General features: G+C 44.6%; 1 long non-coding RNA gene across 2 annotated transcripts; it reads left to right on the forward strand.

Annotated features, from left to right (window-relative positions):
• The first annotated feature begins 17,138 nt into the window (after positions 1–17,138).
• On the forward strand, positions 17,139–22,436 carry LOC128901991 (uncharacterized). 2 transcript variants are annotated; one of them, XR_008463561.1, is made up of 3 exons: positions 17,139–17,360; positions 21,776–21,951; positions 22,406–22,436. It is a non-coding gene; the product is annotated as an uncharacterized LOC128901991 (long non-coding RNA). The 2 variants fall into 2 exon arrangements; XR_008463562.1 differs by having other exon boundaries at positions 21,803–21,951.
• The last annotated feature ends 49,653 nt before the right edge of the window (positions 22,437–72,089 follow it).

A 72,089-nucleotide genomic window follows, 5' to 3' on the forward strand; every position in this document is an offset into this window, starting at 1 on the left:
GTGGTGGAATGAACCACATGACTGGAGTGCTGTTTGTTTGGTTTGGGTTTTTTTCCCCTTTTTGTCCCTCTTCTCCCTATCCTACTGGGGGGGGAGGGGAGTGAGTGAACGGCTGTGTGGTCTTAGTTGTCGGCTGGAGTTAAACCACGACAATATGTTACCACACAGGCACTACCAACATCACTGATTGGCTCAGCTTTGTGCAGTGGCAGGTCCTTCTTAGAGTCATCTGGAACTGGCCCTGTCAGACATGGGGGCAGCTTCTGCTGTCTTCTCACAGAAGCCACCCCTGAAGCTCCCCACCGCTACCAAAACCTTGCCACGTAAAACCACTTTACCTGCCTTATATAATCCAGAGTTCTGGAGGCTGCCTCATCTCAGGAAAATACGTGTATATATCTCTGGGTGTCTATAGGTGCTATATACAGCCATACGCAGTTCTTCAGAACTCTGTCTAAAGAGCAGCTGTGTACATAAAAGAGACTGGAAGTGCTATCTGTGGTTGACAGATAACCTCCAGAGAAACAGGCAAAACTTGTAAACCATGAATGATGGATAAAAGGAACTGTCAGTCAATTTTTACTTTGAATAATTACCTCTAGTATTTATCATAAGTATCGATTCAAAAGATTAATCGAAGTTGGGCTTCTAGGAGAAAAATTGAGTGAATGACACTGTGGTGGATTGATCTTGGCTGGCTGCCAGATGCCTGCCCAGCTGCTGTCTCACTCCCCTTCCTGTTGTGGTTTAGCCCTGGTAGGCAGCTAAGCACCACATAGCCCTTTGATCACTCCCCCACAGAGGGATGGGGAAGAGAATCAGAAGGGTAAAAGTGCAAAAACTCACAGGTTGAAATAAAGACAGTTTAAGAGGGAAAGCAAAAGTTGCGTGTGCAAGCAAAGCAAAATAAGGAATTAATTCACTACTTTCCATTGGCAGGCAGATGTTTAGCCATTTCCAGGAAAGCAGGGCTTCATGACGCGTAACAGTTACTTGGGAAGTGTTGTGGTTTTGGCCAATGGCTGGCGACAAATGCTCTCCCCCCAGCCTCTCGCACACAGAGAGGAGGAGGAGAGAGAGAGAGATTTACGAGTTTAGAAGAAACTAAACTACTTCAATGAAATATTAATAATAACATAAAAAGGAAATAATGAAATAGATACAATGTATACAAAACCATATTAAGCTCCCAGGATGACATCACCCACAGGCACTGGGGAAGTCCCAGACTGGACTCAGCGATGGGTGGGAACTGGATTCCAGAGCTAGAGTCAGGAACACATGGATTGGGATCAAAGGCAGATGAACAGACAGGGTCCTCCTCGGACGTCGGCCATTGAAGAAAAGAGACTGACCCTTTGATCCCTCAGCTTTTATACTGAGCATGGGGCAGATGGGATGGAATACCCCATGTTGGGCAGTTTTGGGTCACCTGTCCTGTCCACTCCTCCCTGCAGGTGGGACCCCTCTACGCTTTTCCGCTTCCAACCCTCCAACAGGGCAAGTAATGAAATTAGCTGACCTTGGTTGTTATAGCAATAAGTATTATCAAGAGCCTCTCTGCGTACCATTCCTTGGCATTAACTATAAACATTGGTCTTATTGCTCTGAGAACAAACTGTTTTCTGCACAACATGCTGTTAATTTCAGAGAGTTAGAAGAGGCCTAGCTAAGAAGTAAAATTACTGAACAGAAGTTTGGTTCTGTTTTATCTCAAACCAGGACAGGAAGACAGATGCCATAACTCCAAATGTCCCCCTTCCACCTTCTTTCCCCACATCTTTTATTGCTGAGCATGATGTCATATGGTATGGGATATCCCTTTGGTCAATTGGGAAAAATCCACCTGCTCAAGTGTGGGGTCCTCCACAGGCTGCACTGTGGATATCTGCTCTGGTGTGGTCCTCTCCACGGGCTGCAGGGAAATACCTCTTCCACTTTGGTCTCTTCCACAGGCTGCAAGAGAATATCTGCTCTGGCTCCTGGAGCACCTCCTCCCCCTCCTTCTCTAACCTTGGTGGTCACAGGGTTATTTCTCACACTTTTTTTCCTCATACTGCTGTGCAGAATTTTCCCCTTTCTTAAATATTCTTTCACAGATTCTTTCACTTTGCTGATAGGCTCAGTTTTTGCCTGCAGCTGTAATCAACTGTGTCTGGCACAGGGCAGCCCCTTATCTCTTCTTATGGAGGTCACCCCTGCAGTCCCCCACCACTACCAAAACCTTGCCACATACACACAATATAGGCACTTAAATGCATTAAGGGATTCATGGTGCAGTCTTTTAAGGCAGGAGGTTGCTTAATTAATTCACATGTTCAGATTCTATATATAAGTTCCACTCTGATCTCAGATATTTTCATTTATTACTTTATTTCCATCACTGACTCTGAAGTTTTTGCTTTGCTTTAAGTTACTACAGAATTAGTTCACTGGAGGAACAAAGAGAGTGTTGCTGCTGTTAGACATGGAAAGTTTTAAGGACATGAAAATCACTGGTACATTGCTATGACTCCTTCATATTGCAAGGTTATTTATTATCTTTGCATTAAAAGCCATACCCATTAAGAAATACTTCTGTCCAAAGAAAGCAAATGCTTGGGACAGCAGTCCAGACAAACAGCTATGGTAAATCAGATATTGTACTAATGTCAGACAATGGAAGGATGCCAATTTACATCCTCTGAGAATCCAAAACCCAGGCATTATTCTTGTAAATCACATCAGGTTCTCTGAGAAATAGTACAGAAGTGTTTTATCTGCACTTCCTTGTAACTCCCAGGGTTTTTTTATGATTTTATTAGTATGAGTTTACAACTCTGTTCCCTGAACTGTGTGAAGAATGGAAGCCTGGGGATTTGCTGCTATTTTACTTTTAGCTGGTGCATCATAGAAGATATCTAACACTGCATTTGTTTGAGTCCTTAACTCCTCATATTTCTCAGGTTCTTTCCCCCTTTGCACAATGTATGTGGGGATGAGAATTTGTGGCTCCACAGCTACCCTGTTTAGACTTTCACTGAGTTAGTGTAATTGTATTTTGCACCTCAATTTGCAAAATGCAGTTTCCCTGAAAACTAATCCTTTTTGGTGGGCATAAAAATAAATGAGAAACACTAATAAACACAGGGCAGGCATTCATAAGGTACCAGGTCTCCACTCTCTTCAACTGAGAAACACCAGAATTCAATGTACCCTGAAAGGGTGATTAATTTAATCATAGAATCATAGAATGGTTTGGGTTGGAAGGGACCTTAAAGATCATCTAATTCCAACCCCCCTGCCATGGGCAGGGACACCTCCCACTAGACCAGGCTGCTCAAAGCCCCATCCAACCTGGTCTTGAACACTTCCAGGGATGGGGCATCCACAACCTCCCTGGGCAACCTCTTTGTTATGGTTTGAGAAAACCCATAAAAATTTATTGTCGTTTAGACAATCATTCTATGACCCGATGACCCCTCCCCACCCAGGAAGGGGAATCGGGGAAAGCAAGGAAACAGGAGGGTTGAAATATAAATAGATTTAATAGGATAAAATGAAATAATTAACAATAATACTAAAGAACCAGTATTGATCCCAATACTAATATAAGATATACAAGAATTATACTCAGCCAATTCTATCAGTAGGAAGCTGTGCACTCCCAGCAGTGGACAGCAAATGTCAGACACTGCAAGCGCAATGGCTTCAGGAGGAAGGGAAGGCCTCAGGGGTCTGGCACTGGGCAAGGAGTTTCTCTGGACTGCTGCCATCAAGGGAGAGAGAAACTACGCAGCAAACTTTCTAATTTATATTGAATGTGACATTCATGGTATGAAATAATCCTGTTGGCCAGCCTGGGTCAAATGCCCAGGCCTCGCTCCTCCTCATCCCTGTACCTGGCAAGGCTCGAAAACACTGAGACCTTGAATCCCACATAGCCTAGCTGGCTATAAAGTAAATATTTTCACAAATTCAGGCACTAGAGTCTTCCAAAAGTGGAATTTTCCCCAGCATTAGAAGAGAAGTTAGTCCTGTGTCGCTCAACCCAGGACACTGTTCCAGTGCCTCACCGCCCTCACAGCAAAGAATTTCTTCCTAATATCCAATCTAAATCTCCCCTCTTTCAGTTTGAAGCCATTGCCCCTCGTCCTATCACTACACTCCCTGATAAAGAGTCCCTCACCATCCTTCCTGTAGGCCCCCTTTAGGTACTGGAAGGCCGCTATAAGGTCTCCCCAGAGCCTTCTCCTCTCCAGGCTGGACAACCCCAACTCTCTCAGCCTGTCCTCATAGCAGAGGTGCTCCAGCCTTCTGATCATCTTTGTGGCCCTCCTCTGGACCCGTTCCAACAGGTCCATATCCTTCTTGTGCTGAGGGCTCCAGAGCTGGACACAGTACTCCAGGTGGGGTCTCACCAGAGCAGAGTAGAGGGGCAGAATAACCTCCCTCGACCTGCTGGCCATGATTCTTTTGATGCAGCCCAGGATGCTGTTGGCTTTCTGGGCTGCAAGTGCGCATCACCATCTCATGTTGAGTTTCTTGTCCACCAAGCCATTCTCCATGCAGCCTGTATTTGTGCTTGGGATCACCATGACCCAGGTGCAGGACCTTGCGCTTGGCCTGGTTGAACTTCATGAGGATTGCACGGCCCCACCTCTCGAGCCTGTCCAGGTCCCTCTGGATGGCATCCCTTCCCTCCAGCGTGTCGACCGCACCACACAGCTCGCTGTCATCAGCACACTTGCTGAGGGTGCACTCAATCCCACTGTCCGTGTTGCCAACAAAGATGTTAAACAGCACCGGTCCCAGTACTGACCCCTGAGGAATGCCATTCGTCACTGGTTGCCACTTGGACATTGAGCTGTTGACCACAACCCTCTGAGTGCAGCAATCTAGCCAGTTCCTTGTCCATCCATCAAATTCATGCCTTTCCAATTTAGAGACCAGGACATCATGCGGGACAGTGTCAAATGCTTTGCATAAGTCCAGGTAGATGATGTCCGTTGCTCTCCCCTTATCCACCAATGCTGCAACCCTGTCACAGAAGGTCACCAAATTTGTCAAACATGACTTGCCCTTGGTGAAGCCACATTGGCTGTCACCAATCACCTCCTTATATTCGATGTGCCTTAGCACAGTTTCCAGGAGGAGTGAACTTATAATTATTATATCTGTTTAACAGCTGGTCATGATGATGACTTATCTGTTCTTGATATTGATTTATCTGATCCATGCCATGCTCCGTTTTTTGCTGTATATCAAATTTGAGAGCTTGTTAAAGGCTGAGTTTGGTTTTTGCAGTTTGCTGTGCTATGTAGCATTTGGTAGTGCTTTGCTTGGGAGAATCATGATAAACGGACTGGCCTTGAGCCTGATCTTGTATTTGTCCCCTGTATTGATGTACTTTGGGAGCCATCTTATGGGGATGATTAACAATTACACTAATGTGTTATTCTGTAAGGAATTAAGGGAAATCTCTAGATCAGTTGCCCTTGTCCTTATGGGTGACTTCAGCTTCCCATATGCTAACTGGAACTATCATACAGCAGACATGAACAGGTCCAGGAAATTCATGAAGCACATTGAAGATAAGATAACTTTTTGATACAGGTACTAAGGGAGCTGACTAGGAAAGATGACCTCCTAGATCTATTGTTTGTAAATAGAGATGGTCTGGTGAGTGAAGTGATGATTGGTGGCTGTCTTGACCACAGTGATCATGAAATGGTTGAGTTTAAAATCTTTGGTGATATGAGAAAAACTGTCAGCAGAGCTACTACCCTGAATTTTGGGAGAACAGACTTTAGGCTGCTCAAGGAACGAGTTAGTAAGGTCCCTTGGGAATCTGCTTTAGAGGCAATTGGGGTCCATAAATGCTGGTCACTTTCTGAGAGACATCTATTAAGAGTGCAGGAGCAGGCAATTCCAATGCGTCAGAAGTCAAGCAAGTGGGGCAGAAGGCTGTCCTGGATGAATGAGGATCTCCTTCTGGAACTTAGGCAGAAAAAGAAAGTGTATGGACATTGGAAGCAAGGTCAGGCTACCCAGGAGGACGATAGAGATGCTGTTTGCCACTGTAGGGAGAAAAATTGTATGGCCAAAGCTCAGTTGGAGTTGAAACTGTCCAGTACTGTGGTGGATAACAAAAAAGGCTTTTTAAAGTATGTTAACAACAAAGGGAGGACTACAAAAAACATTGGTCCATCCCTTGATGAGGTTGGTCACCTCACAAATAAGGATGAAGATAAAGCAGAGACATTTAATGCCTTCTTCACCTCTGTCTTTAACACCAATGATGGGCCCTGGGACCCCTGGATCCCTGGGCTGGAGGACCGTGACTGAGGGAGTGATAAGTTCCCAGCTGACTTTGAATTTGTATGGGATTTGCTGCTGCAGCTTAATGCACATAAGTCTATGGGGCCCGATGGGATTCATCCCAGGGTACTGAAAGAATTGGCCGATGTTATTGCGAGACCTCTTTCAGTTATTTATCAATGGCCTTGGGAATCTGGAGAGGTTCCAGTCGACTAGAAGCTAGCAAACATTATTCCCATTTTAAAGAAGGGCAAGAAAGAAGACCCTGATAATTATAGGCCTGTCAGTCTCACTTTGGTGCCTGGTAAAATGATGGAGAAGTTATTCTGGGGGTTACTGAAATACAATTGAAAGACAGTGCAGTCATTGGTCAAAGTCAACATGGGTTCATGAAGGAAAAGTCATGCCTTATTAACTTAATATCCTTTTATGACAAACTTACCCATGTAGTGGACGAAGGGAAGGCAGTTTTTTGTGGTTATTTCTTAGCAAAGCTTTTGATACTGTCTCTCCCAGTATCCTTCTGGACAAAATATCCAGTATACAGCTAGACATGTACACAATACGATGGGTGAAAAATAGGCTGAAGGGTTGGGCTCAAAGAGTTGTAGTAAATGGGGTAACATTTGGCTGGAGGCCAGTCACTAGTGGTATTCCCCAGGGCTCAATTTTAGGTCCAGTTCTCTTTAATGTTTTGATCAATGACCTGGACACAGGAGTTAAGCACACACTAAGTTTGCCGATGATACTAAATTAGGAGGAGTCATGATTCCCTTGAGGGTAGAGAGGCATTACAGAGCAATCTTGATAGATTAGAGTGCTGGACAATCACCAACCACGTGTAATTTAACAAGGACAAATGCCAGGTTTTGCACCTGGGATGGTGTAATCCTGGATGTACATATACACTGAAGGTTAAGAGGCTGGAATGCAGCTCTGCAGAAAGGGATATGGGGGTTTTGGTTGATGATAAGCTCAATATGTGCCTTGGCAGATAAAAGGCCCAACCATATCCTGGGGCGCATTAGGCACAGTATAGCTATCCAGTTGAAAGAAGTGATTGTCCTGCTATACTCAGCATTTGTGTGGACTTACCTCAAGTACTATGTGCAGTTTTGGGCTCTACAATATAAGAAGGATGTAGAAATATTAGAATGTGTCCAAAGGAGGGCAACAAAGATGGTGAAAGGACTAGAGGGCATGACTTATGAGGAGTGGCTGAGGATACTAAGTTTGTTCAGTTTAGAGAAGAGGAGACTGAGGGGTGAGTTCATTGCCGTCTACAACTTCCTCATGAGGGGGAGCAGAGAAGGAGGTGCTGATCTCTTCTCTATGGTGTCCAGTGATAGGACACGAGGGAATGTCTTAAAGATGCATCAGAGGAAGTTCAGATTGGATATTAGGTAAAAGTTCTTCACTGAGAGGGTGGTCAAGCACTGGAACAAGCTCCCCAGGGAAGTGGTCATGGCCCCAACCCTGTTGGTGTTCAAGAGGCATTTGGACAATGCTCTTAGATATATGGTTTAACTTTTTGGTTGCTCTGTGTGGAGTCAGGAGGTGGACTCAATGATCCTCATGGGTTCCTTCTAACTCAGGATATTCTATGATTCTACGCTTTTTCCCTTTTCTCCTACAAGAGCTAATCAGTGGAGGCATCTTTCCCTTCTTCTCCTGGGGGGTAGATGTTTTCTCCCTTGTTATAATAACTCTTCAGTATCTTGAACACTTGCGTAACCAAAATACTCTTATTGGTACTTCTCGCTGTCCTGATTCGAGCGATACAGGTCTATCTAATTTCTCTTCTAATGCTGGGGAAAACTCCACTTTTGGAATACTCTAGTGTCTGAATTCGTGAAAATATTTACTTTATAGCCAGCTAGGCTATGTGGGATTCAAGGTCTCAGTGTTTTCAAGCCTTGCCAGGTGCAGGGATGAGGAGGAGCGAGGCCTGGGCATTTGACCCAGGCTGGCCAACAGGATTATTTCATACCATGAATGTCACATTCAATATAAATTAGAAAGTTTCCTGCATAGTTTCTCTTCCTTGATGGCAGCAGTCCAGAGAAACTCCTTGCCCAGTGCCAGACCCCTGAGGCCTTCCCTTCCTCCTGAAGCCATTGCGCTTGCAGTGTCTGACATTTGCTGTCCACTGCTGGGAGTGCACAGCTTCCTACTGATAGAATTGTCTGAATATAATTCTTGTATATCTTATATTAGTATTGGGATCAATACTGGTTCTTTAGTATTATTGTTAATTATTTCATTTTATCCTATTAAATCTATTTATATTTCAACCCTCCTGTTTCCTTGCTTTCCCCGATTCCCCTTCCTGGGTGGGGAGGGGTCATCGGGTCATAGAATGATTGTCTAAACGACAATAAATTGTTATGGGTTTCTCAAACCATAACACTTGCAAATATGTTTTTGGCTTTTTCTAAGGTTAACTAAATATTTAGGAATATCACATAGGGATAATGCCCCGAGGCAGTGTGGTTATAGGTGTCAAGGCATGTGTGAGAATGAGGGCAGATACCTGGAATGGTTGTCACCTCTGATGATCTGGGACTTTACCCCTGAACAAGAGTGGGATCCTGATGAAGTGATACAATGTTTGAAAAAGGTTGTCCTGACCCTGGCAATTCCAAAGAGAGGCACTGTGTTGGGGCCTGGCCTATGCCTACCGAGCACTATTCAGCACCTTTAGTCAGCCCTATTGTCCCTCAGTCAGCACAATATCTTTTTTATATATAGCTCTATATTTATCTAATTAATTAGAGGAGCTACAGCTGCATTAAACTTTAACTCGCAACTTTACGTAGAATAAACGAACAAATGAAAAGCTTAACATTTTTATCCACACTTTCAAACCAGCAACATTGCGAATCTTTTGGAGAAGAAGGTATATCCTGCTTAACAATTCCCATGGAAAATTTAATTTCCTCAGTGGCTCCAGGGGTGGCTTCTCAGTACTCATTTCTTCTGAAAAACAGGTCATTTATTTAGGGTCCTAAATATGAATTAGAAACCTAGATTTCTTGATATGCAGTGGTATCCAGCCCACTATAGCTCCTGTCTCCTTCTCAGAGACAGTCAATTAGGCATGAAGAATAAGAAAACAAATCTTTTCCTCCACCTTACAGAGGGATCGGTTAAAATAACCCTGAAGTGTGGAAAGAATGTTATATATTTCTTCTTCCTTCTGATTTTTTCCACTCTTCACAAAAAAATGTGACTTTTTAAAAGATTTATTTGGAGATAATCAACACAGGAAAAATTCGGTACAATAACAAATGCAAGCCTGCAACTCTTACCAGTAATTTTCAGTAGAAGAGGGTTCATTACATCCAAAGAGTAACAGTGTCCATGCTGGCATGAGGCTTAAAGTCAACTAAAAGACAAAATGATAAAATAAATGAGCTATCCTTACTTTCACCATGTACTACTTAAGGAAGAACGTTTTGTGCCATCATTTCTCTACAATACTACAAACAAGGTATGTGTGCCGCCAGTTGTTTACCTTCTGCATTCCACTCACAATTTTACAAGCTTTTCCTACATTCCCACTCAGTGGACTCTCTCCCAAGCAAAAATGTTGTATCTCATTTAATCATTAGGAAAAAAAAAAAAGAAATGCCAAGTTTCCACTCAAAAGTGCTGCATTTTTCCCCAGTAATTAAACATGGCACTTAGCAATCATCTCAATGTAATCTGAACTATAAATTTTACTCTAACCAGTCTAATTTAACTATTAGCTTCAAAAATTGCACTTTTGATCTAATAGTACTTTCCCACTTCTTTTCTTAATTCTTCCCTCCATCAAAAATCCAAATAGTAAGTTACCATTAAGAGCAACTTATATCTTGTGCATTATTTGGAGTGATGCATTCTTCCCCTATTCCACTTGGTTTACAATTTTGCTGCATTTTCTTAGGACAGAATTTCCAGCAAAAGAATTATAAACTATTCTCACTAATATGTCAACGCCTCTGGAATGGAAAATAGATTCCTTTGAAGTCAACACAATCACATTGTCCAAATATTCCTCAGTATTAGAAATTTAGATGAAGGTGAATGTTCAGTACTCAAATGTCTCTGTTCTTTATCCAATGCTACAAAACCACTGGTTTTGCTTCTCAAATGTTAGTCATCCTCTTTATCATAGGAGAAAAGTTAGCAACATCATACTGTAATAGTACTGACTATAAATGTATAATGATGGCATTTCTAGAAATAAAACAAGCTACACTGTGTAACTTCCTTTCCATTCCCTGCATCTGAGACATCATTTGAGTACAAATAAAGGAAATTTCCTTCATGTGAGACGAAGATCTTGGAGTGTTTTTTAACCTTATTATTCAGCAGAAATTACAAAACTGTAGTAACTGAGTCACTCCGGTCCTTGCATGTATGTCTTTTAGCTCTTGTAAAAACCTTTAAATATATGTAGACCATGAAGCTGTAAACCATAGAAACACTATTCTGAAGTTTGCAGACTTATTTGCACTCCCAATTCAGTATGTTAATGTACAGCTGAGGCAGAGTTCTTGAACTGAATGATGTGAATTATTGTTCCAGTTTTATGAGAAAAAAATATTAGATGGACAGTTTCCATCCCTGGTTTTGGAGCTGGGGTGTGTAGTGAAGAGTGGAGAAAAATAGTGGAGAAAAAGTTAAGACATGGAACTCAAATTCTAGCTTGAAGAAATAAGGCATGCAGTTACATTGTAAGGAAGTGAGAATGACAGAGCTGAGGGCCTGGTTTGGGAAATAAAAGGTGCATCCACATGCCCTGGGAGGGGATGAAGCAAAGGTTACTTTGAGTACTGCATATTCTTAAAAATTAATTCAGAACTTAGCAGCATGACTAAAGTCCAACAAGTGCATGAACATCTTTTTTTCCCCATCAGCAAATTCTACTCATTCCACAACCATAAACCAAATCTGTGTTACAGAAAGACCTTTAGTTTCAACATTTTTACCACTAACATTTAATAGTAAAATTATTAAATCTTGCATAGGACGTAAAATGTGTCATTTTATGTGGACTTCCTATCTTAGTTTATAGGTGTTTTCAGCTGCTGCTGTCAAATTAAGCGAGGAATAAAATTTCTGAAGCAATTTGTAAGTAATTCATAAATGTGAAATAGGATGATCTTTATTGCAGAATTTGACAGACTTCAAGAAAGGTAAAATTAAAATTCAGGCCTCTCATCTTGCTGAAGCCACTGCCTATAGTGCTGGTCAATACTGTCTCATTGTTTCTTTTTACTCCCCTGCCACTCTGTCATTTTTTGTACTTACTGAGATGAGTGATTCAGGAAGTCTTTTGTTCTCTCTGCACAGTGCCCATTACAATGACATTCTAGTGCAAGGATGAGACCTTTAAGCGCTATTATAAAAGTTATAGCAAATAGCTTATTAACTACTACTACTAATAATAATGGAAAATAGTGTGCCACAATTAACAAAGCAAAATTTGAATTCTGTATGAAACATTTGTATACACCATTTTAGCTAATATATCTGATTGTTCCCTCTGAAAGACGAGTCAAAAAAACCTCTCAGTCTGTCTGTGAGCTTAAGAGAGCTCTGTGGGGTCAGTTACTCTTTTCTTGTGTAATGATTTTCTTAGCAACACTCTCAGGCTTATATCAGTCTTCCAAGACAAGAGGCCAAAATATTCCATTTTAAAAATCAGAAGTTGTAAAATGTGTAAAAATTACCATGAGATTAAAGCCAAATGCAGATCCTCTAACTACCAAAGAATTGAAAAATATAAACCAAAAGCCTCTAATTATATTTCTAGTTGACAGCCTATACGTTTTAAAATAATGAACATAACGTTACTCAATATTTAAATAAGTGCAACATCCCATAGAAAAAAAATCCCACTTTTGGTCTAACACAATACAAACATCTAAGAATTTATCGATTAATACTTTGAATTAATATGGGTAGGAAAAGGGAAGAGGGGGGAAGGAGGGGAAGGGAAAGGGGAGAAGGGGAAGGGAAAGGGGGGGGAAATGGGGAAATGCAGGGGAAGGGAAGGGGGAAGGGAGGTGGGGAAGGGAAGGGGGAAAAGGGGGGGAAGATGAGGGGAAGGGAAGGGGGAAAAGGGGGGGAAGATGAGGAGAAAGGTGGGGGGAAGGGAAGGGGAAGAGGGAGGTAGGGTAAAGGGGAAGGGGCAAAGGGAAAGGGAAGCATGAAAGGGGAGGGGAAGGGGGAAGGGAAGGGAAGGGGGAAGGGGTGGTGAAAGGAAAAGGAAAGGGGGGAAGGGGAAAGAGAAAGGGGAAGGCTGGAGAAGGGGAAGGGGAAGGAAGGGGAAAGGGGAAGAAGGGGGGAAGGGGAAGGAAGGGGAAAGGGGAAGAAAGGGAGAAGGGGAAGGAAGGGGGAAGGGGGGATTAGGGGAAGGGAACAGAAAAGGGAAGGAGAAGGGGAAGGGGGAAGAAGGGAAAGGAAGGGGAAGGATAAAAGGGAAAAGAAAGGTAGGTTGGTTTTAGAATTTTTCCCTGGATGTGCAAGACCTTACTGCATCCAACGTTGACTGTAAGTGCAAAGGATTTACAGCCTGTACCAGCAGGTTAATAAAGAGTCTGTCTAGTGGAGCAGAGTTAAGTATCTGGCCAGAGACAGAAAGCCAATACTTTACAAGATTATCTGGTATTGACTACCAGAGGCATCCACATAGAGCTCCTTGATACCTGTTACTCATTAATATCTACAGATACAGTTTGTTATCTTGTCCTGGGTCTGGTTGGTGAGCAGTGGTACCATAATTGTGTTTCTACATTCCTCTATCCGTGTTATTGTTGTTTTTTCCTGTTCCCTTTCCTGTTCTGTTAAACTGCCTTTGTCTCAACCCAAGAGTTTTGCCTTTTTCTTCCGATTCTCCCCACGGCGGTGGAGGGGTTGAGAGAGTGGTGGCATGGTTCTTTGTTGCCATCTGAGGCTAAATCATGACAGTCTTTTTTGGCGCCCAACGTGGGGAGTTAAAACAAATTTGTTGTGTGCATTTATTATATTAGTTAAATAGCTGCTGGTCACAATGTTGCTTCGTTTGTTCTCATGGCTGTGTTATGTAAATTCTTATATGCTCTATGTACTCCCTGTGATGATGTTTATCACTTCTGGGAGAGGGATCAGGATTATAATTTTGCTGTCCTGTGTGATATCAACTTATATGATAACACCACCCTTCGGACAGCTATGTTGGAGTGTTTATGCAGCACTGCTGTCCTGCCCATACCTCGGTCACCGTCTCTCAGAATTTATTAATAATCACACCCAGTCTGTGGGGGAAACAGGGGGGGACACTTTCCCCAGCTCTTTCACCTCCCTTTTCTCCTTTGGGCCAGGTATGACAGCTTCGGAGACTTTTGAATACTCCTGGGACATTCAAACCATCCTGGTCCTATTGCTAGATCTCCTGAATGTGTTTCAGTTCTTGTTCAGGGTTAAGCAACTATTTAAGACTACCACCCGGAGATCTGCTCCAAGGCTGGATAGTCAGGGGTGGCATGGCATGTGGGAGAACATGGGCAGGTACCTAGAGAACTTCTCACCTCCAATGGTCTGGGACTTCACCCCTGAACAATTACAGGACCCTGATAAAGTGGTAGAATATTTGAAGGGAAAATGCTGTGGCTATTCTAGAGAGGCACAACTCACCGCATTGTGCTGGGCCCTGACCAGTATCTACCAGGCACTGCTCAGTGTTATGCAGCACCCTCAGGGAAAAGAGATGGAAACCAGACCAGCAGACACTGCAGCTACTCCAAGCCCAGTGGCAGGCACTGCAGATGAACCAGAAAACCAACCCGTGCCAGTATCAGTTGCCCCCATACAGAAGAAGAAGTACACAAAGAAATCAGTTCGCTTAGTAAGAGATGATGATGAACCAGGGCCATCACAAGAGCAGGAGGAAGAGGCAGAACCAGAGATAATTACTTGATCCCTATCCTTGAGCGAGCTGCGGGATATGCGAAAAGATTTTAGCTGACTTTCAGGCGAGCACATTGTCACCTGGCTTCTCCGGTGCTGGGATAACGGGGCCAGTAGCCTGGAATTAGAGGGCAGGGAAGCCAGGCAGCTGGGATCCCTGTCTAGGGAAGGGGGCATTGACAAGGCAATTGGGAAAAAGACCCAATCCCTCAACCTCTGGAAACGACTCCTGTCAGGTGTGAGGGAGAGGTACCCCTTCAGTGAAGATGTTGTATGTCAACCAAGCAAGTGGACCACCATGGAAAGAGGTATCCAGGACCTGAGAGAATTAGCCGTGCGGGAGATGATTTATTATGACTTGGACAATGCAGACTTACCCACAGACCCTGATGAGGTGCAGTGCACAAGGCCCATGTGGCGGAAGTTTGTACGGAGCGCACCACCGTCATATGCCACCTCACTGGCAGTAATGGAATGGAAAGGTACTGGATACCTCTTTCCATGGTAGTCCACTTGCTTGGCTGACATACAACATCTTCACTGAAGGGGTACCTCTCCCTCACGCCTGACAGGAGTCGCCTCCAGAGGCTGAGGGCTTGGGTCTTTTTCCCAATTGCCTTGTCAATGCTGCCTTCCCTAGACAGGGATCCCAACTGCCTGGCCTCCCTACCCTCTAATTCCAGGCTACTGGCCCCATTATCCCAGCACCGGAGCAGCCAGGTGACAATGTGCTCGCCTGGAAGTCGGCTAAAATCTTTTCGCATATCCTGCAGCTCACTCAAGGATAGGGATCGAGTAATTATCTCTGGTTCTGCCTCTTCCTCCTGCTCTCGTGATGACCCTGGTTCATCATCATCCCTTACTAAGCGAACTGATTTCTTTGTGTATTTCTTCTTCTGTATGGGGGCAACTGATACTGGCACGGGTTGGTTCCCTGGTTCAGCGGCAGTGGCTGCCACAGGGGTTGCAGTAGCCGCAGTGTCCGCCTCAAGGGTTGCAGTAGCTGCAGTGTCCGTCGCAAGGGTTGCAGTAGCCGCAGTGTCCATCGCAGGGGTTGCAGTAGCCACAGTGGCTGCTGGTCTGGTTTCCATCTCTTCCCCCTGAGGGTGCTGCATAACACTGAGCAGTGCCTGGTAGATACTGGCCAGGGCCCAGCACAGCGCGGTGAGTTGTGCCTCTCTAGAATAGCCACAGCATTTTCCCTTCAAATATTCTACCACTTTATCAGGGTCCTGTAATTGTTCAGGGGTGAAGTCCCAGACCATTGGAGGTGAGAAGTTCTCTAGGTACCTGCCCATGTTCTCCCACATGCCGTGCCGCCCCTGACTATCCAGCCTCGGAGCAGACCTCTGGGTGGTAGTCTTAAATAGCTGTTTAACCCTAAACAAGACCTGGAACGTATTCAAGAGACATAATACTAGGAACATGCTGGTTTGAGTATCCCAAGGATATTCAAAATTCTCAAAAGTTGTCATACCTGACCCGAAGGAGAAAAGGGAGGCAAAATAGCTGGGGAAAGTGCCCCCCCCGTTTCCCCCACAGACTGGGTGTAATTATTAATAAATTCTGAGAGACGGTGCCCAAGGTACGGACAGGACAGCAAAACCACATAAACACCCCAAAATAGCTGTCCGAATAGTGATGTTATCATATCATAAACAGATATCGCACAGGACAGCAGAATGATAATCCTCATCCCTGTTCCAGACATGGTAAACAGCATCGCAGGGAGTACATAAGCCATATAGGAATTCACATAACACAGCCATGAGAACAAACCAAGCAACATGATGACCAGTGACTATTTACCTAATAAAATAAATGCATACAAAAAATCCATTTTTCCACGTTCTAGTTGGATTCTGTCGTTATCTCAACCCTCCGAGCCCCACGTTGGGCGCCAAAAAGGACTGTCGTGGTTTAGCCTCAGACGGCAACAAAGAACCACGTGCCGCTCGCTCGGGCCTTCCTAATACAGGAAGAATCTGAAGAAAAGGCAAAACTCTTGGGTTGAGACAAAGGCAGTTTAACAGAACAGCAAAGGGAACAGGCAAACAACAACAATAACACGGACAGAGGAATATACAAACACGATCACGGAACCGCCGCTCCCCGCCGCTCACCGACCGGACCCGGGGCGCCCCAGCCCGCTCCAAGCGTCGACTTCCTGCCCCCTCCCCCGGCAGCTCAGGGTGGGCATGGCTCACATGGCATGGAATACCAGGGAAAATTAACCCTATCCCCGCCAGAACCAGGACACCTTGTCAATGCTGATCTGGGGAGGAGTTGATGATGATTCACTAACTGTAAATGAAGTGGCTAACAGAATGCGACAGTATGAAGACAGTCTCTCTCGTCCCTGTAATAAATAGAATCATGTTTGTTAATCAAATCAGGCTTTCTTAAAGGCTGGTGAAAAATTACAATGTTTCGACTCTTCACATACTTAAATCGCAGGCATCCAGTGTGCTATCTGGTGCACTTTGACACCTCAAGGCCTAAATCACAGGCATCCAGTGTGCTGTCTGGGGCGCTTTGACACCTCAAGGCCTAAATCACAGGCATCTGGTGTGTTTTAACACTTCAAAGGGAAGAGCTAAGTTGTGAGACAAGCTGAAAAGAGTCTCCCCAAGGACACTGATAAAGATGAGGAGCCTTCAGCCCCACGACCACCAGGAGGCGGGACAAGACCGACCCCCTAGCAACACGTCGCTCAGACACAGAATATACCAGGATTGACACATATACGGGAACCAGAAGAGTATATAATCAACTACTTTCGGGAAGTGGGTGTGCGCCGTTGGCGGAGCAAAGACTCCCCGGCCGCCCAGCGCTGTTTTGCTTGCTGCCGCTTGCTTAATAAACTAATTCGATTAATTGGACTGGTTCCTGTCAATTATTGGGCCACAATCTATAACAAATTTGGTGCCGTGACTCGGATAGAGGCAATTTGGCTGTAAACCTCACAGGGGGGGCGCCCCGCTGAGTAAGCGGCCCCTGTTGGGGGTTTTTACACCCAAAACCTCTACCGACGAACTCGAAATTCGGCAGTAAGCAAATAAAAGCCGGCAACCCCGTAAACTTTGTGCACGAAGACCCGAACGAAGACTCAGGAGTGAGTAAGTATAGGCCAGTGATCCGTTCGGTTGGGGTTGGGTATCCTGGAGTGTGCCTGTGTGAGACGTCCACTTGAGGACGAAGCAAGTGCGGACCCCTTAGTAGTGCGGTTCCCATCTCCCGCGAGGGACTGGGCCACGAACAGGGGGAAAAGACTGTGTGTGTGTGTGAAGGCACTCCGGAAGATGGGACAGAAGAAAAGCAAGCCTTCTGATCCCATGGGTGGGTCGGTGCCTAAGGTTAGGTTACCCCAGATACCGCCAGACAGTCCGTTAGGATTAATGATTAAATATTGGGATGATTACCCTTCTAGGCAGGGTAAGGATAAAGCAAAAATGATACGTTATTGTATGGAAGTTTGGGGTGGGAAACAAATTAGAAGTGACCACCTGTATTGGCCCGTTTTTGGGTCCTTTGAAGATTGGATATGCCAGGCTTTACATATTTATGTTAATTCTAAGGAACCCTTTAGCCTGGAGGAGAGTGAATATGCACACTTGTGGATAAGGTCAGAGACTAGAGTAAATCTATATCACTTGAGAGAGAAGAAACAGGGGGGTAGGAAAAAACCCAATTTGTAGCTAAATCATGGACGGACATTAGAAAGAAGCTGGAGAAAGTGGAGGATTGGCAGGATAGGGGTTTGGATGAATTGTTAAGGGAAGCCCAGAAAGTGTATGTCCGCAGGGAGGAGGAAATACATAAGAGACAAGCCAGAATGTTGGTAGCTGCAGTCAGAGAAGGGCAAAGGACGTCAACCCCTGGAAAAGGGTTTGAAGCTCGCCAGATAAGACAGGAGACCCGAAAACCTTTAAGAGGGAGAGAATGGGGAACTGTGGTTTGTTTTTATTGTGGAGGAAAAGGGCATGTTAAAAAAGGACTGCAGAAAGAGAATGATGGATGAGAAAATGTTCAAAGACTAGGGGTGTCAGGGGCTCTATTTGCTGGGAACCTGAGAAAAAAAAACAAAAAACAAAAAACCACCAGAGCCCTTGATAAAACTAAAAGTGGGTCCCCAGCAACAAGAAATTGAGTTCCTAGTGGACTCGGGAGCAGAAAGATCTACCGTTCAAAAATTGCCCCAAGGATGTAAAATATCCTCGGCGACTATACAGGTTATTGGAGCAAAAGGAGAACCTTTTGGAATACCCGTAATAAAGGATGTGTTTTTTGAAACCCATTCTAAGGTAGGGGTGGGGTCCCTGCTACTCATGCCTGAAGCAGACTATAATTTATTGGGCCGAGATTTGATGATTGAATTAGGAATTGGCTTAGAAGTAAAAAATGAAACACTAAAAAAATTAAACTGTGTCCCTTACGAGTAAGAGATGAAGAGAAAATAAATCCTGAAGTCTGGTACACCCCGGAAACAGTAGGTAAGTTAGATATTGAACCCTTTTCAGTAACAATAAGGAACCCAGAAATACCAGTCAGGATAAAACAATACCCCCTTCCTAGAGAAGGGAGGCTAGGTTTGAAACCTGAGATCCAAAGATTACTTGAAAAGGGGTTGCTAGAACCCTGTATGTCTCCTTTTAATACTCCCATCCTGCCTGTAAAAAAAGCCGGATGGAAAATATAGGTTAGTACATGACTTATGAGAAATTAACCAGAGAACAATAGCTAGATTCCCGGTGGTGGCGAATCCACACGCCCTCCTGAGTCAAATAGGGCCCGATAATCAATGGTATAGTGTAATAGATCTGAAGGATGCATTCTGGGCATGCCCTCTCAAAGAAGATTGCCGAGATTACTTTGCTTTTGAATGGGAAGACCCAGATAACCATCGGAAACAACAATTACGGTGGACGGTATTGCCCCAAGGGTTTACCGAATCTCTGAACTTGTTCCGACAAGCCTTAGAACAAATCCTGAAGGGGTGTGAGTTAAGTGAAGGAGTCACACTGGTCCAATATGTGGATGATTTGCTCCTAGCTGGTGATAGCGAAGAAAAAGTGAGGCAGGAAAGTATTAAGTTACTAAATTTTTTGAGTTTACAAGGATTGAAGGTATCAAAATCAAAACTACAATTTGTTGAGAAAGAAGTAAAATATCTGGGACACAGACTAAGCAAGGGAACTAAGAAATTAGACCCCGAAAGGGTGAATGGCATATTGTCATTACCGGCTCCTAGAACTAAAAGACAGGTTAGGCAATTATTAGGTCTCTTTGGCTATTGCAGGCAATGGATTGAGAACTATAGCAAAAAGGTGAAGTTCCTCTATACCAAATTAACTAAGGATGGATTATGGAAATGGTCGGAGGATGATGATAAACAATTAGAGACACTAAAAACTGATTTAGTAAATGCCCCAGTTTTGAGCCTGCCAGATGTAAAGAAACCATTTTATCTATTTATCAGTGTTGATGAAGGGACCGCATTTGGGGTATTAGCACAAGAATGGGCAGGAAGAAAGAAACCTGTGGGATACTTATCTAAACTCCTGGACCCTGTAAGTAGGGGTTGGCCTACCTGCCTTCAAGCGGTAGTAGCCGCAGCCCTTTTGGTAGAGGAAGCCCATAAAATTACCTTTGGAGGAGAATTGAGGGTATTATCACCTCACAACATCAGGGGAATTTTGCAACAAAAAGCTGACAAATGGATAACAGACGCCCGGCTCCTAAAATATGAAGGCATCCTAATCTCCTCTCCCAAACTGGAACTCGAGGTAACAAGCGTGCAGAATCCAGCACAGTTTTTGTATGGGGAGCCGAGTGACAAAATAAATCATGATTGTCTTTACAACATTGAGGAGCAAACGAAAATCAGACCAGATTTAGATGAGGAAGAACTTGGAGAAGGAGAAAAGCTATTTGTAGATGGATCATCCCGGGTAGTTGAAGGAAAGAGAAAATCAGCATTTGCAATCATTGATGGGAAAACATTTAGTGTAATAGAATCAGGACCTCTGAGTCCTAGTTGGTCTGCACAGGCTTGTGAACTATATGCTGTATTAAGAGCCTTGCAACTTTTAAAAGGTAAAATTGGAACCATATATACGGATTCAAAATATGCCTTTGGCGTAGTGCATACTTTTGGAAAAATTTGGGAAGAAAGGGGTTTAATAAATTCTCAAGGAAAAGGATTAATACACCAGGAATTAATAATCCAGGTCTTACAAGCATTACGAGGACCAGCGGGAATAGCCGTAGTACATTTAAAAGGACACCAAAAAGGATTAAGCCCATTAGTCAGAGGAAACAATCTTGCTGATCAAGAAGCAAAAAGAGCGGCATTAACGGTGATCCAGACTAAAAGAACTCGGGAGGACTGTATAACTTGTGGAAAGGAATCAGACGAATTCCCATGTTATGAGTGTTGGAAGGATTTTGGAATCGATGCAGTCCCTTGCAGATGTCTAATTTATGATGAATGTGACAACCCCAAGTATAGCCATTGCCATCTACACGGAAAAATTCACTCAATCCTGAGTTTTACAGTGCAGGAAAAAGATAAGCTGACTCAGATGGGAATCAGGGAGACAGAAAAAGGAAAGTGGAAACTCCCGGATGGCCGGGAAGTTCTCCCAAAACCTCTGGCTTTGAAAATCATGCAAAAATTCCATGAGAACACCCATTGGGGAACTCAGGCGTTAGTGGATCAGTTTGCCACAAAGTATATGTGCATTGGTATATACAATATAGCAAAGAGAATAGTTAGCGAATGTATGACATGCAAAAGGGTCAATAAACATCAGTTACGGGGAAAAAGCCCTGGGGGGAAGGGAACTGGCTCACAGACCATTTGCTAAAATCCAGCTAGACTTCACTGAACTTCCAAAGGTGGGACGATATAAATACTTATTAGTAATCATAGACCACCTAACCCATTTTGTGGAAGCTTTCCCGACAGCTAGAGCCACCGCTCAAACCGTAGTGAAGACTTTGCTGGAAAATATAATCCCTAGGTATGGATCCATTGAGGTAATAGACTCTGATAGGGGCTCCCATTTTGTTTCAAAAATAGCAAGGGAAGCTCTCTCCTCTTTGGGGACAAAATGGGAATATCATACTCCCTGGCATCCACAAAGCTCGGGAAAGGTAGAAAGAGTAAATGGGGAAATAAAGAAACAGCTCACAAAATTGATGTTAGAAACTAAGATGTCATGGGTAAAGTGCCTCCCCTTAGCACTATTGAATACAAGAACACAGCCCCGAACTGATGTAGGAATTTCCCCCTTTGAAATGTTATATGGGATGCCATAGGATTTAGAAATTCCGCAGGACCACCCCCAACTTGAAAATTCACAAATTAGACCTTATATAATTCAACTCATGGCTAGGAGAGTAAAGCTGCGGAATAAGGGCTTAGTAGTACAGAGACCCCCCTTGGATGTAGCCATGCATAACATAAAGCCAGGAGACAAAGTGCTAATCAAATCATGGAAAGAGTCCCCATTAACCCCCTGTTGGGAAGGGTCCTATCTCGTTTTACTCACCACAGAAACAGCCATCCGGACAGCAGAGAGAGGCTGGACTCATGCGAGCCGCGTAAAAGGACCATTAAAAGACTATTCTTGGGAAGTGACAAGCCCGCCTGGAGATCTGAAGATTGCCTTCAGGAGGTTGTAAATGGACACACATATAACTGTGGTACAAGTGAGCAACTACAGCATATCAGTGGAGTACGGTTACGGTGATACAGGGGACATAAGAATCAAGTGTGACATTCTGAGCTGTAACTGTTATCCTTTTTATTTGTTTTATTTGTAAAGGGTGTCGAGAACGGAGGGGGACCCATTGCCGTTACGGGATACCCCCTCGAGGGGTTTGCCAACCTTGTGGGGACAAAGAGCGTGAGCTCACCAAATTGGCTCTAAACATAAAAATATTTAATGGTGAAATCCAGGAGCAATCTAGTGAATGGCGGGAGATATTTGCACGGGGTATTAAACCCGAGTACTATTGCTATCACCCTCGCGAGCCTGCTCCATTTGTAATTGACATTATTAAAGTGTGTTGTCGCAAGACACTTAAAGGGGTTCAGTGCGATTCACCTGAAATGCACAGAAGCAAGCGACTAAAAATTGCATTTATTCTCCTGAAGACTACCCCTGCTGCCGAGAAGATGATACCCCTCGTGGCTTGAAGCAACCGAGTTGACGAGCGAGGCAGAGGAGTACAAAGCTGTGGAGAACAGAACCCAAAGAGTGGGACTGTACAAAGCCACTGGGAGGACTGCCTCAGTGTTAACCAAGGGAATCGCACGAAATGCCCCGGGAGGAGTGATAGCACTGAAAAGGACTGGGTAACTGGAGTGAGTCTTCAAACTAAACTTATTACCCGGCCGGGTTTCCACCCTTCTCGCCACACTCTAATTTTAATTTTACTAAATCTTGTAGGTTTCTTATTGTTTGCACAGCAAGGGGGGTTGTGTGTTGCTCTGGATGAGGAATGCTGCGTATATGCAGATCACACTGGAGTAGTTAGAGACACCATGACAAAACTACGAGAAGGATTAGAAAAAAGAAAGAAAGAAAGAGAAGCACAGCAAAGTTGGTATGAATCCTGGTTCAATTATTCCCCATGGATGACTACGCTATTGTCTACCATCGCGGGACCTATGCTACTATTAATTTTGGGATTAACATTTGGCCCTTGTATATTGAACAGAGTAATTGAAGTTGTAAAGGGCAGACTGGAAGCTGCCCATTTAATGCTTCTCAGGGCTAAATACGAGTCATTAGATCAGGAACCAGCAATAGAAGAAACATTAGCTTTAAGTCACGCTGAACTCCAAAGATTTGATGAACAAAATGGTAAATAAAAAAAAAAAAAAAAAGGGGGGATTGTAATAAATAGAATCATGTTTGTTAATCAAATCAGGCTTTCTTAAAGGCTGGTGAAAACTTACACTGTTTCGACTCTTCACATACTTAAATCGCAGGCATCCAGTGTGCTATCTGGTGCACTTTGATACCTCAAGGCCTAAATCACAGGCATCTGGTGTGCTTTAACACTTCAAAGGGAAGAGCTAAGTTGTGTGATAAGCTGAAAAGAGTCTCCCCAAGGACACTGATAAAGATGAGGAGCCTTCAGCCTCACGACCACCAGGAGGCGGGACAAGACCGACCCCCTAGCAACACGTCGCTCAGACACAGAATATACCAGGATTGACACATATACGGGAACCAGAAGAGTATATAATCAGCTACTTTCGGGAAGCGGGTGTGCGCCGTTGGCGGAGCAAAGACTCCCCGGCCGCCCAGCGCTGTTTTGCTTGCTGCCGCTTGCTTAATAAACTAATTTGATTAATTGGACTGGTTCCTGTCAATTATTGGGCCACAATCTATAACATCCCCTCACTGTAGCAGCTGTGGAAAAGTTGGCTGATAAAACTGAGAAAATGATTGAGAAAAATGAGAAACTGTTTGATAAACTGTTTGATAAACTATCTAGGATGGAGGAGAGATCTTATTCTTCTCCTGCACGGACCCATGTTGCAGCCATTAGGAGAAGACCCCCTCCTATGAGACCGACTCAGAGGAAACAGAACATACTACGAAATATCCTGTGGTTTTGCCTCTGTGACTATGGAAAGGACACGAGTAAGTGGGATAAAAAACCTACCTCAGCCCTACAGGCATGAGTAAGTGAGTTGCAAGGTAACGCAGATAGAAGAACAAATTATTCCAGGAGGACTGCTGCTCCAGTCCGCAGGGGGCGGTTCTCCAGTCCAGGTAGAAACTCATCTGCTAATTACAGACATTAGAGGTGCCCTGCCTCCAGCCAGGAGGAGGAGAGGGAGAACAGAGTTTATTGGACTGTGTGGATTTGATGGCCTGGCACATTAGAGCCACAAAAATATACAGCCCTGGTGGACACTGGTGCACAGTGTACCCTATTGCCATCGAATCATAAAGGGACAGAATCTGTCAGTGTTTCTGGAGTGACAGGTGGGTCTCAAGAACTGACTGTACTGGAGGCTGAAGTGAGCCTAACTGGGAATAAATGGGAGAAGCATCCCATTATCACTGGTCCAGATGCTCTGTGCATCCTTGGCATAGACTTCCTCAAAAGAGGGTATTTCAAAGACCCAAAAGGGTATTGATGGGCTTTTGGTATAGCAGCTGTAGAGACTGATGGCATTACACAGCTGTCTACCTTACCTGGCCTTTCAGATGACCCTTTCATTGTGGGACTGCTGAGGGTTAAAGAACAGCAGGTGCCAATTGCTACTGCCATGGTGCATCAATGACAGTATCACTCTAACCGAGACTCCCTGATTCCCATCCAGAACCTGATTCGTTGGCTGGAGACCCAAGGAGTGATCAGCAAGACTCACTCACCCTTTCACAGCCCAATATGGCCAGTGCGAAAGTCTGATGGAGACTGGAGGCTAACAGTAGGCTATCATGGCCTGAATGAAGTCACACCACCACTGAGTGCTGCTGTGCCAGACATGCTACAACTGCAGTATGAACTGGAGTCAAAGGAAGCCGAGTGGTATGCTACAATTGACATTGCTAATGCATTCTTCTCTATTCCTTTAGCAGCAGAGTGCAGGCCACAGTTTGCTTTCACTTGGAGGGGCGTCCAGTACACCTGGCATCGACTGCCCCAGGGGTGGAAACACAGCCCTACTATTTGCCATGGGGTGATCCAGACTGCACTGGAGAAGGGTGGAGCTCCAGAACACCTGCAATACATTGATGACATCATTGGGTGGGGTAATACAGCAGAAGAAGTTTTCAAGAAAGGTAAGAAAATAATCAAGATCCTTCTGAAAGCAGGTTTTGCTGTAAAAAGAGTAAAGGTCAAGGGACCTGCACGAGACATCCAGTTCTTGGGAATTAAGTGGCAAGATGGGCGTCGCCAGATCCCAATGGATGTGATGAACAAAATAACAGCTATGTCCCCACCTACTAACAAAAAGGAAACACAAGCCTTTTTTAGGTGTTGTGGGTTTCTGGAGACTGCATATTCCAGGTTATAGTCAGATTGTGAGACCTCTCTATGAAGTGACTCGAAAGAAAAATGAGTTTACGTGTGGTCCTGAGCAACGACAGGCCTTTGAGCAAATTAAAGAAGAGATTGTGCATGCAGTAGCCCTTGGACCAGTCCAAACAGGACAGGACATTAAAAATGTGCTCTACACTGCAGCCAGAGACAATGGCCCTACCTGGAGCCTCTGGCAGAAAGCACCAGGGGAGACTCGAGGTCAACCTCTAGGGTTTTGAAGTCGAGGATACAGAGGATCTGAAGCCAACTATACTCCAACTGAGAAAGAAATCTTGGCAGCATATGAAGGAGTTAGAGCTGCTTCAGAGGTAATTGGTACCGAAGCACAGCTCCTCCTGGCACCCCGATTACCAGTGCTGGGCTGGATGTTCAAGGGTAAAGTTCCTTCTACTCATCATGCCACCAATGCTACCTGGACTAAGTGGGTTGCCTTAATCACTCAGCGAGCTCAAATAGGAAACCCAAATCGTCCAGGGATAGTAGAAGTGATCACAACCTGGCCTGAAGGCAAAGACTTCTCAATGCCACCAGAGGAGGTGGTGACTCGTGCTGAGGAAGCCCCACCATATAATGACCTCTCAGATAATGAGAAACAGTATGTTCTGTTCACTGATGGATCTTGTCATATTGTAGGGAAACACAGAAAGTGGAAAGCTGCTGTATGGAGTCCTACACGATGAGTTCCAGAGGCAACTGAAGGAGAAGATGAATCGAGTCAATTTGCAGAGGTAAAAGCCATCCAGCTGGCCTTCAACATTGCTGAATGAGAAAAGTGGCCAATACTCTATCTCTATACTGACTCATGGATGGCGGCAAATGCTCTGTGGGGATGGCTAAAGCAGTGGAAGCAGAGCAACTGGCAGCACAAAGGTAAACCCATCTGGGCTGCTGAATTGTGGCAAGACATTGCTGAGCGGCTAGGGAAACTAGTCGTAAAGGTATGTCATGTAGATGCCCACGTACCCATGAGTCAAGCCACTGAGGAACATAAAAACAATCAGGAAGCGGACCAGGCTGCTAAGATTTTCCAGGCAGATTTGGACTGGGAACATAAAGGTGAACTGTTTTTTAGCTCTGTGGGCCCATGACACTTCAGGTCACCAAGGAAGGGATGCAACATACAAATGGGCTCGTGACCAAGGGGTGGATTTAACCATGGATGCTATTGCGCAGGTTATCCATGACTGTGAAACATGCGCCGAAATCAAACAAGCTAAAAGGTTAAAACCTTTGTGGTATGGGGGACGATGGCTGAAATATAAGTATGGGGAGGCTTGGCAAATCGACTACATCACACTCCCTCAAACACACCAGGGTAAGCGCTATGTGCTTACAATGGTGGAAGCAAGCACCGGATGGTTGGAAACCTATGTCGTACCCCATGCCACTGCCCGGAATACCATCCTGGGCCTTGAAAGGCAAGTCTTGTGGCAACATGATACTCCAGAAAGAATTGAGTCAGACAGTGGGACTCATTTCAAAAATAATCTTATAAGTATTTGGGCAAAAGAACATGGTATTGAGTGGATATATCACATCCCCTATCATGCACTGGCTTCTGGGAAAATTGAGCAATACAATGGACTATTAAAAACCACCCTGAAAGCAATGGGGGGTGGAACCTCTGAAAACTGGGACAAGCCTTTAGCACAAGCTACCTGGTTAGTTAACACCAGGGGATCCATCGATCGAGCTGGTCCTGCTCAATCAGACCTTTTACATAATATAGAAGGGGATAAAGTCCCTGTGGTGCATGAAAGGAATATGTTAGGGAAAACTGTTTGGGTTTCTCCTACTTCAGGCAAAGGCAAACCCATTTGTGGGACTGTTTTTGCTCAAGGGCCTGGATGTACTTGGTGGGTGATGATGGAGAATGGAGAAATTCAGTGTGTACCTCAAGGAAATTTGACCCTTGGTGAGAATACTTAATTGTGAGCTGCATGATGTTAATTGTTATATGATACTAACAGTGTTCTATAAGTGTTTTTCAGGACAACATAGTGGTGATGAGACCTGAGATAGCTTCCTGAAGTGGTGTCCAGCAAAATTCTTCAGGATGGACATACTACCTGTGGACATGGACCACAATGAACTTTACATCATCTTTTCTGCCCTGAGAGTCTGCTATGATAGATGAAAACCTGCAATTCTGAACTAAATGAACTTAATGAACTTTGGTGTATAAAGATAAAATCATAAGTGAGAGATCTATGTATCTATATATATGTATATATTTGATGGAAAAGAAGTGACAGTAATCTGAGCATGACGCAAATGGTATGGAATAAGGGGTGGAATGTCCTGGTTTGAGGTAAAACAGAACCAATTTTCTGATTTGTAGTTTTACTTTATAGCTGAGCCTCTTCTAACTGACCAAAGTCTGAAATTAACAGCATATTGTTCAGACACTGTTCACTCTCAGAGTGATAAGACCTGATTATACCAAGGAATGGTATGCACAGAGGCTCTTGCTTAGACTTATTGCTATAACAACCAAGGTCAGCTCACTTCGCTGTTTTGCCCCGTTAGAGGGTCGGAAGCGGAGAAGCGTAGAGGGGTCCCACCTGCAGGGAGGAGCAGATGGGACAGGTGACCCAAAACTGACCAACAGGGTATTCCATCCCATCTGCATCACCCTCAGTATAAAAGCTGAGGGATCAAAGGGGCAAAGGGGGCTCTGGCTCATTTTTTCTTCAATGGCCGATGTCTGAGGAGGACCCTGTCTGTTTGTCTGCCTTTGATCCTGATCTGAGCATTCCTGATTCTAGTTCCAGAATTCAGCTCCTGTCTGTCACTGACTCCAGTCTGGGACTTTCCCTGTGTCTGCTGGTGACGCGATCGTCATCCTGGGAGCTGGATACGGTTTTGTATATACTGTATGCTTCTTTCCTTTAATTTTTATTATTCTATTATTATTTACTATTTTCTTATTTATTATTATTTTCATTAAAGTAGTTTAGTTCTTTTTCTAAACTCATAAATCTCCTTATCTCTTCCTCTCCTCTCTGAGGAGAGATGGGGGGGGAAGGGCCATCTGTCATTCTGATTGGCCAATCCGGCCAAAACCACGACAACCACGAGACACCCTGTGGTTCTACCTGCATGACCACGGGGAGGACATGAGGAAGTGGGATGGACAACCTACTTGGATCCTGCGGACACGGGTACAGGAGTTGCAAGGAAGGACAACCACAAAAGGGGATCCCTCCAGGAAAAGTGCCGCCCCAGTTTCCAGCGGGCATTTCCCCAGACAGAGCAGAAGGCCTGATCTTGCTTCTGATCCTCCTGAAGGAACTTCCATGTCATTTATGCAAGAAGTGACTAACGGATGCTATGACCAGGATTAGAGGGGCCCTGCCTGCAGACAGGTAGGGGAAAGGGACAAGCGGGTTTATTGGACAGTGTGGATTCAATGGTCTGGCACATCAGACCCACAGGAGTATAAGGCTCTAGTGGACACGGGTGCACAGTGTACTTTAATACCATCAAGCTATAGAGGGGCAGAACCCATTTGTATTTCTGGGGTGACAGGGGGATCCCAAGAGTTGACTGTACTGGAGGCGGAAGTGAGCCTAACTGGGAATGAGTGGCAAAAGCATCCCATTGTGACTGGCCCAGAGGTTCCATGCATCCTTGGTATAGATTTGTTGCGTGAAAGGGGCCAAGCGGTTTTGGCAGAAAGTAAACCCCCTTGTGTTCTAACACTCCTCACCGAGGTGGGAGGCTAGGTGCGGCTAGGTTTAAATTCTGAGTGATGCCCAATTCAGCACTATCAGTCCAATCGCGTTTAATATGTATGAAACTATTACGATTTGGATACACTAATAGTGGACTGCACCTTCAGTCTAGTCATGCTCATGAACTAGCACGGCCACTCTCGAGTCTTTGGTCGCATTCAGTGAGAAACCAAAATGACTAGCTACTTAAACAGTGCAGTTTATTTAAACAACAGATATACAGGTTCTTAGGATTGCCGGTGATAAATACACTGTCTGCAAAGCACGTGCAAATAAAGGTATTGTTAAGTATACAAAACATGCGACAAAGTTATAAACGATACAGCCTGGCTCTAAATGTAGAAAAGAGAGTCTCTAGAGAAATTTCCCCAAGGAAACACTTGGTATAATCGAAGTCTTACCCAAAGGTGTCCCTGTGGCGGGGGGAAGAAAGGCTCAGCCCGTCAACTGGTCCCGGAAGTCAGTGATGGAGTTCTCCTTGACTTGTGCACGTTGGTGTCTTCCCTGATATCCCCCCTCTCTTGGACTATTTTTATACTATTTTTTATCTTCAAGGTGGAGTTTGAGTGACTTTAGCCATAAATACTTTTATTATGATTGGTGTACTCAAGGAGGAGTGGTCGCACCTTGGGGGCGGGTAGCCTCTGGGATGGAGGTGTGTTTTGGAACATTATGATGAGCAAAGTTCGCACAAAGGACAGCATTTCATCAACATTTGATGAAATGTTGGCTCGGGTAGTGTGTAGGCAGCTTATCAGTTCCATAGTACCATCTCGTTCCAAATCTGCTATTCGTCACAAGGCAAGGCCACGGAATGATAACATTTCGTTCCATCCCTCGTGTAGCTTCGCAAGCAACCTTGTACAGGGAATCGCAGATGTTGCATTCTTTGCATGCCAGCTCCAGCTGTTTTCTACCTCTTGATTTTATACTTTTCCTTAATGTGTGAACAATGCTGTTCTTTTGTATTCTTGGCCAATTTAGAAATTATTCCACAAGATTACCTCAGGAGAGGGTATTTTAAGGACCCAAAAGGGTACCGGTGGGCCTTTGGCATAGCTGCCTTGGAGACGGAGGAAGTTAAACAGTTGTCTACCTTGCCTGGTCTCTCAGAGGACCCTTCTGTGGTGGGACTGCTGAAGGTTAAAGAACAGCAGGTGCCAATTGCTACTGCCACAGTGCATCGGTGACAGTATTGCACCAACTGAGACTCCCTGATTCCCATCCAGAACACGATTCATCAGCGAGAAACCCAAGGAGTGATCAGCAAGACTCACTCACCCTTTCACAGCCCAATATGGCCATTGCAAAAATCTAATGGAGAGTGGAGGCTAACTGTAGACTATCGTGGCCTGAATGAAGTCACGCCACCGCTGAGTGCTGCTGTGCCGGACATGCTAGAACTGCAGTACGAACTGGAGTCCAAGGCAGCTAAGTGGTATGCCACGATCGATATAGCGAATGCATTCTTCTCAATCCCTTTGGCAGCAGAGTGCAGGCCACAGTTTGCTTTCACTTGGATGGGCGTCCAATACACCTGGAATGGACTGCCCCAGGGGTGGAAACACAGCCCCACCATTTGCCATGGACTGATCCAGACTGCACTGGAACAGGGTGAAGCTCCAGAACATCTGCAGTACATTGATGACATCATCGTATGGGGAAACACAGCAGAAGAAGTTTTTGAGAAAGGGAGTAAAATAGTCCAAATCCTTCTGAAAGATGGTTTTGCCATAAAATGAAGTAAGGTCAAGGGACCTGCGCAGGAGATCCAGTTTTTAGGAATAAAATGGCAAGATGGACGCTGTCAGATCCCAATGGATGTGATCAACAAAATAGCAGCTATGTCTCCACCAACCAGTAAAAAGGAGACACAAGCTTTCTTAGGCATTGTGGGTTTTTGGAGGGTGCATATCCCAGATTACAGTCTACTTGTAAGCCCTCTGTATCAAGTAACCCGGAAGAAGAATGATTTTAAATGGGGTCCTGAGCAACGACAAGCTTTTGAACAAATCAAACAGGAAATAGTCCATGCAGTGGCCCTGGGGCCAGTCCGGGCAGGACCAGATGTTAAAAATGTGCTCTACACTGCAGCCGGGGAGAACGGCCCTACCTGGAGCCTCTGGCAGAAAGCACCAGGGGAGACCCGAGGTCGACCCCTAGGGTTTTGGAGTCGGGGATGCAGAGGATCCGAAGCCCGCTACACTCCAACAGAAAAAGAGATGTTGGCAGCATATGAAGGGGTTCGAGCTGCTTCGGAAGTGGTTGGTACAGAAGCACAGCTCCTCTTAGCACCTCGACTGCTGGTGCTGGGCTGAATGTTCAAAGAAAGGGTCCCCACCACACATCATGCAACTGATGCTACATGGAGTAAGTGGATTGCACTGATCACACAGCGAACTCGAATGGGAAACCCCAGTCGCCCAGGAATTCTGGAAGTGATCATGGACTGGCCAGAAGGCAAGGATTTTGGAATGTCACCAGAGGAGGAGGTGACGTGTGCAGAAGAGGCCCCACCATATAATAAACTGCCAGAAAATGAGAAGAAATATGCCCTGTTCACTGATGGGTCCTGCCGGATTGTGGGAAAGCATGGAAAGTGGAAGGCTGCTGTGTGGACTCCTGTGTGGAGCTGGATATGGTTTTGTATATATTGTATACTTTTTTTAAAATTTTATTTTATTATTATTTCATTATTTATTATTATTTTCATTAAAGTAGTTTAGTTCTGGAGGGGAGGGGGCTAGAAAAATTAGAAATTTTCAATATGTGGGTTATCCAATTAGACCAGCGAGGACATATTGTAGGTAAAGTTCAAGGTTGTGAAGCTGAATTCTTGGTAGACACAGGAGCCACATTATCCCTTTTGAATTTTACCCTGAGAGGATCTAGGACCACAGATAAAACTTTAATACATGGAGTCACAGGATAGAAAGAGTAGAATTTAAGTAAACCCCTATTAATGCAACTATAGGTAACAAGAGTATATGGGGGCAATTTGTATTAGTGGAGGACTCCTCAGCGTGTCTGTTAGGGAGAGATCTTTTGCAGGCTCTGGATGTAGAATTACACTTGTCTCCTGAAGGAATAGATTTAATCGTCATAAGAGTGGCTGTGGTCACTGAGAGCCCAAATAATGAGCTAAAAATAGTGGAAAAATTGAAATCTGTACCAACAAAGCTGTGGAGTAAAACTAGCACAGATGTAGGATTGCTAGTTTCGGATCAACCTCTGAGCATAAAAACAAAGGGAGGAAGCCCTCCTCCGGCTGTGAAACAGTATCCTATTTCCCCAAGAGGCTGAAAAAAGCATTCAAAAGCAAATAGACTGGTATTTAGCCCAAGGAATTTTAAAAGTATGTGTGTCACCATGTAATACTCCTATACTCCCAGTAAAAAAAGAATTGATTAATGAGGATGGGGACCTGGAATATCATTTTGTACAAGATCTGCAGATAATTAATCAGCATGTAGTGATGACTCATCCAGTTGTGCCCAATCCCTCTACTATACTTTTGCAAATACCACATGGGGCAAAATATTTTACTGTGACTGATTTAACCGGTGCCTTCTTTAGTATTCCTTTAGATGAAGACAGCCAGCTTTTATTTGCCTTTACGTGGAAAGGACAACAATTAACCTGGACACGCCTCCTGCAAGATTTTCAGGATCTCCTACAGTTTTTTGTCGAATACTGAGAAATAATTTGAAAGATGTAGAACTACCGTGTGAATCAGTTCTTGTGCAATATGTAGATGATTTGCTAATAGCAAGTAAAGACAAAGACGCTTGTATAAAAGATACTATACATCTATGTATTGTCTTAGCAGAGAAAGGTCATCGTGTATCTCCGTCCAAACTTCATCTGTGTCAGAAGGAAGTCAAATATTCAGAGTTCATCCTAAGGGAAGGGGGGGCGAGTAATAGATCCAGAAAGGATAGAGGCAATAGTAAAGCTTCTGCGTCTGACCATGAAGAAACAGTTGCGAGGGTTCCTTGGAGCTGTGGGATTTTGTCGGCCATGGATTCCTGGAATAGGAGAATTAACAAGGCCTCTGACAGAAGCAACAAGAAAGGAGGAGGGAGAGCCTATTGCGTGGGGCCCAGAAAGAGAACAAACCCTTAAAGCGATAAAAGGAGCTTTGGCATCAGCTCCTGCTTTTGGGCTCCCGGATTATGCAAAGCCCTTTGATTTATATGTGCATGAACGAAAAGGAATAGCCAGTGGAGTGATAACGCAGAAATTAGGACCCCACCAGAGACCAGTTGCATACTATGTGCAAGTAGATCCAGTTGCAGCAGGAGCATCAGCCTGCATTAAATCAGTGGCAGCAGCAGCCATAATATTAGAAAGAAGTCGCCCCCTCATACTGGGACACCCTGTAATAGTTCACATCCCACACAAAGCAGAAATACTGTTAAAACAGTATGCAACCCAAGCTCTACCACCACAATGAGCACACAGATATGAATTGTTCCTTCTAATGGCAGATAATGTAAATTTGAAAAGATGTAATACTTTGAATCCAGTAATCCTAATACCCTTGCCTGATGACAGGGAAAAACATCACCAGTGTGAGCAGGTGATTAATGTTTCAAGTACACCGTGAGCAGATTTAACTGATGTTCCTTTGCAGAATCCCAACCTAACTTTGTTCATAGATGGCTCATCTTACTACCTGCATGGACAATGTCAGACTGGATATGCTGTGGTCAGTGAAGGGCAGGTAATAGAAGCTGAACCACTGTTACATCCCGGTCCAACTACATTGGGCCCAGGAGAGATTCACAATGATTTCCAAGCATGAGATTAAGACACAAACAAGGTCAGATGCTGCTCACTGCAGGTTTATTGTTATTCCCCAGCAATAGCCACTGAGATGAGCGATAGAGTAAAGGCAGAAAGGAGAAGCAGTATTACAGAGCACAGCAACAGTATAGTCACCACCACAGGCCCAACAACATCTCAACAGTCCTCTGTGATTTCAGCAGCATCCTGTTGATCCGTGGTTCTCAAGTCATAGAATCATAGAATTGTTAGGGTTGGAAGGGACCTTAAAGATCATCTAGTTCCAACCCCCCTGCCATGGGCAGGGACACCTCCCACTAGATCAGGTTGCTCAGAGCCCCATCCAGCCTGGCCTTAAAAACTTCCAGGGATGGGGCTTCCACCACCTCTCTGGGCAACCCGTTCCAGTGTCTCACCACCCTCATGGTGAAGAACTTCTTCCTAACATCCAGTCTGAATCGACCCATCTCTAGTTTTAATCCAGTCCCTCTAGTCCTACCATTACCCGACATCCTAAAAAGTCCCTCCCCAGCTTTCTTGTAGGCCCCCTTAAGATACTGATAGGCCACTATAAGGTCTCCTCGGAGCCGCCTTTTCCCCAGACTGAACAACCCCAACTCTCTCAGCCTGTCCTCATAGGAGAGGTGCTCCAGCCCTCTGATCATCCTCGTGGCCCTTCTCTGGACACGTTCCAGCACGTCCATATCTCTCTTGTAGTAGGGGCTCCAGAATTGGACACAGTACTCCAGGTGGGGTCTCACCAGAGCGGAGTAGAGGGGGAGAATCACCTCCCTCGACCTGCTGGCCACGCTTCTCCTGATGCAGCCCAGGATAAGATTGGCTTTCTGGGCTGCTAGTGCACACTGACGGCTCATGTTGAGCCTCTCGTCCACCAGCGCCCCCAAGTCCTTTTCTTCAGGGCTGCTCTCAAGCCAGTCACTGCCCAGCCTATATCGGTGCTTGGGATTGCCCCGACCCAGATGGAGGACCTTGCACTTGGTCTTGTTGAACTTCATGAGGTTGGCATGGGCCCACCTCTCCAGCCTGTCCAGGTTCCTCTGGATGGCATCCCTTCCCTCCAGCATGTCAGCTGCCCCACACAGCTTGGTGTCATCAGCAAACTTGCTGAGGGTGCACTCTATGCCACTGTCCATGTCGCTGACAAAGATGTTAAATAAGACCCGTCCCAGTACTGATCCTTGAGGGACTCCACTCGGACATGGACCCATTGACAGCTACTCTTTGGGTGCAGCTGTCAAGCCAGTTCTTTATCCACTGAATTGTCCATCCATCAAACCCATATTTTATCAGCTTGGAGACCAGGATGTCATGCGGGACAGTGTCAAAAGGCTTTGCTCAGGTCCAGGTAAATGACGTCAGTTGCTCTCCCCTTGTCTATTGATGTTGTGACCTTCTCATAGAAGGCCACCAGGTTTGTCAGGCACGATTTGCCCTTGGTGAAGCCGTGCTGATTGTACCCAATCACCTCTTCGTTATTCTTCTGCCTCAGCAGCACCTCCAGGAGGATCTGCTCCATAATCTTACCAGGCACGGAGGTGAGACTGACTGGCCTATAGTTCCCTGGTTCCTCCTTCTTTCCCTTTTTGAAAATGGGGATTATGTTTCCCCTTTTCCAGTCAGTGGGGACTTCACCAGACTGCCATGACTTTTGAAATATAATAGAGAGTGCACTGTTCAGCAACCTCATCTGCCAGTTCCCTCAGTACCCGTGGGTGTATCCCATCAGGTCCCATGGACTTGTGCGCTTTCAGGTTCATCAGATGGTCATGAACCTGATCTTCACTTACAATGGGCAGTTCTTTCCAACCCCTGCCATTATCTTCTGTGACTCCGGGAATGTGGCTGGAGCCCTTGCCAGTGAAGACTGAGGAAAAGAAGTCATTGAGAACCTCAGCCTTCTCCATATCACTTGTCACCAGCTCCCCCATTTCCTTTCTGAGGGGGCCTGCACCCTCCCTAGTTGTCTTCTTACCATTAATATACCTATAGAAGTTTTTGCTGTTTCCCTTGATCTCCTTGGCTAAATTTAATTCTAACTGAGCTTTAGCTTTTCTCACCAGGTCTCTTGCTGCTCAGACAGCTTCCTTATACGCCCCCCATTCCAGCTGTCCTTTCTTCCACTCCTTATAAAGTTTCTTTTTGTGTGACAGTGTGTCCAGGAGCTCCTTGTTCATCCAGGCAGGTCTCCTAGCATTCTTTCCTGCCTTCCTCTTTGTCGGTATACTTTGCTCCTGGACACGGAGAAGGTGATCCTTGAATACTGACCAGCCATCCTGGGCCCCCCTTCCCTCTAGAGCTAGAGGGTCATAAAGGTGGTGGAGATTCCGGTTCCCAAATTGTGGTGGGTCAACCACACCAGTTATACTCCAGGTCAGTCCAGAGTTTGACCAATCAGCGTGACAGTGGCCTTTGCCCAGCTAATTGCTGTTTCACACAGTCATCATATGAGGTCTTCCTGCCCCCTACTGCTTAGGCAGCACTTGGCTCAGCGCAGTCCTCATGCTACAGCAAGTTTAGGGTAGCAGGACAAGTCCAGGCAAGCCCCAGGATAGGCAGGGTCTGGACACTCTGATAACCAATGGCCTACACCCTTTTCACCTGGCAGCAACACACCCTTTTCAGCTGATGGCAATCTTGGGTGGTGAATGATAAGCAGAAGGTGCTAAATAGATACAAGCTAGCTTCTTATCAGACCGTTGATTTGCAGAAGCTCAAGCAAGCTTTGAGACAATTATTTTGAAGTTCCAGTCTCTCCCAACTCCTCCCAGCAACGAGCACACAAGGAGTAGGGCTGGTAGCTTTAACGCACACACAGCATGTCTGGGAAAAGGTAAACAAATTGATATTTATACAGATTGTCAATATGCCTTCTGGGTATGTCATGCAACTGGGATGTTATGGCAAGAACAAGGATTTATCACATCATCAGGAAAAAAGGTATCTAATAGAGAAGAAATTTAGGACTTGCTAGAATCAATCCATCTACCTACAGAAATTGCTATCATACACTGCCCAGCCTATACCAAGGACACCACAAAAATTAGTAAGGGGAATAACTTAGCTGATGCAGCTGCGAAGGCTGCAGCCTGACAACCTCTGGGAGAATGCTGGTTACAATCCCAGCAATGGTCATTAGCATCAGGGCCCTGAGGACACTAATGGGCTTTGGTGGCCCTCTCCAGCCTCCCTTTCACCCCCTCCCCATCCCTGCCCATGGACCCAGGAGCCCCATTTCAGCTCTGAGGCCATATGGCACGGGAGTGCCAGTCTCCAGTTCTGCCACAGCCCTGCCCTGCCTGGCCCAATCTGCAGGCTGACATCCCAGCCTGTCCTTCACCTATTCTTGTCACCATGGCCCTGCCCAGCCATCCCTGGGGTGTGCCTGACCTTGGTTCCTCTCACCAGGCCTGATCCTGACCCCCACCCACAGGCTGATATCTCAGCCTGGCCTTGGCTCATCCCCATCCCAATGGCCCTGTTCAGCCATCCCAAGGCTGCGTCTGACCCTGGTTCACCTCATTGGGCCTCATCGGGCCTCATCCTGACCCCCACGCACAGGCTAACATACCAGTCTGGCCTCCGCCTGTCCCCAAGGAAGTGTCTGGTGCCCTGGGCTGGGGGCTGCCCCGGCTGCCACCATGGTGCACTGACAGGTTATTACAGATATATTGACAGGGGCTGTCTTTCATTTTAGTGAAGAAAAGGAAAGTTATCATCCCTTTGTACTCAATGCTGGTGAGGTGGCACCTTGAATGCTGTGTTCAGTTTTGGGCCTCTCACTACAAGAAAAATATTGAAGTGCTGGAGCACATTCAAAGAAGGGCAATGAAGCTGGTGAGGGGTCTGGAGAACAAGTCTTATGAGGAGCAGCTGAGGGAACTGGGGTTGTTTAGCCTGGAGAAAAGGAGGCTGAGGGGAGACCTTATTGCTCTCTACAACTACCGGAAACGAGGTTGTAGTGAGGTGGGGGTCGGACTCTTCTCCCAAGTAACAAGTGATAGGACAAGAAGAAACAGCCTCAAGCTGTGCATGGGAAGGTTTAGATTGGATATTAGGAAAAATTTCTTCATCAAAAGGGTTGTCAAACATTGGAACAGGCTGCCTAGGGTAGTGGTTGAATCATCATCCCTGGAGGTATTTAAAAGACAGGTAGATGTGGTGCTTGGGGACATGGTTTAGTGGTGGTTTTGGCAGTGTTAGGCTAATAGTTGGACTCGATGAACTTAAGGTTCTTTTCCAAACTAAATGATTCTATGATCCTAGTGACTATGCAATGTTTTTGGTCATTCTTCATTACTTCCTTGTGCTGCTACAGAATCCCACTTAAATAACAGTGATTTCTTCTCTAAAGAACCCAAGGAATTTACAGAATAAAAGTCTGGAACAGCCCTGACTTCTCTTATAGGCATATTTTGGGATCCTTTCCCCACTCCAGCTCCACCTTACTTTCAGTAACAAAGAAAAGTAGCACACATGCCACACAGAATCACAGAATAGCAGGGGTTGGAAGGGACCTTTGGAGATCATCTAGTCCAACCCCCTGTCAAAGCAGGGTCACCTAGAGCAGCTTGCACAGGAATGCGTCCAGGCAGGTTTTGAATATCTCCAGAGAAGGAGACTCCACCATCTCTCTGGGAAGCCTGTTCCAGTGCTCTGTCACCCTCAAAGTAAAGAAGTTTTTTCCTTATGTTCAGATAGAATTTCCTGTGTTCCAGTTTGTGCCCATTGCCTCTTGTCCTGTCACTGGGCACCACTGAAAAGAGCCTGGCCCCATCCTCTTGACACCTGCCCTTTAGATATTTATAAGCATTGATGACGTCCCCCCTCAGTCTTCTCTTCTCCAGGCTAAACAGGCCCAGGTCTCTCAGCCTTTCCTCATAAGAGAGGTGTTCCAGTCCCTTGATCATCTTTGTAGCCCTCTGCTGGACTCTCTCCAGCAGTTCCCTGTCCTTCTTGAACTGGGGAGCCCAGAACTGGACACAGTACTCCAGATGCAGCCTCACCAGGGCAGAGTAGAGGGGGAGGATGACCTCCCTCCACCTGCTGGCCATGCTCTTCTTGATGCACCCCAGGAGACCATTGGCCTCTTTGGCCACAAGGGCACATTGCTGCCTCATGGTCATCCTGTTGTCCACCAGGACTCCCAGGTTCCTCTCTGCAGAGCTGCTTTACAGAAAGTCAACCTCTAACCTGTACCGGTGCATGGGGTTATTCCTCCCCTAGGTGCAGGACCCTACACTTGCCCTTGTTGAATGTCATTAGGTTCCTCTCTGCCCAACTCTCCAGCCTGTCCGGGTCTCACTGAATGGCTCCACAGCCTTCTGATGTGTCAGCCACCCCTCCCAGTTTTGTGTCATCAGCAAACTTGCTGAGGGTGCCCTCTATCCCTTCATCCAGGTCGTTGATGAATATATTGAAGAGGGCTGGACCCAGTACTCACCCCTGGGGAACACCTACATAACCACATATGCTTCTGTTTCTAAGCCTGCCTGTTCTGCCTTTTCCTCTCTCCACTATTTGTGGCTCTTCCATTTTGCCTTGTATTTAAAAGAAGATCCTGGGAAGCAAGACTGCATCATTGTTGCTGGAAGGGTGTGTCAGCATGTTTTTTTGACACTCAGCAGTAATGTAGAGACCTAGACCTCTTTCCTCAGACCTATTTCTTGGGGTTGTTTAGTCTAGAGAAAAGATGACTGAGAAGAGGCATAATTACAGTCTTCATATATGTAAAACGGCTCCTACAGGAGGAAGTAAACTGCTCTTTTTATCTACTGCAGATAACATCAGTCACACACTCAAATTATCAGGGAGGTTTAGGTGAGGTACTAGGATTCCTCTGATCAAAGGCAAACAACTCTAATGGAGTCATCTCCACCTGGGCTAGTCATCCCAGGCTCCCTTTGTAGTCATTTACAGGACAGAGGTGCTTTGAGGGGCAAATCCGTCTGACCTAATTTAGGTGACTGCAGAATGGCATGAATTAGATGCCAGAAATGGCTATTTCTTTCTACTGACTTCAAAGGTGACGAGCTCACATGTGGATATGTCCATTGCAGACATCTACCTTTGGCCATATTAACGCCAGACAGGAAAAGCTTTCTAACACTGAAGATGAAGGGATTGATTTGATTGCCAAACTCCTTCAATGGAAATTTTTACAAACAAGTTTGACAAACCTCTCACAGACATGACTTAAGCACTCTCCCTGGGAACAGAGAAAGGACTGTGAAAATTGTCCAAGGGTTCAGACCTATCTTCTGATTTAACTCACAGCTGCTCACAAACTCAGCATTTCCTCTTTGTTTGCCTCCTGTATGTTCCTGAGCTCTGAGCGCTCCTGCTTCTAGTCTTACCTTCCAAATGTCCTGTTGACTGTGTCTTTAATTTGGATTTGGATGATAGCAAGAGATTGAGAGTATTATGAGTTGACTCCAGTAGCTCCCGTGCTATGTTCTTTTCCCCCCTTCAAAATCACCTTTAAAATAAGCATGACAAAATCCAAGCAAATTTTAAATAAAATCATAATCTCTCAGAAAGATCTTGTCCTCCTAAAACAAGGTTACATTAGGAGGAATGGTTTGTTACAGCCTTGAAATCTGGTGCAAGGCAGATTTTAAGTTAGACTGGTTCCCTTCACATGTTTATTTCAAAATTTTCTATATGAACTTGCTTGCAGTGACACTATGGAGCTTAGAGAGCATATTGCAGGTAAGAAGGCATTGCATTGCACTTTCACTCTGATTTGCAAATTATCCAAACTATAAAATTAAAAACAAAAGTATGGCAGAAATGAAAGAAAGTAAGACTGCAGACATAACCTAAGAGATTCATGGAACTGACTATTTGTTGTGTTCTTTTAAAATTTCACTTTCTCATGTAATAGATGGGTACTGTTATCCAGAAAGTTACACACAAAATACAAAGTTCCAAAACCTTTCTCCATCTCCATAACTAAAAGAAATTATGCCAGAGTAAGAGACGATGTTAAAAGATCAATTATACTCAGTATAACAATAAAATAAGAAAACAAGGAAGAGAGGAAAGGCATAAGAGCAAAGGCTCCTTTAAGATACAAATCTGGATAATTCTCTTTTGCAAACTTTTCAGGACTATCGCAGAAAGTCTAGCAGCAACTGCAGCGGGACATTCATAAAACAGTCATTAATTTTGTTTCTGTTGTAAGAACAAATTAAAATATTATCTAGAAAAATCAATATGTTCTCAGTTGACAGATGTGCATTATTCATGCCTTTCAGTGGCCAGTTCTCAACCAGCAACCTAACCAACTGCTGCAGCTCCCAAGCATTATATTAGTGCTAAATGCAGATAATTTCTGAACCAAAGCTAGCATCAATTAATATTGAATAACTAGGGATGTGTTCAGGACTCTTCCCATATATCTGTTGCAGACTATTCAGAAGCTCTGATTCAAGCTAGTAACATTTCTGTGTTCAAAGGGGCCTGTGGACAATATAAAATTAGTTTTTGCTGAGATACCTGTGAGAATAAAGTCATTTAATAGCTCTTCTGTGTGTGGAATGTGATAATACAGAGGAATGTGTTAATCAACCATATAGCAAATTTGCACTCTAATTTGCAGAAGCATCACCAACACGTCCCGAAGCTTGGAGTTAATGGGAAGATGAAGAACAAAATTAAATGGAATATAAGTGGGCAACACCATGCCAATTTTAATGAGTCAATTACACTATCAAGTACTTGTAATTTACAATTCCTTACTGAGAAAGGAATTAAACTATGCAAAATCAGACTAAATAGAAAGCAGATTTAACCAGCTTGTTTGCTGCAGGACAATGCAGAAAATTTGCCAGTGCCTTTTAGGGCTTAGCCAGGAAAACTGAAGCCTTGCTTGTGCTGAATGTCAGCTACCATTTAAACATCCTAATTTTACATGGATGTTATCACCCATCATTATCTAAGCAGTGTCTTAATCCTAATTCAGATCAATATCTCAATATTTTCTAATTTCTAGTTCTATTATTTTTCAAATTTATATCTTTTGTCCACATACCTTTTATATAGAAAATTTAAGTTCATAGAAGCCAAAGAAATCGCACTGGGAGAAAATACAGATCCAGCTTTCAGGGTCCATTGCTGGGACACTATTTAATTTCTGGAATAGTGACAGCAGTCTATTTCTTTGCAAAGATCTTTCCATAAGGAGTGGCAGCAGAAGCAACAGCTGTAAATCAACAGTTTGCGTGTCGCTAACACAAGTTACAGTGACCCAAGAAGCTTACTGAATAAAGGCACTTTTAATAGTGCCCCTCAGTGCTCTGCTGGAGTTGCCAATTTCAGAACCTTAAACAGGAACATACATAAGTACTATACAACAAATAACAATCTTCTCTGCAAATGACTTATCTTACAAATCAGGCTGTAGAAGACAAAAAAAAATCACAAATGTAGAGGTTACCTCCAACAGTAGATCTACAGAGTCCACCTGAACCTCCCGCAGTCCAACTATTTAAATGACATGCTTGCTATCTTCTCTTGCAAAAAGTCTGAAAACAAAACAATGCAGAAAGGAGGTTTCTGAAGTCTCAAATAGCAGCAATGAAAACACGTCAATCCTATGACACTGTGAAAAAGCAATCAAGGCTACTTACTGGGGAGAGGCACCACTGTCATTTATTTTCAGAGCTGAAGAAGTATTTAATTTATAATATGTACCACTGACATTTCACTGTTAAAGTGACATTAGCAATGCATTTCTGTTAATTCATTAATATAATAAAGCAAGGAAGTAAATTATCATGTTTACTTTTTGGAGTTCCTGTCTCTCTTTAAACTGCATCTAGGAAGTTCAGACTGTAAGTTATACTCTGTTCAACTTCTCAAGATTTTTGCACAGGATTTTAAAGCAGCTTCCATAGCCAGAGAGTCAGAGTCCAGAACAACTCTGCTCTGAATCGCACAGCAGTAGTAAGCATTACAGTATACGGGAAGAATACAGACATGATGCATGCAGGAGGAAGTTTAATCTACCCTTTCAATGACCTGTAAGATAGTTAATGGAAATGCAGATAATATAAGGTCATTCTTTCTTCCTTAGTAAATTGGCTCCTTACATAGCAGATTACACTACTTGCTCCTTAAAGACTGTTTTTGGAGACAGGGAACACTGTGGCTCTCCCCTTTTCCCCCTTCCCCCCGGGCTCCTGCTCAAGCCATAACCATCAGTGGGAGTTGTTACTTTGGGGGATGGCTGGCAACAGTCAAAACACTGTCTGGAGTGTGGATGCTCACTTAAGGTTCTACTCCTCGAGGTTGAGAGATTCCTTGCTGCAACAGATTCTTGGTAAGTGACTGAGAGCATGCTAAACTTTGAAATCTTAGCTGAGTGATATAAAGGATTGATTGTGCATATATAATCCTTTAGACATAAACCGGTGACCAAGTCTGGGACTAGGATTGGATCCAGCCGCACCTAGACTCCTCTCTGAGAAGGAGTTTAGAAAGCAAGGGGGTCCTTTCTGAACCTCGTGACTCAACGGGAGGGTCTCCCTGACAGCTTGTCTGACCCTGGCCTCTATGCAGTAAATAATCAAGTGTACCCTGGCATCGAATCTCGTAAAACATTGTCACATTCACTACTAACTTTGTTAAATCACTGTTTTATGTTAATAAACATTTCACTACTTCTCTCTTACAAGTGAAGTTAATCACTCCGCCCGCGACACATGGATGTTGGGATTGAGTGCATCCTCAGAAAGTTTGCTGATGACACCAAGCTGTGTGTCGCTGTCGACACGCTGGAGGGAAGGGATGCCATCCAGAGGGACCTGGACAGGCTTGAGAGGTGGTCACATGCCAATTTCATGAAGTTCGACCAGGCCATGTGCAAGGTCCTGTACCTGGGTCGGGGCAATCTCAGGCACAAACACAGGCTGGTCAGAGAATGGCTTGAGAGCAGACCTGAGGAGAAGGACTTGGGGGTGTTGGTGGATGAGAAGCTCAACATGAGCCAAAAATGTGCGCTCACAGCCCAGAAAGCCAACCACATCTTGGGCTGCATCAGAAGAAGCGTGCCCAGCAGGTCGAGGGAGGTGATTCTGCCCATCTACTCCACCCTGGTGAGACCCCACTTGGAGTTCTGCATCCAGCTCTGGGGCCCCCAACATAAGAAAACATGGACCTGTTGGAATGGGTCCAGAGGAGGTCCTTGAAGATGATGAGAGGGCTGGAGTACCTCTCCTGTGAAGACAGGCTGAGAGAGTTGGGGTTGTTCAGCCTGGAGAAGAGAAGGCTCTGGGGAGACCTTATGCAGCCTTTCAGTATCTAAAGGGGGCCTACAGGAAAGATGAGGAGGGACTCTTTATGAGGGAGTGTAGTGATAGGACAAGGGGTAATGGCTTCAAACTGGAAAAGGGGAAATTTAGATTATATATCAGGAAATAATTTTTCACTATGAGGGTGGTGAGGCACTGGAACAGGCTGCCCGGGGAAGTTGTGGATACCCCATCCCTTGAAGTATTCAAGGCCAGGTTGGATGGGGCTTTGACCAGTCTTGTCTAGTGGGAGGTGTCCCTGCCCATGGCAGGGGGGTTGGAACTAGATGGTCTTTAAGGTCCCTTCCAACTCTAACCATCCTATTATTCTATGATTCTATGTCTCTAATAGCTTATCAAAAAAAAAAACCTCCCAAAAAACCCAACCCACCTCTCATTGTTACATGGTGAAGTTCCTGCTGTTTCTTCCTAAATAGACTGATGCCTTTTGTGCACTTCTGTTAAAAGAATAGTTGTGTTTATACAGCTACATTCTTGAGCTTGTTGCTGTACTGACATATTTTCAGTTGTCCGCAAACATGTTGTCACACCCCACTCAGAAAAAAGGGGGGGCACGTGACTCAGATTCACAAATCCCCAGTGGCATGGACTAAGGTGAGACCAATCTCAAGGTCCGTATACAAACATTTGTTAGATTCCCATGGTGATTAGTATAGGTCTTAACTAGGTCCACAATAATTGGTTAGGTATAAAGCAAATTATGGCAAGTGGTAAAGTACGCATTGCTTTAATTTGCAACAGATAAACAACAAATTATGGCAAGCGGTACTTAATAATAGATATGCAATGAATTATGGCCCCTCCTAGGGGCAGTTTCATCTCAGGTTTCTCCCCCCCCCAGGTGACATGTAGCATGACTTGGGTGGGGAGACAAGTGCTATAGTCATATATGTTTAGCACGATCTTGATATTCTTCATTAACATATACAGGGGTGTCAACTTTAATATGCATTTCGTGGATAAAGAGGCAACGGTCATTCATCTTGGCATAGTAGCCTTTCGAAGAAACAGCTTGTCCTTGCCAAAGAAAAGCAGAGCTGTTCTGTTTCTGTAAGACTCGTCCTCCCAGTGCCTTTAAGTTTTCTCTTACATGAATTGCACAAGAGAGAAACAGGCCTTATCAGTTCCTTGAGCAGAAGGCCTGGTACTTGCCAGTGTTTGAGACATTCCTCTGGAAGGCTCAAAGGGCTTCCCCCCCTCCTTTGTCTCTCACCTTTTATTTCATGCTTCCCTCAGGCTGCTTCTCTCAGTCTTTGTTTAGGGGAAATTACAGGTCGTCTCTTACACACATAACTGAAGCTGGCATAATATGCAAGTTAACTTAATGAAAATTAATGTTGCTGAAATTATTTACAGTCATTATTAGTCATTTAACTATGTACAGATAAAAATATGAATAGATCTTGAAAAGGAGAGGGTATAATATTTAGTTGCTTTTCCTCTTATACTGACTTTCATTCTTCTTGTTATAGGCTGTTAAACAGGTTACAAGTAAATGACTCACGCTAGGAAACAAGACAGTATCACCATGTTCCTATTCAGCTCTTAAGAAGCTCTTAAACTCTAAGCCCTCGTCATTGTCTCCCCTTTGGGCTTATATCCAATTTGTTCCTTTTATAATAAAAAATTATGCAGTTACAGACCACAGGCAAAGTTGCGCTCTTGTGTTTTGGCAAGTCTACTTTAGTTCCATTACAGACAGCTCAGAACCATGAGGTCGTTTCATGTTTCATTGACTAACCTGCTGTATAAAGCATTTTGTGATGCAGAATACAGAATATGCTTGAATTCAACCAAAATGTATTAATTCCACCCCATTCCCTTTTTCAAGCTGTCTTCAGCCAAATGGGTAATGATTTTCAACCTGGATTTGAATGTCAATTTGTTAGAAAAAATAATTTTAATCGAGCCCCGACTTGCCCAATATTGTTTCTGCCATGCTGTCCGAATGCCCTTCCAAAAATCTCTTCATGTAGAAACTGAAAACTAACTTATACTAGTTGTGTAGTAAATTAAAAACAAAACCACAAGTTACTCAATATCTCATTATAACTACAAGCTTGTAGTATCATTGCTGTTGTGCTGCATGATTCCCCAGAAGTATACAACATGCAGATATAAATCTCAAGATGTGGTCTTCAAAGACTACACATGAGTAATCTTCACTTGTAACTGGAATCCCATTAATTTTAGTATGGCTTTCCTATGCAGATCAGGATCAGGCCCTGTATTTAGATGGAAAATTCTTTTCCCTTAAAAGAAAGGCAATGATACTTGAAATAAGAGGCTTCATAAGCTAACGTGAGTTTATGGTTATTACTGGGCACCAAATATTGTCTAACAATTGATCAGAGGCTCTGAAGTTTAATTTTTATATCACCAGAGGCTGGATTTGGTGACCTACAGAAAGAGCCTGTTTTGCTCTAAGAGCTTGAAGGGATTGTAAGATTTGGAGAAAGGAAAAACTGAAGACTTGGAGGCTCTGTTTATGAGAGAAAAGGCATAAATTCTTTCTAGTACACAGACACATTTAATCGAATATATTTTGTATGGCAACAGAATGCATTTTAATTCTATATGCTGAATCTGAAGTTCAGATTTTCTATGAACCTTTCTTAAATGGTAATTATATTTTATAACAAAATATTTTTTCTATTACTAGAAAAAACAAAAACTTCAAAACAGATCATTAGAAAACTGATTAAACAATAGGTCAGAAGAATCACTGTGCCCTGTCTGCTGATTGTTCTCATTGTGAAAGATTTTTCTCTTGTGTCCAGTCAGAATCTCCCGCGGAGTAACTTGTACCCACTACCCCTCATCTTTTCCATGTGACTCCTTGTAAAAAGGGAGTCTCCATCTTCTTTGTAGCCACCCTTTAAATATAGGAACATGGTGATAAGGTCTCCCCTGAGCCTTCTTAAGGCTGAACAAACCAAATTCTCTCAGCCTTTCCTCATATGGCAGGCTTCCCAGTCCTTTGATCATCTTGGTGGCCCTTCTCTGTACCCTCTCCAGCCTGTCCACATTTTTTTTGTATAGTAGGGTGAGGAGAAATAACTGGACTCCAGACGATCCAATGTGAATCAACAGAAGCCGTTTATTAAGCACAGATCATCATCTTTTATACCCTGTGTTGTAGCCGTACACGCCACTCGCTTATTTCTGATTAGCTAGTTACACTGTCCACGCGCTGTCCATGCAGTTCGTTCACACATCAGGTTGGTTACAAGAATTCGCATAGTCAATTGCTTAGTCATTAGCACAACATGTTTTCTACCTTCTCAGTTCCCGTTTTTCCCATGTACTAATTCCATCTTCTACCACCTGTTTTGCCCTTAATCTAATCTCTCACAGTAGGGAGGCTGGCTCACATGGCCATTTTCTCTCAGACACATTCCTATACAATACCCCCTTTTTCTTCTTGAGCCAGCCAGACCTTATGCATGGCATTTTCTATCATGTCAGTCACTTTGCGGAGAACACATGAGGCTACCATAATCAATAATAATATAACCAACAATAGCATGAGCCCTTGCTTTAGTAAGTCTGATAACCATCCCGTTATACCCCATGAGCTTAACCAATCATCGAAACCGTTTTTGACCGCTTTTAATTTGGACATGTTATCCTTCAGCTCCCGTAACTGCTTATGAATGGATGATGAGCGGTCAGAAAGGTTCATACAACACATACCTTCAAAATCTTCACATCCATGACCCTGAGCCAACAGCAAAAATCAATCATCACCCCTGTGGTGTCTCCACAAAAGTTCACTAGGGTCGCGTTAAATGTTGGGTAAACTGAATTGAATCCTGCTGTATTAAAAGAAGCCGAAATACCAAGGGTTCTCAATTTTGTGCTCAGCTGCAACTTCCAATCACAAGGATAAGCCCGACACTAATTCCCAGTGGCATCTTCAAATATCAGTACCCTTGCCCTTCTTTCTGCGCTGTAGATGACCGAACCTGTTGCTACAGTGACGTACTACCTGTTCCCACTAGTCCTCCGGAACCGACCAAACCTCTGGCAGTAGCACTGTGTAACAGCACTGTATGCCACACCCTGACCAATCCTTGTGAATGGTAGACTTCCCTAATCTCCTGTCGCTCAGCCAGCTCGTGTTGAGGTGAACCTGACTCTATGTACTCGATTGCAATAGCTAAACAAATTAAACCCGTCACCTTACTTAGTTCTTTATTAAAACACACAGCACACCGGATTTAAAACACACAGCACACCGGATTTAAAACACATAGCACACCCTGTCACCTTACTTAACTCCTTATTAAAACACACAGCACACCGGATTTAAAACACACAGCACACCAGGCCGCAGCACGTGGTCTTTCAAACCACCACCGGCCTCAACAATCCTCACAAGGCACAAGGATCTATGGGTCACAGTTCCACACCTAGGGCACTGCACTTCTTCAGCCCTCATCGTCGTTGTTGGTATTGTGGGGTAACTCATTCGAATCCATCTGCTCAAACCAGGGCTTTATCCACTTGGCTGGTACCCATCTGGTTCCGGCATCTGTAACGACACAGGCATATCCTCGACCCCAGGTTAATAGTCTACACGGTCCTTCCCACTTCCCCGTCACACTGTTTTTAACTGCTACCATGCCATTTTCCTGCCTAAAATCTCCCAGGTCTCTCTGCAGGCCTGCGCCATGCCGCATGATTGGAGGTACAAGGCAGTGTTGAGGAAGGCGTAGGAAGTTCAGGACGTAAACGGCCTTGTTCAGTCGATCTACAGGACTCAGCCCTTGCTCTCCCCCTTTTTGTTTTTGAAGCAAATTTTTTAAAGACTGGTTCATGCGTTCCACTATAGCTTGAGCCGTCGGAGAATGTGGTGTGCCAGTCACATGTGTAATGCCCCACAGCTGTAGAAATTCCTCTGTTGAACGGGCTACATACCCTGGGCCATTATCAGTCTTTATCACACGCGGTACACCGAAGGCCGCAAACGCGGATCGCAAATGCTTTTGTACATGTTTACTAGATTCACCAGTCTGCGCAGTTGCCCAAATTGCAGTTGAATAACAGTCTACACTCAGGTGTATAAATTTCAGTTTTCCAAATTCTGACACATGGGTTACATCAGTCTGCCAGAACTCCAAAGGTCCATGCCCTCGGGGACTGACGCCTGGGTTGAAGTTAGGTGTAAATGGTTGACAATCAGCACACGTTTGCACTCTACCTCGGGCATCAGATCCGAGATCCCGAATTGTCTGTCAGCATTCATGCAGATTGATGGAAGAATGTGTGAGATGCCCGTGCCTGTGCAAACTTATCTGGAGGTGGTGCGGCCCATGCAGGAGCCACAAGTTTATCAGCTCGTCTATTGCCCTCAGCTAAACCTTCTGGGAGCCCCGAATGGCTGCGAATATGGGTGATGAAATAAGGATCGTGCCGTTCATTGAGTAGGAGCAACAATTCATGGAGCAGGGTGAACAGCTGCTCATCTCTGACCTCCTTCAGCAAAGCACGCTCCATTCGTTGAACGATTCCAACCACATATAAGGAGTCACATATGATATTAATACCTCCTTTTGTCCACCTGCAAACACTTCTAGTACAGCACATAATTCTAGCTTTTGTGTGGACCCTTTACAGTCCGTGATCACAATATCATGCCATTTATTGTCCATGTACCATGTTATTGCTGCTTTCTGTGTCTTTGGCCGTACGCAGGCCTCTGCTCGTAGATCTGCCACATCTCCCCCTTTTTTGTTTAACACCAGACCATTTATTAACAAGGTCGCCATGACTTGTGCTTCTACTCGTTGTGACGCTCTTAGCAGGTTATATACTAAACACAATTAAAAACAGATTCAAAAAGAACCCTGCTAAGGCAATAAATACCCAGATTCCTAAATTTAGCCCAGAAAGCCAATTTCTTTGGATTTACCCACGAGAAATCCTTTTGTAATGTTTCAAATGCATTGCGGTTCATTAAGTCTTGAATCTTTAGTATTTGAGCTTTTAGCTGATCATGTAAAGGACGAATATTTTGTTGCAATGACATGTCAAAAGCACCTTGGAGATGGTGTTTAACCATTTCCCAGCCATGTAGCAACGTATTCCAGGGGAGAGATGTAACACAAAGTCTTTGAGAGTTGTACTCCCAATCACAATACAGAGAAAGACGTGTTTTTAATGCATTTTGCCGATTCCCTATCCATATTACTGCTGTTTTATACCTTACTCACGTTAAATTTACACAATAAGATTGATTACATTCTTGTATACTTGCATTTTGAGCTGAAGCAAACATACGGATGAGAAGTACAAATCATTACAGAATTCTCTTGCTCACAACTTCTATTTGTTGCAGTATTATCTGTGGTTAGCATGCACCCCGACTTAAGGTGCTTATAATACACCTTCGGTTGTTCAGGCCATTCAACAGTTCTTACAAAATGTCGCTCTACTGCTGTGGATGACAAAGAAGACATGTTTAGAAAATTTAAAACATGAGTTGCTTTATACAATCGCTCTTGAGGGGTCATACCTATGGGATTCCCCCTTTTTTTGTTTAGCAAGCGTGGTTTTCAAAGTATGATGCATACGCTCCACAATTGCTTGCCCAGTCGGGGAATGAGGAATACTGGTGACACGTTTAATACCCCATATCTGTAAAAAAAAAAAGACCTGTACTTTAGCGGACACATAAGCTGGTTCATTATCAGTTTTTATAGTTTTCGGTACTTCCATGACTGCAATGCATTGCAACCAATGTCGAATAACATCACGAGCCTTCTCTCCTGTATGAGCAGTAGCTACAACAAAGTGAGAAAACAAATCGACTGACACATGTCCAAATTCCATAATGCGAATAACATTGGATTGCCAAAGTTCATCAGGTGTAAGCCCTCGCAGGTTCACCCCCGCAAATGATGGCAGAGGAGCCAGCTGCTGACAATCGGCAAAAATACCCACTCTAATGCAGTCAGGCTCTTTGCCAGTGCATCATCCCACTGTCCTATCAGGGCATAAAGTTGAAATTCTTGTAGGAAGGTGTTCAATGCGTCTTGCAGCAGTAGCAGACTATATCTTATCTTGCAACATGCTGTAATGCCTTCGGAGCTGTTGGGGTTAATGAACATAGAACTTATGGGGGGGGGGGCGGGGGCAGACCCAGTGCTTCAGGGCATCCCCTGTATCTTCAAAGTGTGCTCATGTCTCTCTCCCCCTCTCTGACCCGAGACAGCCTCCTTATATCCTGCACTGGACTGAGTGGAGAAGTACAGGCTAGAGTCGCTGCATGCATGGCCAGTGCACGCAGCGAGTCCCACCAGACTCTCCTGCACTGGATTGAGTAGAAAAGTACAGGCTTGAGTCGCCGCACACGTGGCCAGCGTATGCAGCGAGTCTCACCAAACTCATGATCCAGCTTTGCTAACAGCAGCTGTCTGATACGTGACTACATTGTTGTAATCCCTTCTTGTTATCTTCTTCTGTGAAGGTCAGGTTCTCATGGATACACACATAGTTTTTAGAGCAACATATTCTACAACTCGTACAAGGGTAGGATGCAAAGGGACATCTACAACTGATTGTATAATGCTTATTAAACACGGCAAACAGCATACTAAACATAACAGACAAATTCCTTCCACACAGGCAATGAGCATAATTTGCTTCAACCAACCCCACCCCAAGTCCATCCAGCAAAGAGATTTCACCCAGTGGTCTCCACAAGTTGCTGGTTCGGTCGGTGCAGTTCCTGCAGCTGGGCATGGATGGATTTGGAGTGGTCACTTAGATTCATACTATACAGTCCTTTAAAATCTTGAAAACCATGTCTGTGAGCTGAAAGCAAAAAATCAGTAGCAGCTCTGTTTTGCAACATCGCATATCGAATACTATCTACATCTAGCAATACCTCAGAAATAGCTGTACTAGTCGCATTGTTAAACTTATCCTTGGCAGCAAGAGAGTCCTTGTTATCACGAATCCTTGGCAGCAAAAGAGTCCTTGTTAGCAAGAGCGCATGCGGACTCCCTGTTCTTGCTGGTACTGTGCTTTGATCTTCTTCCACAACAGGCCAAGATTCTCAAGCAGCTGGATAAGGTGTCCCTGAGTCCATTACAGGCTTATGTCATCCAAATGTTTTTCTTGCCAGCACCCGAGACTGAATAACACTTGGTGTGATATCTGTGTTTTCCAGCACCCAGGTGCGAGTCCCTTGAGTGTATTTACAGTCCTCCTCGCCGATCTTCCGTTGCTTCCCCATATTCCACCCCCTTGCTCAAGAGACCGTTTCCGCTGGGGTTCATTTTAGTCTCGCAGGGTATAACACAGAGCAATCTACTAAGGCATGCAATAACATAGACACATAGAGGAAAAAACCAAAACCATCTCTCTATGGTACTGCTTTGAATCAGGTGTCCTATTTCTCTTTTTCTGACGCTTTCTCGTAATGCTTATAGCATACTTTTGTGCTAACGTGGCACATTTCCCATCTAATTGTTCTTGTTTGGTTTCTTTTTTTTTTCTTTTTTTTTCTTTTTTTCTCTTTTTTTCTTTTTTTCTCTTTTTCATTTTTTCTTTTTTTCTTTTCTCTTTTTTTTTCTTTTTCTTTTCCTCCCATCACTTACGGCTGACATAAAAGTCTGCCTTTGCAACAAGAGCTCAGTTTCTCATTTTTCCTTAAGTTTCTCATTTTCCTACAGAGCATCCTATAGATTTTGGCTCAACTCCTTTTCCCAATCAACCATGACCTTATAGAAAAACAACAAACAACCAGCGATACGCCCTGCACGGACGAGCCGTTCCCGAGAGTGTAAACGTGTCGGCTCGTGAAAACTCCCCCAATATTTCAGGACTTCCATCGGTTCTACAGCCCATCCTGGTGTATCTACCTGGGGCGCGCTCGCCTTACGTCTAAACATGGTGTATATACAAACTTCTTCACTTGACGGAGTGTCAGCCCTAATTGCATACGAGAACAGTACCACACCGGGCAGAACACCTGCTCAAGGGGAGTCACCTAACGACACTGCACACAACAAAAAGCAAACAGTAGCACACATGCTGATCAGCAGGTATAAGCTGGCGCCCACACACACTTACACAGCAGCCATACAAAACCAGCACTTCTATCTCAGGGAGACGACTGGGGAGGGGAGGGGGCGAGGCGGGCAATGGCAGGAGCAAACAGCTCCGGCTCTGTCCTTCTCTGCTGACATTCTGCCTCCTCCATCGGCCTCAGGTGGAGCAGAGGGGATCAGCAGGGGATCGTCCCAGACCTTCGGACCTGGCCTGTTCGATCCCCCTCCCGTGGGTTGTAATGCTGCAAAAGCCCCGGCCACTGTGGCTCGCTCCGCCTTCATATCTTGTAAGGTCGATAACACCAACCACCATGTCGTCGCTAACGGTGATGCCTCTTTGTCTCCTTTACTTATCACTTCCCACAGTTTTTTTCCCAACAGCCTCCCATATTTCTGGTCTAAAAGCTGTCTGGGGCTCTGGTGCAAATCCGTTCTCTCTGCACCAGGTTAACAACCTTCGGAGCATACGCTCATCGTATTTCACCCCTCTCTTAGAGAGGATATGCAGGAGAAGTCTTAATACAGCCCCTTCTTCTTTTGTTACTTGTTGCCCCATCTCCTGCCCCGGCTGCTCACCTCTCTCTGGGTGTCCGTGGCCACGTCGTCTGTTTCCTCTATTCCGGATTGCTGCCCAATCCGCCTGGTCTCAGTCCAGCTGAGCCGTCCTCCAGCCGGTGGATCTCCTTCTGGGTCTTCCGCCCCTCGCGTTCCGTTGCTCAAGCCAAGCGCCGATCGGGATCACGTCGGGGTCACCATCTGAGGAGAAATAACTGGACTCCAGACGATCCAATGTGAATCAACAGAAGCCGTTTATTAAGCACAGATCATCATCTTTTATACCCTGTGTTGTAGCCGTACACGCCACTCGCTTATTTCTGATTAGCTAGTTACACTGTCCACGCGCTGTCCATGCAGTTCGTTCACACATCAGGTTGGTTACAAGAATTCGCATAGTCAATTGCTTAGTCATTAGCACAACATGTTTTCTACCTTCTCAGTTCCCGTTTTTCCCATGTACTAATTCCATCTTCTACCACCTGTTTTGCCCTTAATCTAATCTCTCATAGTAGGGAGGCTGGCTCACATGGCCATTTTCTCTCAGACACATTCCTACAGTAGGGACCAAAACTGAACACAGTATTCCAGGTGTGGCCTGACAAGCACTGAGTAGAGTGGGATAATGACTTCTTTATTTCTGCTGGTGATGCCCTTGTTGATGCAACCCAGCATCCTGTTGGCTTGCTTTGCTGCAGCAGCACACTGTTCACTCATATTGAGCTTGTTGTCCACCAAGACCCCCAGGTCCCTTTCCACAGAGCTGCTCCCCAGCTGGGTAGATTTCAGCTTGTGTTGCACTCCTGGATTATGTTTTCCCAGGTGCAAGACCTTACACTTGTCCTTGTTGAACTTCATAAGGTTCTTGTTAGCCCACTCTTCCAGCCTATCCAGGTCTTCCTGCAGGGTGGCTCTCCCTTCTAAAGTGTCCACTTCCTGTAAGAAACACTCCTTATCCATTAACAACAGCTCAGGCAGCAAATGATATGAAGCACATTTTATTTAAACATTCTTGCAAAAACAGGTGACCTAGCAAGTAGGCGCACCTGAGTTCCTGAAATAACTTCTTTTTATTCCCTATTCCCGGCCAAAGTTTCCCTCCCCTGTTTCCCGATTTGCTAGGTACACCAGGGTTTACAGCCTATCCGATTTGCCTAAAACTACTTCCGTTTGCTCCACCTCTACTTCTCCCCATCACCCCTCCTAAACCCCTTACTTCTACCTGTTTATTTCTTCCCTTTTTTGGTAATATTGCGCAAGGTTGCTGGCCTTAGTTAAACATTCATCCTCCTGTTAAACCACTGATCTGGCATAGACTGGTTTCTCCTTTGTCTAAGGGATGAGCATTCTTGCATGTCTCCTGATAAGCCTTTGTGTTGTTAATCATTCCCTAGCCACATCATTGAAGACTGGCCAAGTTGTTCCCCTGCAAAAACAATACTTAAATTTTTCTTACATTCCCCACTCAGTTTGGTGTCATCAGCAAACTTTGTCAGGGTACACTTGATCCCATCATCCAGATCACTTAAGAAAATATTAAACAGTGTTAGGCCCAGTATGGATCCCTGGGGGGACCCCATTTGTAACAGGTTGCCAGTTTGAAAAGGAGCTATTTACCACCACCCTCTGGGTGCGGCCTGTCAGCCAGTTCCCCACCCACCACACAGATCACTTGTCTAGACAATAACGCATCAGTTTCTCTAGGAGGAGGCTGTGGGGAACCCTGTCGAAAGCCTTGGAGAATTCCACGTAGACAATGTCCACTGCTCGCCCCACATCAACCGAGCATGTTACTTTGTCATAGAAGGCAAGCACAATTTGCCCTTGGTGAATCCGTGCTGGCTTTTCCCAATCATGTGCTTCATTTGACTTGTGATAGCCTCCAGGAGGATTCGTTCCTTAACTTTCCCAGGGACTGAAATAAGACTGATGGGCCTATAGTTTCCTGGATCCTCCTTTAAGCCCTTCTTGCAGATGGGGGTGACATTAGCCTTCTTCCAGTTTTCTGGGACATGCCCCTGATCTCCACAACTTCTCAAAGATTATGGAGAGCGGCCTCACAACAACGTCAGCCAGCTCTCTTAACACCCTCAGATGGATATTGTCAGGGCCCATCGATTTGTAGGGGTCAAGCTCCTGTAATAGTTCACATACCAACTCTTCCTTCACTGGCAGTGGGTCTGTGTTTGCATCAACCTGGATTGTTGTTCCCAGGGCCTGCAGCCCCACAGTGCAGGTAAAGAAAGAAGCGAAGAAAGTGTTGAGAACCTCTGCCTTTTCAGCATTGTCGGTGACTAATTCCCCTCTCCTGTTTAACAACAGGCCAATATTTTCCTTCTGTTTCTGCTTGTTGTTTATGTACCTGAAGAACCCTTTCTTGTAGTTTTTGGCATCTCTGGCCAATTTCAATTCAAGCTGAGCTTTTGTTTTTCTAACTGCATCTCTGCATGCCCTGGCAATTCCCTTGTAGTTCTCAACAGGTATTCGTCCTCTTTTCCATCTCTGGTACGCTTCTCTTACGGTTTTGAGCAGACTCAGAAGCTCACAGTTAAGCCAAGGGGGTCTCTTGCTCTGCCTACTTCCCTTACCTTTAAAGGGGATGAACTGGTTTTTGTGCTTCCAGGAGACCATTCTTGAAAAACTCCCAGAACTCGCTAACTCCTTTATCCTCCATGGAAGCCCTCCCAACTGAGCTCTGAGTGAGCTGAAGTTTGCTCTTCTAAAATCCAAAACCTTTGTCTTTGTGCTAACCTTCTGCATGCTCAGCAGGATCCCAAACTCCACAATATTGTGATCACTGCAGCCAAAGGCTATCACTAACCAAGATATTACAAAGCAGGTTTTCTTGGTTTGTGAGTAGCAAGTCCAGCAGTGCCTCGTTCCTGGTTGGCACATCTAACATTTGTGTGAGGAAGCAGTCCTTCACACATTCCAGGAACTTGGAATGAACCATAATGCTAGGCACAGAAGAATGTGCTCAGAAAAAAGAAAAGAACAAGGGAAGAAAGTGAGAACAATGGAGAACATGGCTCTATTGCAGGATTCAAAATCTTGAACTCCTCTAACTATGCCATTAGGTTATATTTTATTGTTTTTTTTACTTTCCAGCGCTATAAATCCTGCCCTTTTTGTTGCACATTGGCTCAGCTTCTAGAGGAGACAGAGAATGCACTAAGATGCCAATATAGGTAGGAGATTAGTGCACTTCGGAAGGTGGGAATGAAGTCTTTCCTGCAAAGGGGAGTTATAAATCCGAGTCTTTCATTTCATAGGTGTCATGGTTTGGCCTCAGACAGCAACAAAGAACCACGTGCCGTTCTCTCAAGCTTCCCCAATACAGGAAGAATCGGAAGAAAAAGGCAAACCTCTTGGGTTGAGACAAAGGCAGTTTAACAGAACAGCAAAGGGAACAAGAAAACAACAACAATAACACGGACAGAGGAATATACAAACACGATTACGGAACCGCCATTCACCGACCGGACCTGGGACGCCCCCGCCCGCTCCAAGCCGCGACTTCCTGCTCCTTCCCCCCACAGCTCAGAGTGGGCATGGCTCACATGGCATGGAATACCTGTGTCCCTGCCGGAGCCTGGGGAGAATTAACCCTATCCCCGCCGGAACCAGGACAATAGGTTAAATGCTCTAAATACTATGTCACCTTTGTACTTTTCCATTGTGCCAACAGCATCTATCCCTCCAGGCTACATGCATGATCAATGGGAGTTGTAACACCCTAACTCCACGGATCCTCCCACATACCAAATCTTTCACCACAGCCTTCCCAGATCAAGCCCAACCTCATACAGCTCTTCACTGCATTTTAAAACAAAACTGCCATGACTGCACTGCAACGAGCTAGATGGTGGTAGTATGTGCGCAGGGGGGTACATGCTCTGCCTGCTGAATCAGGAAAAAATTATTTTGTGCTTTAAAAATGTTGCCAGGGTAGATTTACCAGGGGTTCAAGATAACCATAGCCCCTCTGTTATCAAACACTGGGAAAAGTATGAAAGTTACAGATAATGTGCTCAGGGAGCAGCTGCAAGGCATCCCTCTCACCACCACATCTGTATCCCATCCCAGTTATATTCATTCTATTTCTTTTTAAAGCTCCATTTCAGAAATTTCTTCATAAACAAATATAGCCATCACAGCATGCATCCTTTTTACTGGGAAAAACTTGACAAACTTATCAACAGACAACATCATATTTTGGAAGAATAATGATCTGCAAGATAGTCTCATGGAAAGAAATAGAGAAATAAAGACTGGCCAGAACATCAAGAAAACAAAGCCTTATATCCTGAAAGACAACAAAGACTATTCTTAGACAATCTTGGTGAGTAGCAGCTGGTGAAATTCAACTGAATCCTTTTAACAGACTTGGAGAGTTGCAAGTGCTTATTAATATCTCTCTTCTCTGTAAGATTTTGCATTGCTCTGTACAACTTCTGTACTGTTAGGATTGCTTATTTGGAGGTATCTTTTGGAGGAATCTTTTGGTATATTTTGGAGGAATCTGAAGACAGATTCTCCTCCCCAATGAAGAAAGAATTAATTATTACTAACTTGAAATATAGTAAAATAAAGGTGACTGATTATTACCTGATAGAGGAATGAGGTAGTCTGTAATTATACCCTGAAATATGAGTTATTCTTTGTATGATGGGAGCTTCAGAATCCCCCAGGAGAGGAGCAATATAATCAGAAACCATTGGGAAATCTCAGGTCATTTTTTTGTGCATATTCCATAAGTATTTAGGTCTCTTCTAGTTAATCTGATCAGCTCTGAATCATGTGGTTGAATGTGTCCCAACATTTCCACTACACCATTCTTCTCTTCATTGGCACTGAAATCAGATGAACCATATGATTCATTTTCTTCAAAGAAGGACCTGATCTGGTCACCTGAGACTGAATGAAAAGGACACTTGGTTGAAAATCTTGCTTGCTTAAATCTGCAACATCTTCCTCTTGTATAATTTTGATTATTCTAATGAGCTGAAAGAGTTGTTTGTGGTCATTCATGTCATGGACCCCCAGTTTGGTATAATCTTTCATGGAAACTTTGGCAAGCTCATCAATCTTCTGAAGATTGAAGGCAGCAAAATGGGGATAGCATTTTTCAAGTTCTGCTTCACAAAGGCATTCATAAAGGTATGATGCTATCTTCAAGCTGAAGTCTACAAGAAATCAAACAAAACAAACATTAGATTCATATGAAACATCACATCTGACAAAGTTACTAATGAAGAAACTACACCTTTCCCCAGATGCCGTTACCTGCAGTTAGGCTAGAAGATTGTTAAACTCCATACACTAGACTGCCAAATACTATAGAATATAGCAATAATAAAAATAAACTAAACATGAAAAAAATATTTTATCTATGAAATTATATTTTAAAATTATACAGACTTTCTCTAAATCTATATATGCTACTGGAATGCCATACTTGCATTCTTGGGAAACCCAAAAGAACAACATGCATCACTGAAAGGTATGCCAAAAACCCCTCAACATCTTTACTCATGTCTCCCTAGCAATTCATTGTGCAGCTGTCTGTATCCAGATGGATTAATATCTGCAGGTATTTCTCCCATAAAATGGAAAAATGATAGTATATCAAGTATCTGTTGCCCACTGCATTCTTATATCTTTGTTTAGTCTAGGACCTTAGCAAATACAGGTCTTACTCATGTTTGGAGGTTACGATAACATTCAACAAAACCAAGTTATTTAAGACTAAGTTTTTTCCCCTGGAATTCATTGTAAATTCTTTGGCAGGATTTTCAAGCATCTCTACAATAACATTATATAAGAAAATAAGGTCACTAAATATCACCCCCAAATTTGATTCCATATCATTAAAATTAATTAACACATTAAGTTGGAATAATAACAGAATAATAAAGATTGTATTAAAGTCTCTCTGGTCTGATTAAATAATTTTATTAGGAACAATTAAATAATTTTATTAGGAACAATTCTCAAGGGCATCTGATAAAAGTAGTAATTGTTAATCAGTGTACAAAACCGAAACAGTGCCTTGTTTTCCTGCCTATCACTTTGTATTATGTAAATAATTTTGCTTTACAGACATCTTATAAAAGCAAAAGTTAAGAACTTATAAAATTTGTAAACACATTTATCAGATAGGTATGTTTCCTCTCCTGACCACAACTATACCAGTGTATTGTACTTGTTACTTGTAACCAGTTACCCCAAACAAGTCTTCAGCACAGTCTCTGTGCCAAGCTGTTTGACGGTTTTTGAGGTATAGAAGCAGAAGACCAGAATGAAGCCAATCTTTACTGGCAATCCTACAAAAGATAAAAGGGAGACATTAACTCATGTCACCAGTCATCCATCTTTATTCCTTATTCATCTGAATATTAAGCTCTTTTTAAACTGTGATCCAAAGCCAAATCTGATTTAGCTCTCCAGAAGTGAATGGCTAATTTGCTTTTACAGAGCACCACATAAAATGCTTTACCTTTAATAATTCTGACCCCATCTCTTGGATACTAGGCTATTCCTGTTAAGAACAAGGTCAGGATGCAGCTGCACTTTTATAAGCACAAGCTCCATAATAAGAGATAATCTCTACTGTAACACAAGTTCATAATTTGTCTCTATGGACGGCTCCCACAGTGTCCCGGCATGCATCGGGCTGTTCTGCTGCTATGGCAATACCCTGGAGGGGTTCTGCCTTCCTCCCGGCCGCCAGGCCCAGTCCCCGTGCCTCAGCCCGATGCTAGGGGGGCTCTGCCCGCTGGGAGCGTCTCGGCAGCACCTGGGGGCACGGGGGGACCACCCTCTACGGACGGAAGGGAAGGGGCGTGGGGGCCCCGGGATGACTAGCAGCGTCGGGGGGTGGGCTCGGGATCCGCTGGCCTGGCAGCCCTCGAAGGTGTTTGTCCTTCCAGGCTCTGGGCGTCCGAGCGCGGCGTTTCCAGGCACGCACGGCAGATGGTGCTGGTATCCTGCCTTGCGCGGCCTCTTGGCAGAGTTAATCCCTGTGCTGCCAGTGGGTTAGGTGGCTGATAGTAGGTGTTATCTTTGGTATAGCTGATCAGAAACTGATTGAGGTGTTTAAAGAAGGGTTAACCAAGATAGCTGAACACCATCCTGGGGCTTGGTTGCTGGTGGAAGACTCTGTTGTGGTTTCCCAGTTCAGAAATTGGAGGTGTCATGATGCCTCACTGGGCATTACAGGGAAAAACAGTTATGTAAACGTATTATTTATTGAAATGTGCAGTTCTGTCAAAATACAAAGCTTTGCCTGGAACTGGGAATTGTTGTATTCTTTAAAATGGATTTCTCATTTCCATTGCTGTCTTGTCTTTTTCTGTATAGGACTAGTTGTCCTGGCTATGTAGCTTATTGATTACAATATTTGTTACTTAAGAGGTGTGTTCCTTGCTATTTACAGCAAATTAGTGATTAATGTGCATGCCAAGAAGGTTTTAGTTTTCTATAACAGCCTCATGTCTAGCCCATACAACAGAGAGCCTGTCCTTTGGTATTCTTTTTCTCAGCTCTGCCACTGGCATCTTGAGGAATTCTCTGCTGCAGGGGATCTGTGTTGGGTAATTATTTCTGTATGCCACTTCGAGTAATGTTGAGGTATTATTTTTGCACAGGGCCTTTGGATTTTTGCAGTGGAAAAGCTTCAGAGTGGGAATCACTGGTATTCCATTTGCTTTATCATTTGTTTTCTCACTACGATGTGGTTTGTAATATATCAGCTGCAAAGAAATGTCTTGCAAGTCATATTTCACACTTCTTGATAACTTTTTTAGAGCTTTTATATAGGTTCCTGCTTCCTGGTTTTAAAAGGAAAGGACTCCATTTTTACATTTCAAAGATAGTTATTAGGATGCAGTTTAATTGTTTAGTAACTACAAAGGGATGGATGACTTTTAGCCCACGCCAAGATACATTTCATAGAATCATAGAATGGTTTAGGTTGGAAGGGACCTTAAAGTTCCAACACCCCTGCCATGGCAGGGACACCACCCACTAGAACAGGTTGCTCAAAACCCCATCCAGCCTGGTCTTGAATGCTTCCAGGGATGGGGCCTCAACAACTTCTCTGGGAAACCTGTTCCAGTGTCTCACCACCCTCATAGTGAAAAATTTCTTCCTAATGTCTCATCTAAACCTGCCCTGCTCTAGTTTATAACCATTACCCCTCATCCTATCGCTACATGCCCTTTTAAACAGCCCCTCCCCATCTCTCCTGTAGGCCCCCTTCAGGTACTGGAAGGCCGCTATAAGGTCTCCCCAGAGCCTTCTCTTCTCCAGGCTGAACAACCCCAACTCTCTCAGCCTGTCCTCATAGCAGAGGTGCTCCAGCCCTCTGATCATCTTTGTGGCCCTCCTCTGGACCTGTTCCAACAGGTCCATGTCCTTCTTGTGCTGAGGACTCCAGAGTTGCACGCAGTACTCCAGGTGGGGTCTCACCAGAGCAGAGTAGAGGGGTAGAATCACCTCCCTCGACCTGCTGGCCACGCTTCTTTTGATGCAGCTGTAAGAGACAGCCTGTAAATTCCCTGACGAAGGGGAGAAGGCCCTCCAAGCCTTCAGTGGAATGCCTCAAACACTCACAAGGAATTATCCACGAAATGTATATGAAAGTGCACACCCCTGCATATGCTAATGAAGATTATAGAGATCATGCTAAACATGTATGATTATGGCAGGGCTGCTCTCAATCCATTCTCCACCCAACCTGTATTTGTGCCTGGGATTGCCATGACCCAGATGCAGAACCTTGCACTTAGCCTGATTGAACTTCATGAGATTGCCATGTGCCCACCTCTCCAGCCTGTCCAGGTCCCTCTGGATGGCATCCCTTCCCTCAGGCGTGTCAACCGCTTCACACAGCTTGGTGTCATCAGGAAACTTGCTGAGGGTGTACTCAATCCCAACAATCCATGTCGCCAACAAAGACGTTAAACAGTACCGGTCCCAGTACCAACCCCTGAGGAACACCACTCGTCACTGGTCTCCACTTGGTCATTGAGCTGTTGACAGCAACTCTTTGAGTGAAACCATCCAGCCAGATCCTTATCCACTGAGTGGTCCATCTGTCAAATCCATGCCTTTCCAATTTAGAGGCAAGGATGTCATGCAGGACAGTGTCAAATGCTTTGCATAAATCCAGGTAGATGATGTCAGTTGCTCTTCCCTTATCCAGCAATGCTGTAATGCCATCGTAGAAGGCCACCAAATTTGTCAGGCATGACTTGCCCTTGGTGAAGCCATGTAGGCTGTCACCAATCACATCCTTATTTTCCATGTGCCTTAGCAGAGTTTACAGGAAGAAACTTTCCTGGCTAAATACAACTAGTCTGTTTGAGCTCTATGTTGTATGTTGTCCCTGCTTAATCCTCTGTATTCTTCCACAGCTCTCCATGCAGTTGACAGAGGGGCATGGCTGTGAGAGCATGTGGCTTGATCATCTACAGGAGGCTGCAGTCAGCACCATCTTCAAAGGTCGCTGATGGTATTGAATACCTCCTTCTTCAGACATCCTATGGGACCCATCACTGGACCCCACCTCAAGGTGATGTTTGTTCTGGTAACACACTTCAAGGTTGTTTGTGTCAGGAGTGAGTGAGATTACAGACTGAACTTTGTCTGAACACTGCTAAAGTCAGCTTTGGGGGGCAATGCCTGCTGATTGTGCTGTTTGTGCAGTAGAGTGGGGAGTTTTGTGGCCAAAATTCTTTGCGAGTTGTGACTGTATAAACTATTGGGCATGACTGATTTGGGTTGGGGGGATTCACCTAATCCTGTTCCTCAGATGTTTGATGTTTCTGGCAGACATGTAGCCAACTGAAATTAGGTAGCTAGAGAAATTGTTGCCTTCTCACTCAGGTCTGACCATCTGCCAGATACCACTGTTGACAATGCACAGTTGTTTGACCCATGTATAATCAGAAGGGTCACAGTTTGCAGTGCAACATTAGAAGGTAAACTGAAATTGGGGATGATTTATTTTAAAATGCCTTTCTGTAAGTTCGGAGATCATTGATGAAGAGCACAGACCTAATGCAGCAGAGAGGAGAGGGACAGATAGGAGAAGTAACTGTATCAGCCATCTTCACCTAAGCCATCCTCACTCATCAGTGAGGCTCCAAACAAGAAGACAAGCTCAGTATCCCAAGACACATAGCAACACCTTGTCTGTAAAGATGAGTGTCAGGTTCACTGGGAATTTGTAGGTAGTTAGGGTCTGGCGGCCGGAAGATATCGCGCTGTACGGAAAGATAGAGCCCCTCCCCCAATGGCGGTTAGTTGATGATGTAAGCAGACGGAAGTGACGTTGTAAACTCGAGCTATATAAGGCTGTGCCACGTGCTAATAAACGCCATTTGCCGTCCACCACATTGGTGTCTGCGAGTCGATGGACCGAGCGGCCTGTGATTGGTCGCCGCGCCGTTCCTGAACCAGGTCGCCACGCCTACCCCAGGCAACAGGAATTCACTAATTCTGGATAACAGATTGAAATTATTCTCAGGCATTTCAGTAGGGAAGGTTTTATAGATCAAAAGCCACATACAAAAGCCACGATTTGATGTCAGCCTTTAACAACAGCTTGGTACAGATTTGGGTCAATAAATGAAGGAGCTATTACATTATATATAGTCTGTGATATGAGTGGTCTTCAAAGGCAGCCTCAGGTTGTCTGATGCAATAACATAACTTGTATATGATGCAGATGTAGATTTAATGTGTCAGGAGCCAGAATGAGAAGTTATAATCATCTCTCCAAGAGCACACAAAAGGCAACTTATGGCTACAGCTGTACAATGGTATTTTTAAAGTTCCCTAAGCAGCTGCAACCCTTATGGGATTAAACTGTACTTGATTGGATCCCTATCCTGGTTTGAGCGACACAGGACTAACTTCTCTTCTAATGCTGGGGAAAACTCCACTTTTGGAAGACTCTAGTGCCTGAATTCGTGAAAATATTTACTTTATAGCCAGCTAGGCTATGTGGGATTCAAGGTCTCAGTGTTTTCGAGCCTTGCCAGGTACAGGGATGAGGAGGAGCGAGGCCTGGGCATTTGACCCAGGCTGGCCAACAGGATTACTTCATACCATGAACGTCACATTCAATATAAATTAGAAAGTTTGCTGTGTAGTTTCTCTCTCCCTTGATGGCAGCAGTCCAGAGAACTCCTTGCCCGGTGCCGGACCCCTGAGGCCTTCCCTTCCTCCTGAAGCCGTTGCGCTTGCGGTGTCCGACATTTGCTGTCCACTGCTGGGAGTGCACAGCTTCCTACTGATAGAATTGGCTGAGTATAATTCTTGTATATCTTATATTAGTATTGGGATCAATACTGGTTCTTTAGTATTATTATTAATTATTTCATTTTATCCTATTAAATCTATTTATATTTCAACCCTCCTGTTTCCTTGCTTTCCCCGATTCCCCTTCCTGGGTGGGGAGGGGTCATCGGGTGATAGAATGATTGTCTAAATGACAATAAATTGTTATGTGTTTTCTCAAACCATAACAATCCCCCCACGTGAGCTTTATCAGTCTTATCTCCTCTCCTACAACTGTGACTTTGCACTGGCTGAGGCTGATGGGAAGGGGATGCGGGGTTCATTTTCCTCCTCAGCGTATTGGAACTGTGTTAGTGCAAACAGCTTTGAGGAGCTGGAAGGCATGATATGATGTGCTGCCAGCAGTCTTTTTTTCCTCCTGGTAAGTAGAGTGTATTACACAAAGTTGGAAACTTACTGAGCTTAGACTTGTGGTTATCAACAGCAGGGTGAGGTGATTGCCTTTCCCTGTGCTGGAGGACATGAGGTTGCACTGGTGTCCTTTGAGTTGAAACTGAATCTCAGCCCTTCAGTTTTATTGCTACCTCAGCTCATTGCACGTTTGGTGACTACGGATCATGGTTATCATTAAAAATAGTGGTTACTTACTGTTCATGGATGTTCTGTGGGCGTTTGCTCTGTGTACTGTAAAAGTAATCCAGCTGTGCAAGACCAAGTGGATTCTGTTTGTCAACCGTTATGGCGAAAGCCACGCCCCGGCCCATACCGGCAGCAGTCACTCCGCAGCCTGCGGTCAAAGTCACTCCGCCGCCTGCCCCCACCACGCCTGTATCGCCGGCCCCTCCCCCGCCCGCAGCGGCACCGGCTGCTCCAGCCCCGACAAGGAGCACGGTCACTGCTCCCACAACGACCACTGCTGCTACCCAAACTCCAGCAGAACCGGCACAGGTTGCCCCGGTGACCAGGAAACAGAAAAAGTCAGCTCGTTCCCCTGCCTCTGACAACAGAGACCAGCCCAAGCCAGACAGCATGGGAGAGGGTTCCTCTGAGGAAGATCCAGGAGAGGGTCCTTCTCAGGCAGCATTAACACAGGATGAGGACTCAGATGCAGAGATAATCGTTAAATCCTTCTCTATGAAGGATTTGCAAAATACAAGGAAGGACCTTAGTTGTCATGAAGGTGAGACACTTATCTCCTGGTTGCTCCGATGCTGGGACAATGGAGCTGATACCATAGATTTAGATGGCAGAGAAGCTAAGCAGTTGGGAAACCTGTCCAAAGATGGAGGGATTGGTAAAGCGACTGGGAAAAAGGCAGATGTCCTCAGTCTCTGGAGGCGACTGCTAGCAGCTGTAAAGGGCAGATATCCCTTTAAGGATAATATCGAATGCTGTTCAAGTAAGTGGACGAGCATGGAAAAAGGTATTAAGTACCTGAGGGAACTGGCTGTGTGAGAGGTGATTTATGGTGACTGGCAAGTGAATGTAGACCCTGATGAAATGCCATGCAAACGATCTTTGTTGAGGAAGTTTGTGCAGAGCGCACCATCAAATTATTCCCATACTTTGTCAACTTATCTGATACTGATACACCAACTGTAAATGAGGTAGCTAATAAGGTGTGACAGTATGAAGACAGCCTCTCTCATCCCCTTACTGTAGCAGCCATGGAAAAAATGGCTGAGCAAACTAAGACAATGGCTGAGATAATGGAGAAAATGACTAAGACAATAGCTGAGCAAAATGAGAAAAATTATAAACTTTTTCATGAACTGCTTGAAAAACTGTCTCAGAAGGGGAAAGAATCCCATTCTTCCCCTGAACAGATCCATGTCACAGTCATTAAGGAAAAACACCCTCCTAGGAAACCAACTCAAGGGAAACAGGACCCACTCCAAGATTTCCTGTGGCTTTGCAGGAGGAGGGCTGCTCCAGTCCACGGTAAGCAATTCTCCAGTCCGTGTAGGAACTCATCTGCTAATTGTAGATGTTGTTCTCAACATTAGGGTTGCCCTGCCTCCAGACAGGAAAAGGAGAGTTTATTGGACTGTGTGGATTCGATGGCCCGGCACATTAGAGCCACAAAAATATACAGCCCTGGTGGACACTGGTGCACAGTGTACCCTATTGCCATCGAATCATAAAGGGACAGAATCTGTTGCTATTTCTGGAGTGACAGGCGGGTCTCAAGAACTGACACTATTGGAGGTCGAAGTGAGCCTGAATGGGAATAAATGGGAGAAGCTGTAACAGGTTCTTTTAGAGAGATTCCAACGTACAAACAAGAGCTCACGCGAAAACAGAAAAAAAAGTTAATTCAGCTTTATTGTGAAGCCTTGCTAAGCCGTTCCCAAAGTTCCCAAATGTTACTTAGGAGAGTCTTACCAACCCATAGATCGTAGTAGTACCGCTGAGCAGCAGGATAACGAGGAGCCACATCGGTAAGGCAGAGGGAGGTAGGCGCAGCGCCTTCAGAGCGTCCCCTGTATCTTCAAAGTGCGCTCATCTCTCTCTCTCTCCCTCCGCCCCGAGACAGCCCCCTTATATCCTGCACCAGATTGAGTGGAAAAGTACAGGCTAGAGTCGCTGCACACGTGGCCAGCGCATGCAGCAAGCCCCACCAGGCTTGTGATCCAGCTTTGCTAACAGCGGCTTTCTGATACATGACCACATTGTTGTAATCCCTTCTTGTTATTTTCTTCTGTGAAGGTCAGGTTCTCATGGATACACACATAGTTTTTGCAACAACAGTACTGAGTTCCTTTTTTTTCCTTGGCACGTATACTGGGTTTGGTTCAACTAGTAATTTTCTGTCATGTCTCATTCGGACCATCCTCTATTATCCCTTACACATGCCACCCCGTGGTCTGTAGTTTAGAAACAACGATATTCTACAACTTGTACAAGGGTACGATGCAAAGTGGCATCTACAACTGATCGTATAATGTTTATTAAACACGGCAAACAGCATACTAAACATAACAGACAAATTCCTTCCACACAGGCAATGAGCATAATTTGCTTCAACTAACCCCACCCCCAAGTCCATCCAGCAAACAGGTTCCACCCAGTGGTCTCCACAAGTTGCTGGTTTGGTCGGTGCAGTTCCTGCAGCTGGGCATGGATGGATTTGGAGTGGTCACTTAGATTCATACAATACAGTCCTTTAAAATCTTGAAAACCATGTCTGTGAGCTGAAAGCAAAAAATCAGTAGCAGTTCTGTTTTGCAACATCACATGTCGAATACTATCTACATCTAGCAATACCTCAGAAATAGCGGTACCAGTAGCATTACTAAACTTGGCTAACCAGCATCCAAGTTTATTGAAGGTCGTCAGTGCTTGTGCACTGGCAACTCCCGGGGCTAAAAGGATGCGGCTATGGTCCTGGCAGGACCCCAGAATTCAGTTTGGTCGTTGCAGTTTGGGGGAAATGTATGTACATCGCGTTGATGTTGGTGTAATGTTTGGTTCTATTGTAACCATAAAGCTACAGTGACACTGGGATTAAAAATAGTCAGTTGGCCTAATGTACATGGTCCTCCTTTAATTGCTTTGGGAATTCCGGCCCACGCCCGGTCCCCACAGATTAAAAACAGTCCTGGTGAGAGGGTCATATCTGTCGAGTAACTCTTCGTGATATTTGGACTAGTAGTATTACACCATCGTGTGTTAATCTGGTACCACGGGGTCGTGGCATTGACTCACCAGGAGACTGTGTTGTTGTTTGTACTGGTGAAGTTAAAAAATATGCATAGGTCCGCATTTAGTGTTCCTAAAATGCGGAGCTCCTGGGGCAGCAACGCAGGGGACTCCCCAATATATGGGAGCCAGCTGTCTCATACTTTGATGATGCTTGCATCTGACTGGAGGCCGAGGCTGGCGGTGGTGCCCTTGATCGCCATGTTGAATTCACTAGTTGTTAGCGGCATTCCCACTAGGCATGTCGTGAACGGATTTTGGGGTGTGGCTGTGCTAAGACACAGCATATCTTGTCCTGTTGCATTAGACAGAGTTACCCATATGTTTTGATCATGGAGGTAGTGTGTTTGCAGGTACCTATTCAATGATATAAACAGCAGAAATGGTTAGAGTCCCCCCCTGCCCCCCCAGCCTTCTAATCTCTGTGCTGTAATTGCTGAGCAGGCACACGTAGCCACTGTGCTTCTCCTGGTACCACTATCGTAACTGCCTATGTGTCATCGGCTGCCACTACGTCAGCTGCAGTGGGCCCCACTTCTCCTGGGGCTTGATACCAGACGCGTGCACCTGCAAATATCTTTGGTATAGGGGAGACTAGTGATACAAAGTGGGGGCATTACCCAAAAGTAAATATAGGCCAATGGCCCTGTGCTCAATGGGCACCGCGGAGTGAGAGAGAGTCCTTATTAGCAAGAGTCCTTGGCAGCGAGAGAGTCCTTGTTAGCAAGAGCGGGTGCGGACTCCCTGTTCTTGCTGGTACTTAAAAGGGTTCAAACAGGCATAGTTTTCCCACTGTGCCTTGATCAATAACAATTGGTGTGATATATGTGTTTTCCAGCACCCAGGTGTGAGTCCCTTGAGCGTATTTACAATCTTCCTTGCCGATCTTCCGTTGCTTTCCCACATTCCACCCCCTCACTCAAGAGACCGCTTCTGCTGGGGTTCATTTAGTCTCGTGGGGTATAACACAGAATAATTTACAAAGGCATGCAATAAACATATATATGGAAAAAGGAAAAAAACCTATATCTTTACAATACTGTTTTGAATCAGGTGTCCTATTTCTCTTTTTCTGCCGCTTTCTTGTAGCGCATACGGCATACTTTTGTGCTAACATGGCACATTTCCACTCACTCAGACCATCCTCTATTATCCCTTACACAGAAGCACCCCATTATCACTGTCCCGGATGCTCCGTGCATCCTTGGCATAGACTTCCTCAAAAGAGGGTATTTCAAAGACCCGAAAGGGTATTGATGGGCTTTTGGTATAGCAGCTGTAGAGACTGAGGACATTACACAGCTGTCTGCCTGACCTGGCCTTTCAGATGACCCTTCTGTGGTGGGACTGCTGAAGGTTAAATCCAGATTCTTCTGAAAGCAGGTTTTGCTGTAAAAAAGAGGTAAGGTCAAGGGACCTGCATGAGACATCCAGTTCTTGGGAATTAAGTGGCAAGATGGTCGTTGCCAGATCCCAATGGATGTGATGAACAAAATAACAGCTATGTCCCCACCTACTAACAAAAAGGAAACACAAGCCTTCTTAGGGGTTGTGGGTTTCTGGAGACTGCACGTTCCAGGTTATAGTCAGATTGTGAGACCTCTCTATGAAGTGACTCGAAAGAAAAATGAGTTTACGTGTGGTCCTGAGCAACGACAGGCCTTTGAGCAAATTAAAGAAGAGATTGTGCATGCAGTAGCCCTTGGAGCAGTCCAAACAGGACAGGACATTAAAAATGTGCTCTACACTGCAGCCAGAGACAATGGCCCTACCTGGAGCCTCTGGCAGAAAGCACCAGGGGAGACTCGAGGTCAACCTCTAGGGTTTTGAAGTCGAGGATACAGAGGATCTGAAGCCAACTATACTCCAACTGAGAAAGAAATCTTGGCAGCATATGAAGGAGTTAGAGCTGCTTCAGAGGTAATTGGTACCGAAGCACAGCTCCTCCTGGCACCCCGATTACCAGTGCTGGGCTGGATGTTCAAGGGTAAAGTTCCTTCTACTCATCATGCCACCAATGCTACCTGGACTAAGTGGGTTGCCTTAATCACTCAGCGAGCTCAAATAGGAAACCCAAATCGTCCAGGGATCGTAGAAGTGATCACAACCTGGCCTGAAGGCAAAGACTTCTCAGTGCCACCTGAGGAGGTGGTAACGTGCTGAGGAAGCCCCACCATATAATGACCTCTCAGATAATGAGAAACAGTATGTTCTGTTCACTGATGGATCTTGTCGTATTGTAGGGAAACATAGAAAGTGGAAAGCTGCTGTATGGAGTCCTACATGACGAGTTGCAGAAGCAACTGAAGGACAAGGTGAATTGAGTCAATTTGGAGAGGTAAAAGCCATCTCATTCCATCTCAACATGAGGAAAAATTTCTTTACTTTGAGGGTGGCAGAGCACTGGAACAGGCTGCCCAGAGAGGTGGTGGAGTCTCCGTCTCTGGAGATATTCAAAACCTGCCTGGACACTTTCCTGTCCAGCCTGCTCTAGGTGAACCTGCTTTGGCAGGGGGTTGGACTAGATGATCTCCAAAGGTCCTTTCCAACCCCTACAATTCTGTGATGTTTTATTATGGATTTTATTATTAAAAATGCTGATTTTTGCTTGGCAATGAGTATCCATTTGAAAGCTTATCTTTTTTTTTTTTTTTTAAATTTCAAAGAGTGTTATCATTTAACCCAGACAGCAGATCTGTGTTTTGTTCTGTGTGTACAGTCCCTGGTAGTATATGTTCCCCTCTAAAGAATTGCTGTGTTACCTGCATGTTAGCAGCAAGCATTGCATGCCCCTGTGTTATCTGCCAGCCTTTTACACTTTTGAGCTGCCCCTTTCTACCAGGTTTCATGGTTTTATGCAGGTCTCAGTTTTCAGAGGCTCACCCCACCAAACATCCAGGGCAGCCTGCCTGTGGCAGGAATACATATGAGCTGAGGGACCTCAACACTGCAACTGAAGTGCTTTCCTTTGAGATTTGTATAGCTCCTCAGTAGCATATGACACTAAATTATTAATATTTTTTTTATCTTTACACCATATCTCAGGTCCAAAAGTATAACCACCATTTTACAGCTTGGGAACAGAGGTTCTAGCTGAACTTTGCTTGGTTCAACATTACATGGGAGGGTGGCAGTAAAGCTGGGGCCATAATCCTTCTCTGAATGTAGGAATGTGTCTGAGAGAAAATGGCCATGTGAGCCAGCCTCCCTACTATGAGAGATTAGATTAAGAGCAAAACAGGTGGTAGAAGATGGAATTAGTACATGGGAAAAACGGGAAC

Source organism: Rissa tridactyla, chromosome W (genome assembly GCF_028500815.1).
Source record: "Rissa tridactyla isolate bRisTri1 chromosome W, bRisTri1.patW.cur.20221130, whole genome shotgun sequence".
In the NCBI taxonomy this organism is placed as follows: Eukaryota; Metazoa; Chordata; class Aves; order Charadriiformes; family Laridae; genus Rissa; species Rissa tridactyla.